A 69,522-nucleotide genomic window follows, 5' to 3' on the forward strand; every position below is an offset into this window, starting at 1 on the left:
TGTCCTGAAAGGACCGGGGAATTAACACATGTCTTGATGGGACTTTGGACATCTTGCGTCCCTCTAACATCTCCCATCTATAAATGAAAGTCCAGACTTGTTTCACTTTGGATTATTGAGGAACTACATAACCAGTAATGAAAGAAATCAGCCACTAGGTGGTGGTGTACGTTACTAAATGTTTCCAAGGACTGCTCACAGTCTGTATCCAGGCATTTTCGCTGTCTGGACAGAAACAGTTTAAAATTTGGAAAAGAAAAAAAAATAGCAAGAAAGGTAAGTTCGAGAGAGAGGGGGAGAGAGAAACACAACAAAAGTGTATTGAAAGCACAATGAATGCACAAAATGTAGTATGGAAAAGCAACAGAAATGTTTAACTGTTGAGCGTTGTGTGTGGAAAAAGACGACCAAAGCAATGTGATGTATCGGAAACTTTGAGAATGAAAGCTAGTTTAAGCCACGATGTGCCTTTTAGATGACATAATCTTTTTGTTTTGCTTGTACATAATGAGCTCTGACTACTGTTTTGTATGTTTTTCTACTTAAATACTGTACATCCTTTCATTTCTCATTGTAAGTGTGCCAAAGTTTTAGGCATTTGAGGTCAGGAAGAAACAGCAATCCAATCCCAGTTTTCCAAGGTAATTGGCAGGTATGTTTGCAGCAGTTCCTCTGGGGGTTCAGGCTGTCTACGATGCTTCAAGTAATCACATTCAGATGATACCATCTGTTGCAGCAGTCTCTCTGTTTCTTGATGTTTTTTTTTATTTTAATGACTCTGGCAGGGGCTGATCTCCCTGGTGTTACCGCTCTAAGCTTTTTTTTTTTTTTTAAGTGCCTGAAACTTTTGTGCATTTTTCTACCTGAAGTTAGAATTCAACAATGTGCCACTGAGGTTCACGAGTGTGCACACTAGCTCCTCCTCTAAGGTCGAAGCTGTGCTGCTAAATTAAAAACCATACGTCATCCTCTTCACTCTCTTTGGCCCATGTTCAAATACAGGTAAATACTCACATTAGAGACAATTGAGTTACTAACAAAGTGGTGCTATTTCAGTGATAGAAATCAATCTTTTCCAAGTGATGAAATCATCATATGTCATTTTAACACCTTCTTCACTGAAACTGTGGTCGTCTTTTGCACTTTACTGTTCTCGTGCCTGGATAAGGGAATAATAAATTTCTGTCTTATTTTCCCAAACGATTCATCTCTAATTACTCGTTACCGTTCACAAGCTCAATTTTGTTCTCATAAAATGCACCAACACATTGCAGTCACTGATGTATTCTTTTAATTTCACACGGTATGCCTACAGTATATGGTCTCATGCAAACAATGCATAACAACCAATGGTGTGGTGTTGCTCAGGAATCGTATTCATTTTAAACTGATCCTCATTTGATCTATGGATTGGTCAGTAGACAATACAGGCTCTGGAGTACCATTCTTACATGCTAATATGCTGGGAGCCAACTCTTCGTACACGATCAATAAAAGCCTTCAATACGGAGCGTAGTCCTGACCAATTGATTTTCACCAACCAATAAATAAGTTGTGTCAGGTCAGTTGAGCTCCAGAGCGTGGCGACTAGTGTTGGTTCTCAAATGAGGAGGGAGAGGTGCTTCAGGTTGCTGACATTAACCTTTCCACAGCTCAGAGTGAGAACTTACAGAAAGAGGTAATAAAGCCAGTATAAGATATTGACAAAGAGGAATGCTGTGGGGAAAACCGTGCGGGCATAGCGATCAATGTTGTGTGGATTTTCCACAATGAAGACAGACGCCGCCCTACGTGATGCATCTTTCACTGATGACAAGCCGCAGCCCTGATTTGGCGCCTTCTCTTTTGATCCTGCGTGGTTCTTAGTGTCACTGTTTGCTGGCTGCTCCGTGGGCTCCTCTGCAGTGGAGCCGATCTCCACGGATTGGTTTGGTTGGCTGGCGCTGACGATGGGGATTGAGCCATTTCCATTAGACTCGCTGAACTCCCTCAGAAGGTCCTGTTACACAGACAGATAAACAGATTGATGTTTACAGTAATCTTTTCATTTTTATCTCATGTTTTTGTGTCAACATGTAGCTTACCCTGTATAAATCCTCAATGGTCTGGTGCTGCATGGTATAAAAATGAGCACAGGCATACTCCAACAGTGCGCCAAAGATGAAGGTGAAACAGATGCCCAAATAAACATCTATGGCCTTTATAAAACAGTTGGCATTGGGCAGAGAAGTGCGGGCTCCCATCATCAGAGTTGTCATCGTCAAGACTGTTGTCACTCCTGCAGGACAGATCAGAGTTTTGAGTTTTTCTGTATCTCAGATTACGCCCTAAGACCCTTTATTGTATTGTGGAAATGGTTACTATATGGACTCAAATTTACCAAAATCATAAACATGGAATAAAAGAGCGAGATCTGGTACTGACCAATGCAGGTCCTAGCTGGTACGGAGGACTGGCTGATCCAGAAAGAGACCCAGGAGAGAACCACCAACAGAATGGAGGGAACATACGTTTCCAAGATGAAGAACAGCACATTTCTGCGCAGTGCAAAGTGCAGCACCAGCTTAGGGTAATTTCCTGCAAAGAAACACAAAAAGAAAGGGGAAAAATATTTTAATATTTGGCGCATTTTGTGCTCTACTATCAGCTGTTGTTATAGGACTCCACATGCAAAGGAAATCCTGAGACCTGACATATGTTACCTGTTTCATACACAGCCTCTGACACCGATGTGTAGTAGCTCTCTACACTGTACTGAGCCAGCCGCAGCGTGTCCAAACCCTTCACTGAATCATTCCCTCTGGTCCAGTAGAACACCACATCCTGCAGGTTATACCCCCCTGACAAGACAAAGACTTTGGCAAATCTGAGCTGCCCAGGATAAAGTTGCTTTTCAACTTGATACTCACTACACAGAGGTGGATGAAAATGCTGATGGTGGTGAGATGATGATGATGATGATGGTGATGATTTTTCTCCATCTACACACATGATGGATGGTTAATGGAGCTCACAGGGGGTACTCACAGCTCTCCAGCTGCAGGGTGCAGACCTGTCTGTCCATGGGGTACTTAGTCAGATCCATGTTGCAGGCGATCGTGGCCGTGATGCTGTGGAGCATTCAAAGCAGGATCATTACCAGACTTCAAAAAGTTCACTGCAACCTGATTCATAACGGGACTGTTAATTATTAGTGAATGTAAAGTATTCTCCTCCCCTGATGAACAGTCAGGAGATCAAAGACTCATATCTGAAGAGTCATCACTGTATCCCAGTGTCTCACACATTAATTATGTGCAAAGTATTGTCTGATCGCAAGAATGAGATCAGGTTGCTGAGTTATACAATACTCAGTCGCCTCCATAAAGTCAGATGATGGTCCCAGCTGTCAATCAAAAATATGTTTCAGTAAGAAGAAACACACTGTACAAAGCTGACCTTTTTCTCATCAGTCAACCTGTCTAGTCAAAATAACATCATGCGGCAGAATGACATGACAGATTAGACTGATCTGATTTTTTAATACTCAGCAAATCTTCACTGGCAAAGGCTTAAGTGACTGAAGGGCAGACGGTACAGGAATGCAGTGCTATACCCCTGAGATGAATGACTGAGGGATGAGACATGCTTTTTACTCACACTCAGTCATTTATTTCCTTTCTTTTTTTTTTTTTGGAGAACCTGAGAAACTCACGGTTGACTACAAAAGCAATCTTAAAAATGAAAAATCTGGATTTGTTTCCTTTCTGTTTGTGACTGGCAGCATGAAATCTCAACTGCCAGCGAGCATCGACTCGAAAAAGCTCCTATAAAGAAATGTACCGAAGAGCATAGAGAACAGTTCCATTGCTGAAGATGCGTATGAGGCGGTTTTCCACAGTGACATCATGCAGGAAGGAGCGCTTGGAGTCTGGGATGAAGGTGTCAGGGATCCAGAGCAGTGACACCAGACGACCGTCCACACTCACGCTCTCACTTCCAGGGAACATCAGCCTGGAATCACGCCAGCGCTGACGGAGGAAGATTGTTGCAGTGTAGTCCTAAAAAGATATAAAATATATATAAAGATCCTGCTCCCTCATCTGATCACACTGACAGTAAAACAGGAGTGGTGTACCATATTGATTTCAGAGATGGCATCAATGCTGGCAATATCGAGGCTCATTCCAATTTCCACAGGACCCTCTGTTTAGTAGACACACATGGGAAACATGACAATCGATCCACTTTTAAGTAGGAGACACAAAACCATTGATGACTTTCACAAAGAAAAAAGATGACTCCTCAAGCTACTTCATACCATTGAAATTAGGTCTGAGGTAGCGGTTGTATCCTTTCATGAGCTTTTGTATTGTTGGCAGTAGCTGGGAGTCATTCCATTCACCCCAGTGGTTGGCATGGAATGCGCAGCTCCTTAAATAAAGCAGGAAAGCATAAAAATGAAATGAGACAAGAGAAGAGAAGAGATGAAAAATGGATTTTTACCCAACACAAAAATCCATATCCACGTGTTCTTAACAGTGCGCATGCTTTTTTGACCTCACATTCCCTCACCCCTGTGTGAAGGTCAAGAGGAGGATGATTAGCAGGTCGACGGACATCGCGAATCAGCTGGCAGAGGTCAGCGACTCTGCTCAGAGAGGTGTGACAAGGACCAAAACACAAACACATAAGTCATTTTGATTGAATGGGATAACACAGTTTCACCATAAGGTGGCAGCAACTAACTGACTGTGATTACAAAGCCCAGGGGACACCGACAGCACAGCAGTCACTCTCACTATTTGGTGTAAGATAACTGCACATTCTCCCCGACATGATAGTTGTAAAATGTTTTGGAAACTTGTATTGATCCATGTCTCTATATTTCTCTCTATTAATATATAAGTAGCTTTTCCAGTGCCTTCACACATTCTTGTGCAGACACACACACACACACACACACACACACACACACACACACACACACACACACACACACACACACACACACACACACACATCAACAAAAAAGACAATGTCTAGGTAAGCATGTAAGTGCACCTACCATTTATTTTTGGACCTTTCTTACAATTAGTTCATTTGCTCTTCCATCTGCTGCTATATTTGACCTCAATCACATGATTTATTTCAGAAGTCTTCAAGTAACCCTGTCTCTAACTCATCAAGGAATCCTCACAGGAAACCGTACCCCTCCTCCTCCTTTTGCTGATTGATTTAATACTTAGTTACTTACTGTACTCTCATTTCATACTTTCATCCAAACTATGCAAGTCTGTTGTGCATGTGCTTTGTTTCTTCAGTTATTACCAAAGCAATCTGCAGCCAATATATTGCTAGCAGTTTAGAAAAGCTACATTTAGTATTCAATGAACTGCCATTCTAAATGACTGTGCAAGTGAACGCTATTGATTCCCCTTCTCTAGTGGCCACAATGGCACGTCAGTTACATTGAATCCACGCGACCACGTTCTCCTGTTTTGATGCATTTTCTTGTTTGCTTCTCTGAAGCTCAGTTTAGGAATCTCATTGGGTATTTTGCGTTGCATTATGCTTGTTTTTCTTTGTTCTCACACCCCTCTTCCAGTTTAGCTTCTTTTCCATAAGCCATGTGTTGAACTACACAACAGCATGCTGTCAGATATTACGTTCCCTGCATGTGCACGCACACTCAAATAAACATTTCTGTTCATTTATTTTCCTTTTGCCTTTTACATTGCTTACATGCAAATTCCTAACTCTTACCTGTCTCGGCCGTGTCACTCTTATCTCCTGCTTTCTTTTCCCACTTGGTCCCTCTTCTGCTCTCTCTCAGCTCTTTCCTTTGTTTCCTCCTCTGCTCTTCTGCCTTCCTGTATCCTGTAAGTGTTGTCAGTGGCTGAGATTGGTCCCCTTTCTTGGTTATTTGTGATTACGTATCCTTGTGTGTCTTCCATCTACCAATAAAGCATCTAATATTTGGTTCCTGTGTGTCCTACTGCTGGTTGTTCCACTGTCTGTGCAACTCCCTCTGCCTCTCTGCACAGCTGTGTTGATCTCCCCGCAGAGCCTCTGTGCAGACCCCCTCGCTCTCTCTTCGTACCACTCAGGCTCTCATTTGTGCTGCATTTTTTTTTTCACTGCCCCCACCCCACACAAACACACACATTAACATCTAGTTTGATTCCCCCATATCACTTCTTTTTTTCTCATTCTTCTTATTCTTTTTGGCCCTTTCTCTCTATCTACCTCCTCCCCCTCAATTCACACTGACACTGTACCTCCTTCTGGGCTTCAAAGCATGCCTGTGTCTCATTCCCTCATGCCCTCCCCGTCTTCACCTCCAACTACTACGTTCCTTTGCATCAGTGTCATCATGTGAATTAGTTTCCTCTTCGCTCTGTCTGCAACTTAACTTCAGTCAAATACCCATACGGCTCAAATAAAAGTACTAATTTTGATTGCATTTACTTAAAACGTCTGTCCGTATCCGCCCTTTCCCACTATTTTATGAAGTGCACATTTATAGTCCAGATGATGAAGAAGCTCTTGATGTTGCTGGTAATAAGGAGCAGAATCCTGGCAGTTGAAGATGCTGGTGATGATTTGTCCACACACACAGAGAAGGAAACTGCAGCCCAAAGACCAATGCTGTGTGTGCGCTGTGCGGTCAGTCATTCATCTCCTGCACTGCTGACTTTATGAGATTGATCTTTATGAGACCATCGCTCTCCTTTGGCTCTGGAGCTGAGCTGCAACTCTGATTATATAGCCTGACCTCTGACACCTGAATCTCAGGCATATGTTAGAAAACCTTTGGAGTATACTTGCTTACAACACTTTATGAGATTTCAGGGATGCTTGTACCCACTGCAGCCAATTACTCTCTTAGTCTGTTACCCCCCAGCACAGACTAATGATTTGTAAATGGTCACTAACAAGCTGCTGCAGTATTTTGCTTGACCTGGTTATTTAGTGCATCAGTAACAAACTGTGGGCACAAAGCTCCCCTTTTCTTAATTTCATGCTCTAATGGATGTATGTCTAAAACAAATAGTCTGTTTAGTATAATATATATATATATATATATATATATATATATATATATATATATATATATATATATATATATATGATGTTGAGGAGAGCTGTGGAATGAACATAAGAGAACCTGATTTGCATCCATGCTGAGAATCATGCGAAAGGCAGTGCACACATTCCTTGACAGTGAAAAAGACAAATGGAGACGTTTGTGAAGCACCTGAAGGGGAAGGATGTAAATGTTTTATCGGTGTGCTGGGGGGGCGGCTAGTGAATAATTACAGCAGTGATGTCACAGTGGCACATAGCTTTGTGTTGGCCAGCATCCAGCTGACAGCCTTGTTCTACCTGCGTGCATGTTCATTTCTACCTGTGATTGAATAAATGTTCCTTTTATTTCCCTCACCACTTACACACGTGCAGAATCCCCCTATTTTCCCTGCCTGTTTATGACCTGATGCTCCCAATCACTTTCTAATTTCATGTAGAAGAGTAAATGAGTTAATGGAAAGCAGCCTGTATTTGAATAAAACGCATTCCTCTTTAGTTTAATGATGCAGCATGATTTAGTAATCTGTTGGACTGCAAAAGCCAGCCAGGAACCAATAACTTGGGGTGAGGAGGGAGGGGCTTTAAACATTAAAATGTATGGCTTTATTAATAAATGTTTTGTTTTGGGTGCAAATTTATGTTTGTATATTTAGTGCTTCTGTCAGGCAAGAATGTTCCAGTTTGAGCTTCTGACTGGTGACCCTTTTGGCCACCCCTTTGGTTCATTTTTCATTTTAAATGCAGTAACCTAGCTGGCAGTTCCCTGCTGCCACAGCAGCCCTCTGCTATTCATGTGTCACTCATTTATCACTTCTCGTGCTCTGCTTATGTTTATTTAAGTTACCTTTACAACCTTGAGCTTCTCATTTCTTTGTTTCTACCCCTCTGCACACTGTTCCCTATCATCCATCCAGCCAAAAGGCTTGATTCTGCACTTTGGTATCTTTCCCAGTCCCCAGTTGCATAACCTGCATAACTCTCTTTTTTTTTTTTTCCCAGAATCTCTTTGCCTCCCTGTCGTTACTCGTGTTCTCTCCCTATTTTCTGCTGCCTATCAGAACAGATAAGCATTTTGACACCATGTTTCAGGTAGTGTTCAGCTCCTCTGAATCTGCGCTGAGGCACCAGAAAATGGAAACGGCACTGCCCCCACATTTGCCCAGTGATTTGCTGTCATGTGACAAATGGAAATGTCACAGGACTGCCCATGAGAGGGACATGGATAAATCTCTCCTAAATGACTGTGACGGCTGCCATATCCAGGAGGAACACATATGAATTAATGTGGCGTAGACGCTGCTGCTCTGAGCAAGCTGTCGTGCCTCTGTGTGACTGGTGTGTCTAGTTGAGAGGTGGATAAAGTGCTTTCTGTTGTCCCTCTTCAGATGTGAACATTAAATTGTCATTCAACTTTTTGTTTTTGCCCTTTGAGAGCTGCTCATTGAGGCACATGGCTCCTTCCCCGGGTTTCGCCAAAAAGGCACAGCTTATGGAAGTTCTTCTGTGACAGTTTTTCTTTTATTCTCTTCACATCCTCCTTCTGTTTTTGCACTTGTTGATCTCCAAATTTCAACTGTCTCCAATCTTTATCAGTACATTAGCTTTCATGCAATCCTGTCAAACACACACACCTCACAGACCAATTCATTATTCATCTTCGCTCCCTACATTCCCACGTCTTCCTGCACTTTCATCTCTTTGTTGTTAAAGTTAGGGTGAAGTCTTTTCATCCTTTTCTTGCAAGTCATCGCTTTTGTGATGTATGCTACCTGGTCTCTCAGGAGCAGAATATTCACAAAAGTATAATTAAAGTGCTTTGAAAACAATGCTCACAGAGCATGGCACACCATTCTGTTTGGGACTGGGAGCAGAAAGCAAGTGTAAGGATGCTAACCACAAATGGATTTGATCATCATTAAAGTACTTTATTAAAAATTGGACTCTCAGAGGATTAGAAACATCATGAAAAAATACTGGCCAGGAGGAAACTCTCAACCTACTCAGACAGCCCAGGAAATCCTGACTCTACACTAATGCTTCTGAATAAGACAATATCACACGTTGTGTGTTTTTTTGGTCTCTTACATCCTTTAGACACATTTTTTTGATTTATTTATTTAATATATGGACTATAAATTATTTGTGATTAAGAATGATTTTGATGTTTTATTTATTTATACATGTTATTTTCACAGTGATAAACAAAATGTGCAAGCCAACAGGAGCAGTCTAAAACTCAGTGACCCAGAATAGTTTATGTTTCAAAGATCTGAACACAAAAGTCTTGTTTGCTTTAAATAAAAATACTAGAATTGAGGAAAATTCAGAAGTATGTATGAAAGGTCACCTACAGTTAAAAAAGAAAGTACGTTGTGTTTCCTGCATTCATGATTCTATCAATTTGGACAAGATCCCCAACCCACCCGGCTGAAATGCAGCCCCAAACTATGGGCAGCATTTTACACTGTTGTACCTCTCTCCTGACCTCCTCATATGCTGACAAATATGTTATCTTTGGCATGTTTTTCATAGATTGACCTAAAGCACTGCTGGTCACAAAGTCAATCATCAGTCATCATTTTTTTTTGCCGATGTCCTGATATGTAAAACCTTAGAACTGAAAGATGGTGACCTTTCTTTTTGCCATGACTGTATTCTTTTACTTTATACTTTATGGCAATGGGAACCACTTCAGACATAGTGGATCTATTAGGAGAGCAGTTATGCCACTGCTTTCCTTGGGATTAGGAATTCGGCCCAGAAGGAGGGGAAAAAAGAATAATCCAGTGTGAAATAAGCTGCTTACACCATCACTGTTAACATCTTATTTTCTGTCTTTAGCTGACTGCCACTTGAAATGGCAGCAGTGTTTTTTAAGCATCCAATCCTTGTTGGGAAGACATCTGGACTGTGCACAACAACCCAAAACGGGGCTTTGTTTTTCATTATTCTAGCATATGATGTGAAATAATTATCTTTTGAAAAGACAAACTGTAACTTGTTATAAAGTCAGGCACCCACCTGAAATATTCAGAATCTGTTCCTTGATCTAAAGCATAGTAATTAGGGCACAATAGATTTTTAAATCCATCTGCCCCAACCTTATCTTTATCAAATTAGCACTGATGTATGTATTATGCATTACACTCATTTGCAATGGATTTACTGTGACTAAGAGTTGTACTCTACTGCCAGGGCTCCAGCTCGCTCTGCTCCATAGGTCAGCTGGGGTTCTTATTAAAGCTCTCATCAGAAGAAAAGTCTGAAAGCTCATCTCTCTGGGCAGTAGTTATTGGGGCCAACCAAGAAGGGAAGCTTCCTGTCAGCATAGCTGTGGGACTTCAGTAGTTCCCTAAATCATCACACTGGTCAACCATCTGGGAATCGGAAACACTTCAATTCAATTTTATTTATATAGAGCCAAATCACAACAAACAGTCACCTCAAGGTGCTTTGTATTGTGGGTAAAGACCCTACAATAATACAGAGAAAACCCAACAGTCAAAACGACCCCCCCTATGAGCAAGCAATTGGCAACAGTGGGAAGGAAAAACTCCCTTTTAACAGGAAGAAACCTCCAGCAGAACCAGGCTCACGGAGGCGCAGTCATCTGCTGTGACTGGTTGGGCTGAGAGGAGAGAGACAGGACAAAAGACATGCTGTGGAAGAGAGCCAGAGATGAATAATTATTAATGATTAAATGCAGAGTGGCATATAAACAAAGTAAATAAGGTGAATGAAAAGAAACAGTGCATTATGGGAACCCCCCAGCAGCCTAGGCCTATAGCAGCATAACTAAGGGGTGGTTCAGGGTCACCTGATCCTGCCCTAACTATAAGCTTGATCAAAAAGGAACGTTTTAAGCCTAATCTTAAAAATAGAGAGGGGGTCTGTCTCCCGAATCCAAGCTGGGAGCTGGTTCCACAGAAGAGGGGCCTGAAAGCTGAAGGCTCTGCCTCCCATTCTACTCTTAAGTATCCTAGGAACCACAAGTAAGCCAGCAGTCTGAGAGCGAAGTGCTCTGTTGGGGTGATATGGTACTATGAGGTCTTTGAGATAAGATGGTGCCTGATTATTCAAGACCTTGTATGTGAGGAGAAGAATTTTAAATTCTATTCTAGATTTAACAGGGAGCCAATGAAGAGAAGCCAATATGGGAGAAATCTGCTCTCTCTTTCTGGTCCCTGTCAGTACTCTAGCTGCAGCATTTTGGATCAGCTGAAGGCTTTTCAGGGAGCTTTTAGGACAGCCTGATAATAATGAATTACAATAGTCCACCCTAGAAGTAATAAATGCATGAATTAGCTTTTCAGCATCACTCTGAGAAAGGATGTTTCTAATTTAGAAATATTGCGCAAATGCAAAAAAGCGGTCCTACATATTTGTTTAATATGTGCATTGAAGGACATATCCTGGTCAAAAATTACTCCAAGATTTCTCACAGTGTTACTGGAGGCCAAAGTAATGCCATCCAGAGTAAGTATCTGGTTAGACACCATGTTTCTAAGATTTGTGGGGCCGAGAACAAGAATTTCAGTTTTATCTGAATTTAGAAGCAGGAAATTAGAGGTCATCCAGGCCTTAATGTCTTTAAGACATTCCTGCAGTTTAACTAATTGATGTGTGTCATCTGGCTTCATTGATAGGTAAAGCTGAGTATCATCTGCATAACAATGAAAATTGATGCAGTGCTTTCTAATAATACTGCCTAAGTATTATGTATATTGTAAATAAAATTGGTCCTAGCACAGAACCCTGTGGAACTCCATAATTAACCTTAGTGTGTGAAGAAGACTCCCCATTTACATGAACAAATTGGAGTCTATGAGATAAATATGATTCAAACCACTGCAGTGCAGTACCTTTAATACCTATAGCAAGCTCTAATCTCTGTAATAAAATGTTATGGTCAACAGTATCAAAAGCTGCACTGAGGTCCAACAGGACGAGCACAGAGATGAGTCCACTGTCAGAGGCTGTAAGTAGATCATTTGTAACCTTCACTAATGCTGTTTCTGTACTGTAATGAATTCTGAAACCTGACTGAAACTCTTCAAATAAACCGTTCCTCTGCAGATGATCAGTTAGCTGTTTTAAAACAACTCTTTCAAGAATCTTTGAGAGAAAAGGAAGGTTGGAGATTGGCCTATAATTAGCTAAGACAGCTGGGTCAAGTGATGGCTTTTTAAGCAGAGGTTTAAATTACAGCCACCTTGAAGGTCTGTGGTACATAGCCAACTAATAAAGACTGATTGATCATTTTTAAGATTGAAGCATCAATAATTGGAAAGACTTCTTTGAACAGTCTAGTAGGAATGGGATCTAATAAACATGTTGCTGGTTTGGAGGAAGTAACTATTGAAGTTAACTCTGAAAGATCAACAGGAGCAAAAGAGTCTAAACAAATACCATCAGTGCTGAAAGCAGCCGAACATGAAGAATAATCTTTGAGATGGTTATGAATAATTTTTTCTCTAATGTCTAAAATTTTATTTGTAAAGAAATCCATGAAGTCACTACTAGTTAAAGTGAAAGGAATACTTGGCTCTACGGAGCTCTGACTCTTTGTCAGCCTGGCTACAGTGCTGAAAAGAAACCTGGGGTTCTTATTTTCTCCAATTAATGATGAATAGTAAGATGTCCTAGCTTTACGGAGGGCTTTTTTATAGAGCAACAAACTCTTTTTCCAGGCTAAATGAGCACCTTCTAATTTACTGAGACGCCATTCCCTCTCCAGCTTAAGGGTCATCTGCTTTAAGCTGTGCATTTGTGAATTATACCACGGAGTCAGGCACTTCTGATTTGAAGCTTTCCTTTTCAGAGGAGCCACAGTATCCAAAGTCATACGCAGTGAGGATGTAAAACTATTGACGAGATAATCGACCTCAGTGGGAGCAGAGTTTAGGTAGCTGCTCTGCACTGTGTTGGCACTGAAGAGCATAATAATGAAGGAATTAGATCCTTAAACTTAGTTACAGCACTTTCACAAAGACTTCTACTGTAATAAAACTTATTCCCCACTGCTGTGTAATCCATTAAAGTAAATGTAAATGTTACTAAGAAATGATCAGATAGGAGGGGGCTTTCAGGGAATACTGTTAAGTCTTCAGTTTCTATGCCATATGTCAGGACAAGATCCAGAGTATAATTAAAGTGGTGGGTGGGTTCCTTTACATTTTGAGAGAAGCCAATTGAATCTAACAATAGATTAAATGCAGTGTTGAGGCTGTCATTCTCAGCATCTATATGGATGTTAAAATCACCCACTATAATTATTTTATCTGAACTGAGCACTAAAACAGATAAAAAGTCTGAGAAATCAGACAGAAACTCTGAGTAAGGACCAGGTGGACGGTAGATAATAACAAATAAAACAGGTTTTTGAATTTCCCAATTAGGATGGACAAGACTTAGACTTAAAACTTTGTCTGGGTCTTTGATTAATTAATAAGCTGGAATTGAAGATTGCTGCTAATTCTCCTCCTCGACCTGTGCTTAGAGCATTCTGAAAGTTACCGTGACTCGGGGGTGTTGATTCATTTAAACTAACGTATTCATCCTGCTGTAACCAGGTTTCTGTAAGGCAGAAGAAATCAATATGTTGATCAATTATTAAATCATTTACTAACAGGGATTTGGAAGAGAGAGACCTAATGTTTAATAATCCACATTTAAGTGTTTTATTCTTTGGTGCAGTTGATGAAGCTATATTATTTGTTTTTGAATTTTTTATGCTTTTTCCTGATTTTAGGTTTGTTTTTTGGTGGTCTGGGAGCAGGCACTGACTCTATGGGGTGGGGTTTTGGGGGGATGGCAGGAGGAGAGAAGCTGCAGAGAGGTGTGTAAGACTGCAACTCTGCTTCCTGGTCTCAACCCTGGATAGTGACATTTTGGGGGGGTTAATAAATTCAGCCAGATTTCTAGAAATGAGAGCTACTCCATCCAAAGTGGGATGGATGCTGTCTCTCCTACTAAATCATTCAACCATAGGTTGGAATAGTTAACGTCATAGCTGTGGGACAATCTAGAAGCTGCCAAGGTGGGGGAGATTCCTAAATTGAGAATTTAGTATCTGTCAATATATGCCTACAGTTTTTAGCTATGTCATTTTAAGAGCTAGATAATCCCCCCCCCCCTCCTTTTCTTATAATTTGAAAAGAGCCTGAATTTTTTGCTTGCCGGGTAAGAATGTTGTTTTTGTATGGAAGTGTGAGATATTATGTGGTTCACTTGTCTTTGGACATGGCCAGGCTTGCTGTTAACCCATATCCAGCTGCTCCACTGGCTGTTAACGGCAGCTTCATATGAACCATACAGACATTTTCATATCTCAGCAGCAATTGAACAAACAAACTAAATTCCAGGTGCTCTTCAGCTCTGTTCTTGATCCAAACCACATTTTGACTTTCCGTTTTGTTGACACTTGAAGCCTCATTTTCATGTTTATGAACATCAACAAGAAGTCTGCCCAGAAAGCATTGAGAAACCATGTTTTGCAGCGAGACAGAACAAAATCTCCCATCTCCGCAGGTAATAGAAGATAAGATATTCCTTTATTCCCCAGGGGGGGAAATTCAGGTATGGCAACACTTATCATCTGATTCAATTTGTCTCTCTGTGTCTTTTACCTCCTCTTGGTTGGTCAGGCCTTCTTTGCCCAATCAAGTGAAATGTTTAGTCTCCTGTTCCTCTGCTCTGAGTGCTCTAAAGTGAATCGTGTGTGATGTGTGAACCCATTACGTCTGGCAGATCTCACAGGATTTAATGCTGATTCGTGTCATCCAATCAGCCATAACCTTGGCAACAGCTGGGTCAAAGGACTGGCCGAGGGTGTTTAGATATTTAGAACTGCTGAGGATGGTGGTTCTTTCAGCTTATTGTAGAAGTTCAATTCAACAAGATTCTAAATTATTTTCTCTCTTTTCTTCAGACACAGCATGTCTGTTCTTAGCATTAGCTTTGATATTGATCTGTTTAAATCCCTCCACTGTATTCTCTTTACCTCAGCACTTACCTTTATAAAGTAAGTCTACTGAAGGATGGCGTCTCCATCCAGGACCACCGCTTCTCCCTGGAGCATGTCCTGTCTCTTTTGCCTTTCTACTTGAAATTCAGATGAGTCGAGTGTCAGTAGTGGTTACTGTCTGGACCTGGGTGACATCTCATTCAGTTCTATAGGAGGGAGGAGAGGTGGACAGGGAATTAATTCTCCTATCAACTTCACCCTTCCTGCGCTGATGGGGCAATGGTAAGGAAAAGCAGGAATGAAGGCATTGGGATGCCTGTTTTCTTGTCTTCTGTGGTGTACAATATCATTTTATTTGCTGTTGTGGTTTTTGTTTTTAATTAAATAAATAACTGCCCCCTACATCTCTATGAGTCACCCATTCAACTAAAATAGCCTAGCTACCTTCTGGGTGCTAGACATGACAAGAGTTACTATATGACCTCTGATTCTCAAAGCCACTCATGCAATGCAGCTGTATCTCTTTCGGGAGCTGCTTGATCAAGCACTAAAACTAAGAGCTCTACCACCAACCTGCGGTTAATAACAATTTCTAGGTTGCTGCAAATGACAATCAGTGAATGTTTCTTTTTAGCTGTAGCAGAAAATGGTTTTCACAACATGTGTCGTATTTGGTTTGAACACAGTGCAAGTGATGAAAGGGAGTTGGCGGGAACTCAAAATTGGTTTTTCACAATGCTGGGAAACACAAAAGTATCCACAATGGTGGTGAAAGATGTCTTTGTTTTCATCATCAAGGCTGGAGTGCCAAAACATAATTCTCTGATTGCTTCTTAGTAAGCCCTAAGTAAGTACTGCAGTTTTAGAAGATACAGGTAAACAGAAAAAAAAACACAAGCAAAGCATCTATAATACACTGCTCAAACAAATTAAAGGGACACTTTGAAAACACATCAGATCTCAATGGTTAAAAAATAAAAATCATGGTGGAGCTCTATACTGATGTGGACTGGCTAATGTGACAGGAATGAATCAACACTTGGCAATAAATCAGGAATAAAAGACAGATACATGAAAATTAAATATTTTGCAATAATTTTACGTTTTTACCCCTGAGTCACCTCAAAAGCTCTGGGCCTGCGTTCATTCAGTGAGTGTAGGCTGTTTACCTCATAATGCTGGATGTGGAGCAGCCACAACTATTTACTTCAGAGGAGGCTGTAAAACTTCACAAAAGGAGTCCAATATCGGTCGATGAGGCAGTGAAGCTCACTTCTGATCGATGGCAGCGATACTGAGGTGAGCTGTTGAGGATTTTCAGGACTTTTCCGTCGGTAAGCACTTCTGTTTTTTGCCACTGTTAACTCAAACTATTAAGTAAAACTTTCTTGTAGGTGGATGTAACTCCAAGTGAATAAACTTTCATATGATAGGCTGTAATCAAAAGTGTGATTTTTTTTTTTTTTTTTTAGGACACTTGAGCCTAACATCAGCTGGCACAACCGGCTCTTGTCAACTGTCCGGAGGGTTGCATGTCTGATCTGCTGAAAATCAGTAAATGTGACAATATCAGGAATAAATAAAGTTCTTTCTGTCACGTTCTGCTGGTGCAGGCAAGGCAGAGGACCCCAAAGCAGGACTCAGAGGCAAAAGCTATAATTTAGCTTGGACTTTATTTAACAAAGTCTGGACGTGTGCCAGCAGTACCTGTTACTAAACATAAGCATAACTATGGACATAAGAACTAAGAACATGGCATGAGACGTGACGCACACAGCAGGGCAGTGCAGACAACACTGACCATGCAGAGAAGAGGACGCAACAATGAATGAGTGGAAACATAGACAATATATACACAAAGGGATAACGAGGGAATGGGCAACAGGTGAGAGCACAGCTGAACATAATACACTGACAACTGAAGGGGAAGTAAATCTAGATACAAAACACAAGGAACTCAAGATTACCAAAATAAAACAGGAAATGACCCAACCTAACACACATGCAAACCTAACACAGAACACCTGACAGAGGGAATCAAACATTACACAAGGAAACAATGGGAAGGGAAACTAAACACAGAAGGGCCAAAATATGGGAACAAAACAGACAAGATACATGGAAAAACCTGAATACATAAATAACTAAATAGATCACCAAACAATAACCGAGAAACTGAACTATAAGAAACACAACCTGAAGAATATAACAAAACAAAACTACACACAACAAGATACAAAGCAGTAAAGCATGACAACAAAACAGATACACTAACAGAAAATCATAGTAACCTAAAATCCTAACTCAGAACCGAAAAACATAACTCAAACAAGGCGCATTGGGCCACTGGCCCAGGATCATGACACTTTCTGTAAGTTTTCGTGTGTTCGAGCTCTGACTCCAGTTCAGGAGATGAGGCTTGAGGTGAGGCGGTAGAGGATGATGTGAAGATGAGGGAGGAAAGAGAACAGTGGTGGAGAAGGCAGATGAAGAAGTGGAGGAGGTGGAGAAAGTTTTAATATAAAGATCACATTGTTTTTAACATAATTGACATGCAGTTTTTCAAAGATATATTTAGGTGTTTAGACTATTTATCAGACTTCCCCTTTTCTTTCTTGCTACAATATTTCTGTTTTGTTTGGAATATTGGCAGTAGCTTTTCTAAATGCTGCAAATGGAGGAATGCTTTCTCAGTGTTTTGTATTATTGTGTGCGTGTCATCGGTTTGGTGTAAATTGTAGACCAGACCAAAAATATGTTTTTTCCTCATTATTATTAAGGTAGTGACCCTGTTTGTTGGAATGGCTGGTGTCTAAAAAGATCAAAGCTACGGCACTGATGTGAGCTACGGAAGGATTTCCTGCAGCTGTAGGATCAGACTCATCTGCATGGTCTGGTAGACTCATCCACCCACACACATACATTCACTCGCATATGCTCGCACACACAACATACTGTTCCTCCTTTTGCCACAGGGATAAGGGCACACCAATTAGTATGCACCAGCTGAATTACTCAGGAACTAGAAAAAAAAAAAAAAACCGAAAATGGGAAGATGAAGGTTCAGAAGGATACAGCTGGTGCATCCAGCCTGGACAAACATAAAAGTTCTACTGCAGCGAGAATAATGATGCACACATGGGTTTCTTGAATGTTTAACAACTTCTGAGGGAATTTCAGCTAAATTGCCAATTACTGGGTAATTGGCGTTAAAAGAACATGCAGACACTGTCATGTCTTTCTTCCTCTGATGAGTGATGAATTCCTGCCGCATCATTTAAGTCATGCATTCCTCTGCTGTGAAACTAAAATGAAAGCTTTCCAGGAATCAGGAAACCACAAAAGCCTTATTGTCTTATTGATTGCTTTGTGTATATGTACTTTTCTTGGGGTCATTGTAGCTGTTCAATAAATTTAACTGTTCATATATTCAAATAACTGGCACAAAGTAATTTAATCTAAATGATTGAATAAAGTTAATTAGACTGTAGTAAATTTTGGGGAGAGTGCTTCATGAAATACTATATTAACTCTAAAATACATGATTTTTTGTTTTGTCACTGATAGTGTTTTTTTTTTGTTTGTTTTTTTTTTTTTTTTGAAGTTCCATGCCAAGAGAATGCAGAGTTTTGTGATTTGGAAAATCCTTAATTACAAAAACATGCTGAGTATATGCAGCTCTCCATGCACCATATAATTGGACTAACAGGGATTTGTGTTATGCTTGCTGATTACTTCTTTGGATGCCAGTGTGCTTGCTGTTTAAATAGAGCATTGGCTGGCAGTGCTCGGGAATCCTTGGTGGAATAGACTGGAAAATGGACTCTGCTTTAACAACTGTCATATAAAATCTAAAATTTATTTGTTCCAGCTCTGGGAGCTGCTTCTCCCTGGTGTTTACCTGGGTGGTCACATTTCAGTGGTGTTTGCCTGCTATATAAATTCCCACCCTTTTTGTTTTTCAACTGTCTCACTACTTTTGTCTTTCCCAGTTGCACCTTATCAGACACATCCTCTGCCCACACTTGTTAATCCTCCAGACTGCTCTCTCCCCTTCTTTTATCTAGCTTTCCTTATCTTCAGCCTCCAAACCACAAGAGCTTAGAGCAGCCCACCAACTGTCTAATGCTATCTTTTAGTGTGCCTTATTAATGTGGAAATTAATCAGTAAGAAAGTTTTGTTTATGTTTTGCTAATGTGTAAAGCATGTTGGTGTATGTGATCCTTCTTGAGAATAACCATCTAGTCAGTTTACCCCAAGTCAAATTCTACACCTGGCAGATATACAGTACTGTGCAGTCACCCCTCACTTCTTAATATTTTGCTAGGGAAATGGGAAACATACACGGAAATACAGTATATACGGCAAAAGCAGTTTGTACAATTCTAACATGCTTGAAAGTCAATATTTGGTATGAGTGGTGACCTAATTTCATTAAGATGTCTTCAGGAACAGTTTTCCAGGCTTCTTGAAGGACATTCAAAGCTCTTCTATGGATGTTGGTGTGTGTGTGTGTGTGTGTGTGTGTGTGTGTGTGTGTGTGTGTGTGTGTGTTTGGGATCACTGTCATGCTGAAAAGTGAAGCTATTTGAATCAGATGCGTTCCACATGGTTTTGCATGGTGTGTCAAAATCTGACTGTACTTTTCTGCATTCATAATTCCATAAATTTTGACAAAATCCCCAACACCACAGGCTGAAACCATGACAGAACCTCCACTGGGTTTTATGACTTCTCTCCTGACCTCCCCCATACATAGTGATGACGATTTGAACCAAAAATGTAAAATTTGGATTCATCACTCCATAAGGACTTTTTATGCTTGAATGATTCATAGGTCAGTGTTAAGTGGCTTAACAAAAACCAGACTTTTAAAAATGGTCAAGAATTTGGCTGAAAATGAGTGAACAAGCAGCCGGTGTTCAAAGAAAAAAATTTGAAAGCCCTTGAGAAAGCCTGGAGAACTAATGCTCAAGACCACCACAAATGACGAAAACGTCTGGCTCTTTGGAAGCAACATATAAAGAAATGAGGGGTGACTCAAGACTGCACAGTACCTACTCCTCATAATATACCCCATTCCTGCATTTGTTTGATGTTCAGGTTTGTGATGGTGTATATGTTTGCTAAGTAGCCGCTATTAAAAAGCAGTCCAGCTTTCCAGTAGATTGATTGCCATTCCAGGTTAGCCATGTGTGAAATCCTCATTTCACTAAGACAAAACATGCAATTAATTTCCCATTGATTCCTACTTTGACCTCCACAAATCTGCCAAGCAGCAAAAAAGCAGAGTTGCGGAGAAAAAGTGGCTTGACTAGCTTTGCTTGGGGACAGTGTAGCATTACAATATCATTCTAAACTTTTAATTAAACAAGTCAAAACAAGTTGTCAGTGTCAGAGGGCAATACAGGGAAACACACACTGAACAGTAAACACCAAAAATTCCTTTGGTGGCCACTAGATGGTCTCTTGCTATTGGGATAAGCTACACCTGGTCAGATTGCTATACAGTCATTAATACTTGACTAGGTATTATTGTCTGCCTGAAGCAGCAGCGCTGTTTTTTTTTAATCCAGGTACCAAACTGAGTGAAAATGAACTGCTGATAGTTTGTAACAGTGAATATCCAGATGCTTTGTAACTAAAAGGTCTTGAAAAAGCTGACAATTCATTTGCAATTCATTTACAATGCATTCTAACAAACAACAACAATAAAAATAGCAATAAAAAAAAATGGTTCCACTAAACAACTCATATCAAATGTTTGAACATGACTGAAACTGAAGCATCAACTCATCAACATGATTTTAAAACTCAGTGTCAGTTAAAAACAGGACCACCGTTAACCCTCCAATAATATATGGAAAACTATTCCTGAACTCATCTTGAGAGCCTGACAGTTTCACTTCAAGGGGGATAAGAAATATCACCCTGTTATCTCATATGGGTTTATAAAAACAACTGTCAGCCTTCAGTTTCTGTTACAGTGTTGTCAGTTAATGATAAAAAAAAAAAAAAAAAAAAAAAAAAAAAAAGAAGCTGTTGTTTTGCAAACTTGGGGAAAAGGGGGCCAGATTTCAAACATTAAAAAAAAAAAAAATCAGTCTCAAATTTAGGATTTTGACTTTCTCCTCATTTTAAAAATGTCAAAAAATATTTGCTTAATTTGGACTCAAATATTTAATAGGAAAATCCCTAATAGCACCTGTCTAACCAGACCAGTTCAGTGAAGAACCTTGTTTTTGTCACTGAATTCAGAGCAGTGTGTCGTAACACACGGGCCATGAGGGATGCACCCGTCAGATGCTACTGAGCATGCAATACCAACAAAACATTTCCTGTTATTCAAACAGTAGAAGTGACATGCAATCCATCACAGGTAACCTTCAACCACCATCAATAACAAGGTGACTTCCTGCGGAAAGCTTTATGGTTATAAGTGATGCTCTTTGTAGTGAGATGCATTGTCTCTGCCACCTAATTGTGCACAACACTGAATGTAAACAAGCTAAACTGCAGAAAAATAAGTGACAGTATTTGAGCCTCATTAAGTTAGAAATAGGTATATCAGAGAGACACCGCAATGTTAGAGAGGCAAGGCTGAGATGGTTTGGACCTGTGTAAAGGAGGGAATGTGGATATATTGGACAAAGGATGCTGAAGATGCTAGGCAGGTGGAAAAAAAGGAAGACCTCAGAGGGATGATGCAGATGATCCACAGTGATGACCCCTAAAGGGAGCAGCTGAAAGAAGAAGAAGAAGAAGAAGAAGAAAGTGAGCCTCATTAAGTAATTGTGTACTGAAAGAAGAATTGATTTCTTGCTCTGGAAATTAAAATAAAATAATAAATGCACCGTAATGCCCGTAAAAATTTCTATATATTTTTTTCAATGTATTGCTAGACAGCAGGCAGATTTTGAAGACAGATATTTTTGCTTGACCCTTGTTTTAAACCATGTGGTTTAAGACATCACCACTAAGCGCATTAATGTCTGATGATAAGAAGTTAGGCTTGAAATGGCACATTTTTGTTGTTCAATATACTAATAAAGCTGGAGCCCTGTAATGCAGTATTTATTTATTTTATTCTTTTGTTGTCTCCTTGTTTTCGGAACCAGACCTGCCCATTTTTGATGTGGATATAAATTTATTCTTCTAGTTTCTTGCTACAGAAGGAATAAGATTAGTTTAAAGTTCCCTTATTGCCTTTGAATTTGAGCCCATTCTTTGTATGGTGCCTATATTGGTTTTCTCGTTCACCCATTCACACACACCAGTGGTGAAAGAACAGCCGTACAAGCTGTTTGCCTGCCATAAGGAGTAACTAGCTGTTCAGTCTTGTCCAAGGATAGCTCAGCATAAGGAGGAGCTGAGGATCAAACCACCAACCCCATTATTAAATTTCTTTCTTGCTTTGCGCTGATCATTTTGATTATTATTGTAGTGTTCTTGATGTGTTCTTGATGTGGCCTTCAAGTCACTTCTGAGGATACACATTGACCTACCAGTAATAATACATGAAATCTATTTGAGTCTGCTGTTGTCATTATAATATAAACTCCCAGGTCACTTTATTAAAATGTTAAACTGCCTCTTCCCAGTGTTTTTTCTCACCAATGTAAGCTCACTCACTAATGAATGGATAAATCGAGACTATGAACAACATCGTGAAAGACTGCTGTCTTCACTGAGACCTGGTTCATTCATCCATTTTGGATTCAGCCATTGAGACTGTAGGTAGACCTTAAGAAAGAGCAGTGGGCGGGGCGTGCTTGTATGTCAACAACAGCTTGTGTGAAGACAGTTTGACTGTGAACAGCCACTGCTCTCCGGACCTGGAGTACATCTATCTGCCCCGTGAATTCACAGCTGTTTTGATCAGTGTTGTATATCTCCCCCCGATGCTAATGCTAACTTGGCTGCTGGTCTCTTACATGATGCAGTTAACAGCCAACAGAGCAGATATCTTGAGGCTATACACATAATGTTACCCAAGTGCCATCAACATGCTAAATGCTTTACAAGGGGAAATAACACACTGGATAAAGTCTACTCTAACATCAAGCTGGGTTTCAGGGCTGTGCCACTGCCACATCTGGGCCAGTCAGACCATCTGCTCATGATACCAGCATACACCCCCTCAGGAAAACTGCTCCTTTCACATCTAAGACTGGTTAGACCTGGCCCAAAGGTGCCTCTCAACAGCTGTAGGACTGCTTTGAAACCACTGACTGGGATGTTTTCGAGTATCAGGACTTGAAATGGTAAACCTTAGCAGTTTTGGACTACATCAAGTTCTGCACTGACACTAACTGTGGACAAGAATGTTCAGGTTTATCCAAATAGAAAGCCATGGATGAATGGAAAAGTACAGAGCCTGCTCAGAGAGCAAAACATCACCTTCAGAGTTGGTGATGGGGCGCTTTACAGCACTGCCAGAGTTAGACTGAAGGGGGCATGAAGGAGGCCAAGGTAGCATATAAGAGGATGACTGAAGACTATTTCCTGAGTCACAACTAATAACCTACAGAACCAGCCTGTCAGTTGACAACAACATCAATCTGGTGGAGGAGCTGAACAGCTTCTTTGCCTATTTTGAGGTACAACAACCAAAGACAGCCACCCAATATCCATCAGCTGGCAGCAGCCACATGATCAGGCTTGAGGAGAACAGGTGAGGGGATTTTAGAGCCTGCATGTCAACCCTAGGAAAGCTGTGGGGCCTGATGGTGTCCCTGGATGGGTGCTTAAGGTCTGTGCAGGTATTTTTACCAGCATTTTTAACCAGTCCCTAAGTTAGGCTGCTGTCCCTCCCTGCCTGAACTCCTCCAAGAAGAACACCATCAGTGGGCTGAATGACTACTGGCCAGTAGCATTTAGGCCAGTTATTATGAAGTGCTTTGAAAAGCTGGTCCGTGTCCACATCACCTATCCCACCTGGCAGGCTGGTGACCAAACTGTCAGACCTGGGAATCAGCAGCTGGCTGTCAGGGTGGTACAATGAGAACAAGCTCATCCTGAACATCACTAATACAAAGGAGATGGTGGTAGACATCAGGAGGGCAATGCCATTCAACCTCTGTTCATCGGTGCGGGAAGGAGTGGAGTTGGTGTCAGATTTTTGGTTCCTGGGAGTCCAGCTGGAAGATGACCTGACCTGGGGCATTAGCGCCACCAACACTGTCAAAAAGGTCCAGCAGGGATTCCTGAGGGCAGTGGCGGCTCCAGAAATATTTTTCTTCAGGTGCTAGGGGGGGGGGGGGGCTAAGCATTTTAGTGAGGGTGCTATGAAGGATCATTTGTTCTTTCAGTTCTCAACACACACAGACACAAGCTATTTTCTTGGGGGTGCTATGACTTTTCCAGGGGGAGCTATAGCACAGATTCATCATGCCTTATATCAATAGTTCAGGCTGCTGCTGGTGGTCTAATGGTGTAGGAGATATTTTTTGGCACACTGTTGGCCATTTAGTACCAGTTGAGCACTGTTTCAACACAACATCCTAGTAACACAAGTTACATAAGATGCTGTTCCAATTTCTTAGATTACTCTTTCAGCTTAGCAGATATGAGATGTATGTATACACTTTATCCCACTTGTCTTCCTTCATCTCCCTCCCTCTCAGCAAAGCCCCGTTCATATCTCCATGTTTACTGCATGTTGACATGGAAAATATTTTAGGGGGAAATAGCAATGATTGATATATACACACAGTCTCACTATGTTCTGTGTTTGTCTTCAAACTTCTCTTTTCCCCAAATCGTGTATATAAACCATGTTTAACAAGTGCAGATCACTCACTACTTTATTCTCTGGACTCTGGGATGCAGTGCAGGGAAGGAGCTGCTGCATTTTCACACTTTTCTTATGGACAACTTAAGGAATTTTCGAATGGACTATGTCTCTTGGACATTGGTGATGCAACCTGCTAAGACTATTTAGGCAATGAAACGATTTAGATTCGTAGTGCAATAAGGATCAGTGACATTACATTTTGCAACTGTTAATCAAAAACATGGATACTGAACATAAGAGCATTTTCCTGGACTTGGATTCTGGGATCCAAGGCGTTGTACAAAGAACACATTTTCCTGTGACCTTTGAAAAGCAAGGAAAACTAAAAAGCTGTTGAATGACTTTCAGACTCTTGGAGACCGATTTCACTCCTTTCATCACCTGTATGTGCTTCTGGAGTGTGTACAGGTGTTTACACATAACAGTAAGCTGGTAATACAGTGCTGTGGCAGTGGGTATGATGACACGTCTCCAGGCTTGATGTTCTCTGCTATCGTTTACTAAACAGCCTTGACAGGACATGACTGTTTTAGTAAATACAGAAGGCGCGTGTGTGTTGTCCCTGTGTGTGTTTTGGGTTGCTTTGGTACCAGAGCAGTTAGCTTTATGTTCAGGTAGCAGTTACCCAAGGTGAAGTGGTGCATCTGCTCAATTTGGAGGAATAAACATGAACTTATACTTGCCAGACCTTACTCTCAAAGCTGTGAGGTGTGATTTTTCTTTTAATGTATTTTTTTGTTCCCTGACACATTTATTATCAGGAGAATTTAGACAGATAAATCTCTCGTGCATATCAGCTGTGGTATAATCGTTCTCTGTCTAAGTTTATAATATAAACACTGCACACGGGCCGTGCATTCCGTTAGTTTTGCAGGTGTGTGGAAGGCTGCCACGAGCCAGGCGGCAGGTGGAGATGAGGATTTATAGATTTTAATCGCATCACTCTATTGAGCAATAATTCTATTGCCTAAGGCAAGGAGGGTTCAAAGCTCTGTATGATTGGTAGATTGTCTGCTGGGTATCCCTGAGTGACTGTGCCCCACAATACATGCAGAATAGCTGTCAATACAATTGCTAAGTGGCTTCATTTTGCACTACCAACTAACATTTTTGCATTTTGGACTGTAAGGTAAAGATAGAAAATCAAGCACCTCTTAAAAATTTTCCTTTATGTAGATGTGAAGGTCTGTACTCAGCAAAATATAAAGGCAGGTGAGAAAAAAATGCCGGGGGCAGGGGAGCATAATTGGATGCTATAATAAGGAAGATGAGTGATTTGTCCACATACAGACAATGTTCAGTCTAAATCAATAAACAGACTAACAGACAGGGGAAGTTCCAAGATAATGAAAGACATTGTGTTTCAGAGGAGTCTGTGAGTTAAAGGTTTTAATGTTTATTACCAGGAAGGCTCTGCCTGGAACTCCACATTATACCCTTGAACGTATCACTTCCATTCGTGGTGTGATAAACAGTTAAGAATTTGCATCAATTTTGAACTCTCTGTATAACATGACAGTCTGTTATTAATGAAGTCCTAAAATGTTTCGGTTGGCAAAAGTGCACAAGCTTAATTGACCGGGCAAAAGTCCTCCCCTATTCTTGATGCCACATCTTTTACCTGCCAGTACAAAATCTGAACATGATATGGGCCAGGGTTGGGGTAGGGGCAGGGGCGGGGGCGGGATTGTGTACATGTTGGGACGAATATCTGCTGATACCAACTATACTTTTCTCCTCTCACCGTTAAATCCAGCTGCAGTCTTTTTCAAAATCTTCAAATTCTCAGAAATTCTCATATTGTTTGCGAGAAGAATAATTCTAGTCATCGTGTTTCCCAGAATAGGTTCTGGGTTCACACAGTTAAATCCATCTAAGTCTGACACAAGTAGCAAAGCGAGATTTTATGGCCCATCTGAATGTAACCTCTTCGTGTTTGCAAATTTGCATGCATGCAAATTTTGATAGGTTGACCTCCTGCACTTTCTCATTTTTGCCAAGATGTTACTGTAAATTCCACTTGATCTGTTTTTGAAAGTGTGTCTTTTCCATCTTCCTTTTCACTTTACTGTTCTTTTTTTGTTTTTTGTGTTTAATGTAAATGACTGTCATGCTGCCTGTTTGTCAGGGTACACAAAGGCCTGAGGGTGACATTGATCAAAGGGTTTAGATTTATTTAAATGCCAAAAATCAAGAAAAGAACAAAGTAAAACAACCAAAATGAAAGGCCTTGCATTTAATCACACTTTATTTTGCTAATAAGACATTTCTTTTTTTTTCAATTTTTTTGTTAGTCTAGCTAGTAATTAGTACATATGTATAAAGCAATATATTCCACGTAGGCTATTGCATTATATTACTGTGCTGATAACAAACAAGCAACATATTACCAATTTCTTGCACAGATGGGACTTTACAAATGTGCAGTAACCTTTCACATTCAATTTACCAAAGTTTTGCAAAATGCACTATTTTTGTATTATACAGCTTTATATTTGATCTTACTGTTTTTTTTCTAAGTATACAACATTTAAATGCCTATAAATTTCCATTCAAATTTTAACTGTATAAATAATTATTCCTCTATGAATGACAATAAAGCCATTAACTTTGGTTTCATACATAATCACTGATTGTTATGAATTCTCATTTGGTTTACAGTTTTAATCGGGTTAAAATGTATCCAGTAACTACAAATTAACAAGTAAATGGGATCGAGCCGCTGCATTTCTTTTAGTAGTAAATTCATGCATCACCATCTTTACTGGGCTTTTACAGTTGGTCCTCTTTAAAACTGCTTGCATCCAGTTAGCAGTATCTGTGTATAGATGTTGTGATAGGCAATAAATTCAGTGTTTAGTGTAGGGAAGGGGGACAGCATGGAAATGTGGATTTTTGCCGTTTAGAAGAATCGGTTAACTATCCATCACACAAAGATCAGGTTACACTGACATGCAGGTTCCACGGTGTTGGTCATCACTTTTCAGGTAGGACTCTTCCCAACCCCCATGCTTGCTTATGGGTAGTTGATCTGAAACTCATTTATTAATCTTTAGAAAAAGTAATATGAAAACTGCGACTGTAACTCAAACCTTTTATTCATATCAAAAATGCAACAAATATAGAACACACCATACATTGCAAATCCATTTTACACAATAAAAGTTATATCAACAAACCAACAACTAACATGTATAAAATTACACAACACATAGCACATAAAAATATTTACAAACTAAATAAGTAAGTTAATGAAATGTTTTAATTTTGGTGCTACAAAAAAAACAAAAAAACATGGCATAAATTCCTATTTTTACTTTTTTATCCATTACAGCAATGAGCGCACATGCTTTGTAGACACCAGTGTGGATTACCTACTGTAAATATGCTGAGCATTGTAATAGTGATACCATCAGAGAATCATAGTTCCCATAGTGGAACAGACTGATGTCAGCACATGATGTCGGATCTAGGATCTGTTAATAATGAGACAGATCTGATAGAAATGAGCTTCAGTTAGAATAAAAGCTGACTGAAGATCTGATAGTGACTCTGGCTGTGGTTTCGGGGAGAGACAACTGTAGTCTGCTGCAGCTGACTAAGCTGTTTCTGTGAGAATTTAAATTTTTTTACTCAGTTGTCACACGCTTTGTTGACCTCAACTGTCGCAGTCAGCGCAAATATACGTTGTGTTTGTGTATTTTCTACAACGGACCCTCTCTTAAACAAAAATAACCAGACAAATTTCCCACCAAGGGTCTCTTCAAACAACTTCTCCCCCATCGATGTCTTATTAAACCTCTGAGCCCTCACGATGATAGATGACTCCCGTCGAGCTGAGCGTAGGATAAAATTGACCGCCGGAGCCATTGTACTGACTGAGAATGGGGCTATTGTAACCTAGTGAAGAGTGGCTGGGTGAAGAGGAGAGAGCAGGTGGAGCTGGCGCTTGCGGTACCCACTCTGAACCACCTGAGTTGGCAGAGTAGGTACTAAAGCTTCCCGGCTGTGTGGGTCTATGTGGCCCATCCAAAGGAATGTTCATCTGCACTGACCTGCTTAACCCGCTACCTCCCACCTCATTCGATCCCCCCGCTGAGACTCCAGACATCTCAGATAAGAAACTGCTCAGGCATGGCGTGGGACCTGACAGTGAAGGTGAGGGAATCCTGTCCGGTGCGGGCGACATGTTTAGGCCGGGGTTGCCGGAGTGTTTCGGGCTGCCCCTCTCGCTGTCACCTGATTCTGGAGGCCCTGAAGTGCCGTCGCCACTGGAGAGGGAATCAGACTTTCTCTTTCTTTTGCGGCGGAAGTTTCCGTTGTCAAACATCTTTTCACAGTTTGGGTCAAGTGTCCAGTAGTTGCCCTTACCTACATTATCAGGGAGAAAATAGATTTTAGAATTGAAAATGCATATAACGAGTTCATTAAAATAATTAAAAGCACAGCCATGAATATGCAAAAATGACATACCTGGATCGTCCTCATCTCTTGGTATCTTTTTGAAGCAGTCATTAAGTGACAGATTGTGTCTGATAGAATTCTGCCAGCCTGCTTTGCTCTTGTTGTAGAAAGGGAAATTATCAGCGACATACTGATAAATTTGACTCAGCGTCAGTCTCTTGTCGGGTGCTCCATGGATAGCCATGGCAATGAGAGCAGAGTAGGAGTAAGGGGGGCGAACCAGCTTCATCAAGTCTTCTTGTGACGGGAGAGAAAACCAGCTCAGTTCCCCTCCTGGACCCCCAGCTCCAGGTGGACCCAGGTAAGGCCTCTGCATGCCATAATGCTGAGGAACAAAGGGAGGGCCAGGATTACCCGGCGGGCCGGTGGTAGCCAGGTACGGTGATGTGTTGATCCCAGAGCTGTTAAACCAGAGGTAAGGGTTTGAGGACGAGCTGGTGTAGTCGGTTAGCTCGTAGGTGGTAGGAGTAGTGCGCTGAGGACTTGGCAGTGAAGGTGGAGGGTAGAAACAGTCACCGTACATGCTGAGCTCTGGAGGCTCCTGGCCGAGGCTCGGGAACTGGGGGCCACACCGAGGAGGAGACTGACTCTGGGCCTCAAACGAAGACATTGTCAAGTTTCTTCTCACTTCTCAGCCTCGTCTTAATTCTTCGCCTTTGATGGGTTTTTTTTGTTCTTCTCGATGCCGAACTCTTTCTCTTCGTCGCAAAAGTCCTACTCTTGTTCTCCACTGTTTTCTAGTCTTTGTCCTTGTTGTATGTCAAGATGTCACCTGCCACACCTTTATGTTTTCCCCCTGGAAACGCCCCCTTCTACTTTGATTGGCTGTTTTCTCAGGTGAACTCTTTTTTTTTTTTTCTTTTTTCCTGTTGTCAGCTAGTTGAGTGCTTTAGTGGAAAAAATATTTTCCACTAAAGCTTTTTGCCTAACATAAATTTTTTGTTCAGTCATTTGTCCTTTTATTGGCTATTATGAAGCTAAGATTAAGTTTAATATTAACTGACTGATAATTTTGTTAACACCCTGGTTAATGATTTTTTAACCTTAACAAACAATTTATATTCAAGATATAATAGTAGGCTATTTAGTAATTGATTACATTAGAAATATTCCTTAAATAACTTTATGAAAACAGTTCATTAACAAAACAATATATTGCGGCAATATATACTGCTACACAGCAAGTAGGAAAAGTACTTAAGTATTTGCCTCCAGCAATGCAGAGCAAGAATGGGCTGTAAGCAGAATCAGAGTGACGGCGTCATATTCAGATTCCGTTTATGTAACTAGGGGATTTAAACTACTACAGGCTTTCATAACTGAATCCAAATGACCATTTGTGATAATGTAAAGAATACACTAACATACACTCTTCACACATGATAGCAGATTAGTTTTATGCAATTCGTGTGTTAAAATAGTGTATGACTGTGTGAAATAGAATATATGCGGTAAGTTCAAAGAGCCGTTTGTGAGTTGACAATGCGCGTGTTTATTTTTCTTTCTTACACTGGCGCGAGACCCTTATTTTCCAAAGCAGCCGACCCACTTTCTGAAGGTAAGTTTTTAAGTTTTGAACATTACCCTCAGACTCATGTTAGGTGCCGTTTTTCCTCTTATCAAGCTGGCACAGCATCTTCGTTTTAGAAGTCTACGTTACTAACTTTGCCCCCAAAATCACCTTGCTAACAACAACAACAACAACAACAGACTGTTTCCTAGCGTAAGCTAACGTTAGCTGTTTCCCTGCGGAGGAGTTTGGATTTGTGAAGAAGACGCGGTGAAACAAATAACACACGTCTGTAATCAGGATGGCCGATTCCTCCGCTCCCCGCGACCTTCCACGCAGCGGCGACGACGACGACATGTTGGAGCTGAACGAGGATTTGGAGAGAATGATTGAAGACGTTGAGAATATGACAGGTATGAAACGTTGACTTTGTTGTGGCACTTTAACACAGAGAGGCGCGAAGCTGTGCTAACTGAAATGAATGCCTTTACTGTCTGCCTGCCTGCAGTGCAGCTGACCTGGATGGCCTATGATATGGTGGTACTGCGGACCGGTCCGGAGCTGGGAGCCAGTATACGGATACTGGAAGAAGCTTATCGCAACTGTAGGGCTGCCGTCTGTGGAGACCCTGATCAGGAGTGACGGACGGACAGATCTGCTGAGACAGCTGTCACAACACTCATTCAGATGTTATGCTTATTGTAAGAGTTTTGACTTGGATGAAACTGTGTTTTAAAAGTTTTAAAGTTGAAACTCCAGCACTTTTGTTTGTGGTATTCAGAGGTGTTTAAGTCTTATCTTGTTCCCGACTTACTTGCACTAAAAGCGGTGTTTTGATGATTACGTCATTGTTACAATGGACTGTAAAGCTTGTTTCCTGGCTATTAAAGTGATCTGTTTAACATGTTGAAATTTAATAAATTCATTCAACCTGAAATGAGATTGTGTTCTGTCATTTTTTCCCTTTATTTGTTAGAGCTCTACCCTAAACATGAGGCGCACCATCACCATTCACAATTTCTTGTCACATTTGATTAACCTTGTGTATGCTGATTAGTTGACCAACTGTTCTGTTTGTATGAAATTCATTTTCAGATGGAAAACACAAAGGAGGGTGAAGACGAAGCTGCCGCTAATGCCTGCATTGATCTGGCCAACATAATAAGAGAGCTGGATTGCTTTTCAAGCTCCATGGATCAACTGGCACGTATGTTTGACTCCCTCACTTTCTGCTTCCAAAATGTCAGAAAACATCAATTAATGTCACTAACATGAAGTTTCTGATCCATTTGCAAATATTCAAAGCGGGTGATGAAACTGCTCTCCCAGATGTGAAATGGGATAGCTACAAGGGCATGATGCACCGGCTCAGTCTTGCTTGTCAGTGTCAGCGGTGAAGAGCTCCATGATACTACATGATGTTGATCAGACTGTGTTCTGCTGATTGGTAGATAGGAGTAACTGAAGGGTTTCACACGTGGCTGTCTGTCAGGCTCTCTGATGTGAGGCATGCGACTGCTTTTTTTTTTTTTTTTTTGCCACGGGGGACAGTTGTGTGCAATAAAGCTGTCAGATCAGTCTATTATCTGCTCACTTAAATATCTAGAAGCCTGGGCATGAAGAGCTTTTTTTTTGATTGTTTTTTAAACTAAGTTATCACTCACATTTAAAAAAAGTATATTGCCAAAGATTTAATGCTGACATTCAGTTTTCCAGAAAAAGTGTTCCTCCAAATTGCCGTCTCTGCGTAACTTGTTGTCCGGTGCATTTTGGGTCGAAAGTGCCCATCAAGACATCTCTCAGATTCAGCTAATTTGGCTTGCGTTAAATTGTTTTATAAATCTGGGTTACATAAAAATATGTTGCCTTCAGTCACACTGAAAAGGAAGTACTGTTTGAGATGGCAAGACAAAAGAGCGAACGACCTACTATGTTAATGTACGCTTTTTAAAATTCAGACTGTGGTTTTAAAGTGTAACAATAGTTGATAGATCTGAGGCAGCTGTGAAACAAGATATTTGCTTTCTTCCGGCAGTGCGAACCCATCAGAGGCAATGCGAACTGATCGTTTGCATTGGCCACCCTGACAAGTTGGCGCTTCTGAAAATCCAAGAGGCAGTGAAGCAGCAGTCCCCAGAGGTGTGAAGAAAGGAGGTAATGCTGTGCACCTTTCTATACAAACCATGAGCCAAGTAAGAAAACATAACAAAAATAATAATTCTCTCATTCTGTTTGCTAAAAATACAAGTGAAGGGAGCAGAAAGAGGAATTGCATAACAATGACCTTTGAGAGTGAAAATTGTGACATTTATTTAGATGTTCTTACAAAGATTTTGAATAGGCCACGCATGCATGCATGCACACAAATTAGCATATATGAGCACAGAGAAAGGCGCGAACACACACTCATTAAGGCTGCTGTCGGCGCTGGTCAGAGTGCTGCAGGGTGCAGCAGACAACTTTGGAGCTGCTCTTCAGAAGTCTGGTCTGTGGCATCAATGAGCCGCAGCGGGGTGTGTGTGTGATGGGCAATCATCTCTTTCACCCCAGGGAAACTCTGAAGCACAACAGCACACACAAAACATGATTTGGGGGGGGGGTTAATGACGCAATGCAGCACAAGTTGGCATCAAACATTCCCCGAGGCGTGCCGCAAGATGGGAACTTATCAGTTTACTTTGAGCGAGCACGATGATTTTTTTCCCCCCTCTTTCATTTTAACATTACAACCTCATCGTTTTCAGTTTACCTGGGTGTTTTTGAACCCACTGCCGAGGGAGTAAGTGTTGCCTTGGAAACGGATTTTGATGTTGTAAACCTTGCCTTGATACAGCAGCATCAGGGTGAAGGGGTGCTCGACTGAGCCTTTTGAGCTGTCCCTCACCACAAACGCACCATCCTTAAAGATACATACATGTACAACACTAAATACACAACCCCGTACATTCACATGATGCAGGCGGTAACATTTCAGATTTGTGTGTGTGTGTGTGTGTGTGTGTGTGTGTGTGTTTATCTGCTCTAGAATGAGAAGGTGCAACACCTGACCTTGTTCACCTCCCGAAGAGCAATCTCAGCTTGATGTCTGGTCACCTTTCCTCCATACCAGCTGCGACCCAAGCCCTGGGTGCACCATGACAGAACAGTCAGTGTAAGGGTAGAGCTTCACAAATTAATCAGCCTGGTTAATGAAAAGCAGTTTCCTGAGTTCTCATAGCAGATTTATTTGTCTCTGTTGCTTTTCTCTTTGTACATTGCGATCCGCTGTTTCCTTTCTGAAAGTGCTCGTTGTTTATGAATAAAACTGTTTTTTGTACATTTGTATATATTTCACCTTTCTCGGTCTTGGTATAAAGTTGCATTCCTCAGTACTTTGTGTTATTGCTGATTGATCTGGAGTTAATTTGCTTGCCCTGAAAGAGGAGAGATTCAACACACACAACTGTTAAGCAATTGCATTGAGTTAAAGCCAAAGGCTTTTTAATGCTCATGTATTGTTCAGATTGTTCTACCTATTGGACGCCTCGGTAGGCTTAGGGACTGTTGGATGATGAAGATTGCTGCCAGCGTCCTTTACAGCACTGCCCTCTTGTGGACATTATTGATGATGTGAAATAGAAATGACAAACATTATGACAACATTTTGTGTAACATTTTGCTGCCCAACTATTCCAGCATGTTGCAGACTGCATACTTAATTTTGGAATGTCTTTCTGGGACAGTCTAGGCTCTTCAGGCTTCTTACTCCGGTCTATATGTGGACCTACTGGCAGTAGGAATTAAAGGAAAAGAAGAGAAAAGGAAAACAACTCTTTCAATGAATGTTTTACATACAGTACAGAACTCAACATCATCACTGGTAAATCAAGTTTGTGGAATAAATGAATGTGTGTTACCTGGTGGCTTTAAGAGTCTTTCGAGGATGTGATTCCCCCTTGGGGATGTTGGCAGTGGAGGTTTGGAGGTTCTTTGAGTGAGCGTTGGATCGGGAGCAGGGTCTGTATATATGTTATCATACATGCAGGAAACATACGCACCAATTCTGCTTTCAGAAGAGCACGCTGGTTTCACAAAGATATGCTTTGACTACGGGTTCAATAAACCAAATAGCAAAACCTCTGTTAAAATTCTACATTCATCTTTAGCACAAAGCAGTTTAGTCACTGACTTAAGCAAGACTACTGTGCAATAAATACTTGGTATTTTTTTAAAAGAAAAAAGCTATATTACCAGTGCTGCAGCCTCTAAAAAAATAACTCCATAATACTGTTAGCAAACCACAAATTTTAAGCCATGTTTTCCTCTTTTTGTTGTTGACTCACACTAGTTAAATGTCACTGCTTGGTGCCACAGTCTTAGGCTTGAGTCAGCCTGGGGGGTAAAGTGTCTATTTTGTTGGCTTTAAATTAGTCGTTTTTGTTGGCCTTACTTGCCTTAGACTAATCTAAGACTGCACTAACCATACAGACAAGTCTAAATTATCCCTTTGAAAGTGTCCCCAACTTATGTAGGTACTAAGATGCTTTTATATATAACTGCATTTCTTTATACAGTACAATGTTTCTGGCTTGTTCTCCATTACCTTTGCAGCCCAGAAGCTTCGGTCCTCTCGGGGGTCGTGGTGGCTTCACAGGGTCTCTAGCAGCAGACAGCTTGTGTTTACCTTCATCTGTCCTGTCACTGTATTGCTGCACATCCGCAGTGCAGCTGGAATTTTCTTCTGCTTCCTGATCTGGACCCTCATAGACTGTGTCATCACTGTCGCTGTCCTGAGCACAGCCCAGACAAGTGATTCAAGCATAACGCATTAATGCAATTCATCACAAAAGCAGGTTTTTTTCCTTCCGTTTTTACACAACGTTTTAAGTAGGTAATTGAGTTGATACACTCACGGACCACTTTGTTAGGCACATCTGTTCAACTGCTCGTTAACACAAATATCTAATCAGCCAATCACATGGCAGCAACTCAGTGGATTTAGGCATGTATATCAGTTTATGATCACGCTGTACCCATCTTCTGATGGCTGCTTACAGCTGCAGCAGCGGGATAATGTACCATAGCACAAAGCTCAGATAATTTCAAACTGATTACTTGAACACAACAGTGAGTTCGCTGTACTCAAATGGACATGATCATTGGATCTCAATCAAACAGAGTACTTTTGGGATGTGATGGAATACGAGATTTGCATCATGAACGTGCAGCCGACAAATCTGCAACAACTTCATGATGCTGTCATGTTAATGTGGACCAAGATCTCCGAGGAATGCTTCTGGCATTTTGTTGAATCTGTGCCACAAAGAAAAATTACAGTAATTGTGAAGGCAAAAGGGGTCCAACCCAATACTAGCAAGGTATACCTAATGAAGTGTCCAGTGAGCGTACATGTATATACTGATCAAATAGCCACATTTTTACTTACAGACTCATCTGATTCCAAAACTTCTTCCTGTTGTACAAATACTGTAGTAGAATGAATTGTAAAAAGACGACTGTGACACCTTAAGAAAGATCTTGGCACAATATTGCGGGCACAGCTGAACTGACTTTACCTTTACCTTGTTTTGGAAACATCAGTGCTCTTAATCTGTACAAAAAAATATAGACACGGGTCAGCTTTGACGCTCAGTTAGTGACTGTTTTAGAGTCAGCTAAAGCTATAAATACAGTTTGCTTACTTGTGACCAGAGGCTTTCTTGTTCTCTTCTCTGTTGATTTCACTTTGTATCTTAGTAATTATTCTATAAAGACGTGGTACAGACACATCAGTAAAATATTACCAAAAAAATTACTGTTCTACGGTCTAATGCAAATCACTGTGAAACATGCAAGCAAACGATATGATGAACCTTCATCTCTTCAGAGATTTTTTAGCTGATAATTTGTCAGTTTAAGAAAAATCTTTTCAGTCAGACTCACGGGCGATAGAGGCAGGGAAACACCTGTAGGTCAAACTCTGTCATATGCTAGATGATGTAGATTTGGATATCATGAAAGTTAGAAAGCCAGCATTATTGTGATTTTCAGAATAATAAAAATGAAATGGGTTACACACACCTACCATGAACTGTGCTCCATTTATGCTGCTCTTCATCACCACTCTGTCGCAGCCCGAAAATTTAAGCTGCAGTGAAAGCAGAGCAGGCCAATTACGTTTCATTGTATGTTTGGCGTTTTACTTAAAGTAGCGAGGTCAGGAAGTGATGCTTCTTTAGATTAGGTATTATTAAGTAAAACATGCTGCATTCAAATGTTGCAAAGAATCATTCCAACAAATGAATGGAAAAGCAGGAAAAATAAGTTGTTCGTGGGTAAACGCTGATCGTTTGTTTTCATTAATCAAGTAGTTGTATAAATGTTGTAGCATACTGCATGTTAATCAGGAGTTACTTAAGTATTTCAGATGGTATAAACATGTCTACTTTCACCCTCAAGCCACCTTTTTACTACTCACCCTCCTCATGTAGTCAGCTAGAGTTTGGGGATTCCATCCCATCACCTCTGCTTTAGCGGGAACATTAGAGAAACTCATACTTGTCTCGTAAATAATGACTTTCACTTAAAAATTGAAGACGTTACTTCTCAGCCGTCATCTTACTCATCTTTTGAAATAATAGGTCTAAGATTACCTCTGTGTAGTCTCACCCTAAACATGTGTGTGTGTGGTTTTTTCTTCTTCTCACCTTTTGTGTTAGAGAAATAAAAAGCTTCAGTGGTTAGAAGGAGCCTTGAATAGAGCTGCATAAGCTCGATCTCTAAACACGGAGGCTGCTGAAGTCATTTCCCACACACACAGTTATTGTGGTGGAGTCTGCTCAAAGTTGTTTGTCAGATTGTTGATTGGACAGCAAAGTTGCAACATGAAATGCAAAGTTCTTAAACAAATAGCTTTAATAACTCCTGTTTATATGCATAGATCAATACTGGTATTGGATTAGATGTCACATTGTGAACTTTGTTTATAAGCTTTTTATTACCATTCCAGCCTTTATTCTTATATTAGGTTGTGTCTGGTCTTGTTTCCCACCTGCAGCTCAACCGTGTGAGACCTCTTGGTATCTCACACCCTAGTGATAGAGGAGGGCAGCAGTGAGAAGGGGTGATCAATCACGCTCAGGCCCCCCGAGCCATTCTGGGAGAATACACGAGTTCCCCTGGGGGGTCCTTGTGGAAGAACCCCCTACCTCTGTTTTCTTCCTTTATCCTGATCTGGAAACATACCCATGTGACATGAAACTGCCACCAAATGCAGCATAAATAAAAAGAAAATGACAAACCACTTTTGTGTATAGGTGTTGGGTCAAAGTGAGTTCTCCCTAAAAAAAGAAAAAGAAAAAAAAAGGCTTACTTTATTGAGTCTAAAATGTTTGAAATGTAAATTTCACAAAGCTGCTACAAGATGAATAAATGCACTTTGTTGAGAAAAAGTTACATTATCTTCAAATGCAGGGTCTGCTCTGGGGCATCTCACTTGTCGAGTGCATCCAAGCACAGCTGAGCATCATATGGGAACAATATGGAACTGGTAATGTATTCACTAGAGAGCAGAGATAAAGCATTAGGGCCTCCAGTGGGGCAAAACCTTCATTAACGCACAGCAGGACAGCCTGGGAAATACAGGACATCCCTAGAGGTAAACAGACAAATGGGAAGTGTGGGAGGGAGCGTTTCGGGTCGGTGAGAGTGTTACTTGTTTTCTCCAATAGCCAGGAATTTAATTCGGTGTGATACTTTTCCGACCCTCGGCTGTGGTAGAACCCAATTTTGTCCTAAAACAGTATATCAGCAAACAGTATGTTGTTTATTTGTGGAGTTCTGTAACTGTTTGCCGCAGTGTTGCTGTGTTTGTGCTTAATATTACATGTCAAATTTCAAATAGCAAACATGGGTGGACACTGAGTAAGTTTGCTATGTTGCCCCAGGTCTTGTGGCTCTGCTGTGTAGAGACACCAGGTAATCAGAGAATTCATGTCAGAATTTCTCACTTATCTCGTGTTTATTGGTGCTACAGTAACTGGTCTGTAAAGACAGTGAAAGATCCCTGTCACCAGACCCATAACTGTTAGATTCCCTCCCCCTCTACCTTCCCCTCCAGGCATGGACCCCCTAAAGAAGGTAATATCCATGCCATCACTCATTTAGTGGAATCAGTGACAGATTTATGACACATCCAGCTGAGAGGCAAGCTTTTGGAGATGCAGGGGGTGCAGGAAAGAAGGAAGTAAATGAATGGCTTCTTTAAACACTGACAGGCCAGTGGTCAGAGATAGGTCTTCGCTTACACCTAATTTAAAATGATAAGATGTTGTTATTTTCTAATTGTCTGCTTACATACACAAGACCAGTGTAACAGAGAATAAACACCAAGCTTTAGCCTTACTGTGTTGAGATACATTTGCATTCCTTTGGGATGTGAGAAAGACTAGCGTGGGGAATGGTGTTGCAGATTACCAAACACCCTCTAACTTCAATGGTGGAAGTACTTCCCTAATTTGTCTTTCAAAGGCTCTTTGCTCTTTGAATAAAACCAATCTACACTGACATCAAAGTGATAAAACGTGGATTGACGCTGGATCGACACCTCGGTTTGGTGTAAGATGCGCGATGTTATCCATGTAATCCCCTTTCAAATGTATGCACTTCACTCTTATTATGCGTGTGCGCGCTGTCATAAAACCTTATGGCCCTCTGAATTATCTACAGCAAAGCTGAAGCTGTAAATGAAAACATTCAGAAGTTCTGGTTTAAAAAAAAACAATCTTTTAATTCCAACAATATTAATAAATAGACACCAGGAACATAAGAATACAAGGGGAAAAGTGCAAACAGACAAATCCATAAACGCAATCGTTTTCATTTGGGTCCACGATCTCTCCGTCTCAGGCCATCTCCATCTTCCCTCTTGGCACACACGTGTTTGACTGTGACGCGAGAACAATCCTCGCAGTGCACTCTGCAGCACCAGTGGAATTTGCAGTTGCAGCTGCTCGCTACCTCCGTGCGTTTCTCTTCCACTCTCAGGCCGCATTCCTGACACAGCCTGCGGCAGCTCCTTCTTTCCCCTTGTGTCAAACCCTGTCCATGCAGCAGACACTCCCGGCCCTCTGTGCCGTGCACCCCTAAGCTGGTGTTCTTCCTGCAATAGTCCGGAGAGTCCTGCAGGTAGATGAGCTCTGACTGGGCGATGCTGCCGAGCGCGTCCATGATGGCACCTTGGTTGTCTGCGCTGTTACCGGCATTCATGCGCTTTTGGTCGATGTCCAGTTTTTCAGCGTGACTGTACTTGATCTTTAAGTAATTGCCGACTGCTCTGAAATTGGACAGCTGTGTCCAACAGGTTTTTATACTGCAGCTCTCAGACATCCCATGGCATCTGCAGATACGCGTCATTGTATCTTTCACAGCCTGTTGGAAACAAGGGTCTGTTAGTTGCTGGTAATACCTTAGCACTGAGCGATAAAGGATTAATGCAGGATTAATTATGCTCATAAATTACTTACCAGCCGTCCAGCCGCGTTGTTGTGCAGGTTGACAGCAGCCCTAGAGTCCTGACCTGTCTCTTCCGCGTCCACGTACTCTTTGGAAATCCTCTCTCCAAAGTCCACGCTAGCACTGCAGCCACCCCACAACCATTCGCGACCGCCTGCGCGTCACAATTGATGATTAACAAGTTGCATGTTGCTAAATGGCGCAACTAATTACATGTATTACATGTATGCACTGATATGAATACTCACCCATCTTTCCGTTCTTGGAACCATCGCAGCCACAGTTTTCGAGTTCTCCAAGACTGCAGTTCCTGGTCAGAGTGTACATGACCGCTGCTGAACTGATAGCATGAACGAAAGCCGTCTCTCTGGTGGCTGAATGAGAGGAAGCATACAAGTTCTACTCGCGCAGCCTCTTATATGATACATATCCAGCATTCACTAATTACGCAGAAATATATAGTTATCATGCTATGGTAATCATACATACTACAAAGGTGTAAAGAAAGAAATGTCTTGCGGTTTAAAGGTCACTATATCCAAAACTGAATCGACAACATAAACATGAAAAACAGATACAGACCCACATTCAGAGGTGTGTATATTTTCATTTTCAAACAGGAGTAAAAGCCTATATAAACGACATCTGTGTAGCTTTCTTTATCCATCTATCACGTGATAGGGCAGCAGTTACTGTGATGGCCAAAAAAAAAAGTTGGAAAAGTACTGTGACGGTATAGATACCCATCTGAATAATCTCTTGTGTCATGTGCCCCCCCACCCCAGAATCCAGAGAAATCTGCGATAGAAGCGATTGGGGGGGCGTAGGGGGTGCGGCTGCCACCAACAGTCTAGGCATTTCTAGCTGGAAATGCCGAATAAAAGCGCAGGCTCCATAAAGCTATGATCTACCTCGTTTTAGTCCTTTAAGCTGGGTTGCGCTGTCCGGGCAGTTCCATCTGTCCCAGGCAAACTGACGTTTGCACTCCTCAATTCCAATATGTGTGCCCACCTGCACGCTCCTTGCGAAGGTGAGATAGTCCTGCAGAAGAGGCAGTTGTCTCTCTCTCGCTCTTTTCAATTATATTCAAAATGTGAAAAAAAAAGGTCGCCATAATGAAAGCAAACTCAAACAGGCATTTTTAAAATTTACCTTTGACCCCGTCATAAGAAAGTTGCTTGCGACCCTGAGGAATAAATAAATAAATAAATAAAACATATAATTCTGTCCTGAGTTCACTTATTTAAAAACTTACATGCAACCAGTGTATAAATGTCTTACCAAGCACATCCCGGATTAATTTTGTATAAAACAAAAAGCAACCCAAAAAATGATCGCACCATGTTCGTGTATCCTGTTAGCCTATAGAGATGCAGGTATTTTGACCCCATGAGTTCTCTCTTACTTTACCGCGGAGGAAATTTAAGTCTTGTTCTTTGTTCCAGAGAACCGAGAAAGCTGATTGGGCGACCGGTTCGGGAAACGCCTATATTCGCACTTCAAAGGTTGGCATTAGGATGTAATTTATTTACTTCCCAAAGGCACCGACATATTAATAAGAGAATCGGAATTTCTCCACTGACAAATTGGAGGCAGTCGTGTATACTGTATAAAAATATTTATTATTTTAAATAATAATTATTAGGTAGACTTTTAAATATACAACCAATTTCAGTGACTCACACAAGATAAACAGCAACAAATGTACGCTGAACTCCCAACAGCGGAATGCTTGGGGATATTGGTCCCCAAAACAAAATTTGGACTATGTACAGAATCCATTGACTGAAGGGGGGGGGGGGGGGGGGGGGGACTTCAAAAGAATTTTGAAATAATATCCATGTGATACAGAATAATCTCTGCTGTAGCTCATAATTGTAAAACTGATGAATATGATGAAAATCCTGAGTTCATAGTCTGTGCAAGAGATGTCAATCATTGTTGGTCCGCTTTGTTCCTCCGCTTCGCTCCTTTATTCTTCTTCCTCCTGCTTTTCTGTGCACAGTAATATTTAGCTACTACTCTCTTGCATTTTTCACACTTGACTGTGCAGCACCAGTGAAATTTGCAGTTGCAGCTGGTGAAAACCTCTGTGAGCTTCTTCACGACTCTGAGGCCGCATTCATTGCACAACCTGCGGCAGCTATTTCTCTCCCACTGGGACATGTTCTTGTCCTCCTTAAAGCACTCTCGTCCCTCTGTACCGTGTAATCCCAGGCTTTGGTTCTTGACACAGTAATTTGGAGAACTTTCCAGGTAAATGAGCTCCGTTCCAGCAATGCTCAAAACAGTGTGTGTCACGGCTTCTCTGTTGTCCGCGCTGTTACCTGCTCTCACCGCCTTCTTGTCCATTTCCAGTTTCTTTGCGTGTTTGTACTTCATCTTCAAGTAGTTGCCTACCTCTCTGAAATCGGCCATCTGCATCCAGCAGGTTTGGATGGTGCAGCTTCCAGACACTCCGTGACACTTGCAGGCTTTCCGCATGGTAACTTTGATGGCCTGCCAGGAGAGCGAAAGCAGAAAATGCCAAAAGCGCACGAACGTGAGCACATGCCCGGATGCCACGGATAAAAACAAGGAGCTCATTTTCCCTTTACCAAGCCGAGCTAGTGTCACATGCGTAAAACACTAGTGATGTAAAACAACAGTCAGTAATAGTAAAATAAAATCTTACCAGTCTGCCTGCCTCGTTGTTATGCAAGTTAACCGCTGCGCGCGAATCATGCCCATCTTCCAGAGCGTCCACAAACTGTTTGGAAATCTTCTCCCCAAACGCCACATTGTCACTGCATCCTCCCCAAATCCATCCTGTACCGCCTAGTACAAAATAATACATGATGTTATTCCGCTGTAAGAATACAAGTCAGTTTCAGATCGCCCACTCTAACTGTGGATAGAATACAAATGGAACAGATGTTTACCTGGCTGTCCAATTCTCGAGTCATCGCAGCCGCAGTTGTCGATGTCCCCCGCAGTACAATTCTTGGTGAGCGTGTACATCACTCCCGCAGCGCTGATGGCATGAACAAAAGACGTCTCCCTTGTCGCTACAATAAATGGCAACGCACTGCTTTACTTGGATATCCAGTTTGGCACCATTAATGCGTAATAAATGCACTCCAATTCTGTGCGTAAAAGTTGCTTTGTGCACAAGCGCATCAACAATGCTGTCAAGAAAGCGCAGGACCACACCACTTATGATTGCTGTATGATACAGATATGTGTAAAGTTTGAGTTCTTACCACTCCGCAGGCTGTTATGTGGGGACAACGGAAGCGTGTTCTCTGGACAGTTCCATTTCTCCAAAGCGAACTGGCGTTTACACTCTTGTATCCCATTCTGTGCGCCCACTTGCACACTGTTAGCATAGGTCAGATAGGCCTTGGATGAGAAAGTAAAGGGGTTGTCATTGCCATTATTAATGTCGGTATTAATTATATAGAATTTGGCTGACCGGAACAGGTTTTACGTAGCATTCATTTTCAAAACATGTATTTACCTTTGGTCCGGCCATCAGAAAATTATTCACGGGCCTGTAGAAAGAAAACAAGACATCCACGTTAATGGTATAAGTCATCGTACCAATAGCAAGCCCAGACACACCGTAACATTTCAAACTTTATTCCTGAGATAAACATATAAATAAATAAATAGAAAAATACTTACCAAGCGGACGCCAGTTGAAAAAGACAGAACAAATACAGAATCAAGGTTGCAGAGAGATTCAGTGGTTGCATAGCGTGTTTATTCCAAGCTGAGGCCTGTGTGACGCATTCCAGGTGGGAGCACCAAGAAAAAAGAAGGCAAGAAGTTTGCTGCCCTGCGCCGCGCTGGTGATATTTATATGGTCTTGCCCCCTTTGACTGACAGATTTGTCCAGCAAGTAGCATTTTACTGTGAAATGCGTCAACAACGACATTGGCTGGGAAACCGTCGGTGCATAAGTGCACTTCAAAGAAGAAACGCAGACGAATTCACCTGTTGTTCCCAGGCTCTGGCGCTAATTATATGGTTTTCAACAGAGTATATAACAGAGTATAAATCAGTATGTCCGTCCATATGAACACTACGGAATAATTGAAGCTATCTTGTAATCATCTCCAAGGCTTTGTTAAAAGAGATTTGGGAATAAATGTATTATCTGAGACGAATTATAGATCATAATTCACACATCGAGTGGCCTTTGTATGGGTGTCATGGAGCGATTTATTGTTCAAGTGGCCATAAACATGCCATTCACAACACAAAGATCATATAAATAAAATCACTGAAATTCAGTTCTGAATGCTGAATCGCCAGGCTTGCTGTGTAGTTGAAACAGTTGGGAAATGGCACCAGTATCCCAGGGTGACAGAGTAACTACAAAGCCTTACAGCCTTTCAGGAGTGACAGTATATAGTCATGTAAATACTGCCTCACACATCGGAGAAATTGGCACCATCGTGATAATAGGATAATAGATGTTTCCCTGGGAAACAACTTGGTGCGAAAACAGTCTGGAATTTACAAGAGTAAACACACGCATGAGGATTGTAACAATTACAAAGCGGCATCACACGGTCAGTTTATTACATCATATGTTTAGTTTCACTTTTGACCGAATCTAAAAACTGACTGACAAGTTTTATGTAGGATAAACACTGGATGATCTCTTCACTCTGATCACGTCTAATCCCGCGGATTCTCTCTCTCGCTTTGGTCCATATAATCAATCAGGAGTCATCGCCACCAGTTTCTGCCTTTTCATACTTTTACTGGGACTTGGGGAGGGAGCTTGTCGGATCCCCGTTAAGCCACTCAAAATCCCTCAAAACAATTATTCACTCAACCTGCACAAAAAGCAGAGATGTAGGTGATGATAATCCTCACTAATTAGATATCAGCTGCATTCGTGACTGAAACCTGGATCCCCGCCCCCTCCCCGTTCTCAAAACGTTGAGCATAGTAGGACCTTTAACGATATTAATGGGTTTACTGATAGAAACAATCCATCTGGGCGTGCCTACGTGATGACGTAAGTATCGAAACTGACTGCGGGTGAGGGCAGAACAGCTGGGTTACAGGGCAGCATTTTTAACGAATGTTGCAGAGGCCACATGGGTATTTTTACTTCACCTATTAAATGTATAGGTTTTTTAATATACACTAAACAACCCCACTCTCCCCCCGACACGCGCGCGCGCGCGCGCACACACACACACACACACACACACACACACACACACACACACACACACACACAAAGAAAGAACTGGAGGTACCGCTTTGTTTTTATGTGCTGTACGGATTATAAATTTTGAATTTCAGTGTCAGGATTTTTTTTCCCGTTTTTAATAGCTATCATGACGTGAATAATATGACGTTAATGAAGCTGATCTAAATAACACTGCGGACACACGAGGCCAGTGAGCATTGGTGAAGGACTTGCAGTGTGAAGTCTGAGAAATGGGTCTATAAAGGCTCAGAGGGGTGACACGTTTGACAGGCGGAGGGAGAGTGGCAGGAGCAACACCGGCAGGCGGAGATTTTGGGTTATAAATCACTGATATTGTTTGCGGGGAGCGATTTGTGAAAACTGAATGAAGTCTGTTGGAGTATTAATTACTGTTGACAATGTATGGTTATTCTTCAATAACCATAATTATCAGTTGTTGCATAATCCTGAACTTCAGCTGAACACCTTCAGAACTCAAAATGGCTATAACCACAGCTTTTACAAGAATGTTGTGATTAAATGAAATTAATATGCACAATATTCACAGTTTCATGTTTCCCTCTTCAGACACAGGTGATGCAATCAAACGTAACAATAGAAATGATTAACTATTTTAATGTGCTGGAATTACCCCACCCACCCACTCTTCCACTTCGTGCTATTTGGCCAGCTGTGCCATTTAACTTTAATGTTCAATATAAAATAATCTCAAATTTTAACAGGAAAAAACACTGTAGAGTCTCAAGGAAACACTCTGCTTTGTTGACTGACTTTTTCTGCTTTCCTTCGGAGGTTTGTCCGCAGCATCACCCCTCTTTTACCCACATCTGCAAATCTCCTGACAAAGAGAAAGAGGTTACATTAACTGAGCCCAACAGCAGACCTTTGAAGTTTAAGAGTCAATAAATATATGAAAATGACTCATCTTTGTGATATCTTTTATAGAATCACGGACTGGAAGTTTTGACTTGTGAATGATGCAGTGAATGACAGACAGGTTAGGGCTGGTTTTTGCACAGAGGAATGTGGCTGCTGTATCGGTCCATCACAACAGCTGCACCATCAGCTGCGAGGCTGGCCAGCAAACCCTGGAGGTAACATTTCTTCGGAGATCCGTTCATTGGCTTTCTAACTGCAGGATGGCACAGACAGCAGCCCCGTGCATAACTGGAATTTAACAAGCTGCAGCTCTCACCTTTGTAGAGAATTCCTGTAAAAGATGACACTGAATCGTTTTCATTTTGCTTTTATTTATTTAGTGGTAGTTTTCACAATGAAACTGCAGCGCTTGGTGATGATCTCTCCAGTCAAGTATAAAAGCTAACATGACAGTCTAGCTTGAAACTTTAGCTGGTGAGGTGAACAGAAATGAATGATTTCATAATTATGAATTAATCTTGAATAGTTACCAAAATCAGTTTTCTGGTTAATTTATCATGTACCAAGGCATAAACAGACTAAGCAGCTGCTTGGGGCACCCACACCAGCAGGGTCGGCCCCCAAGAGCCATTGAAATGTCACACAAGACAGGCTGATAAAGATATATTTTTGTGTGTGTGCATGACATATCAATAGCAATAATCCATCTATCCACCTTCTTCCACTTATCCAATGCAGGGGCACTGCAGCCTATCCCAGGTGCTATATGTCATGAAGCAGGGTACAGCTCAGACAGGTCACCAGCATGTTGCAGAGCTAACGCAGAGACAGACAACCATTTGCACTCACATTCGCACCTAAGGGGAATTTAGAATCACCAACTAACCTAACCCCCCCTAATTACATGTCATTAGACTCTGGAGAGAATCCATGCAGGCAGGGGAGGAACATCCAAACTCTGGCAAGATGCCGCTGCCTGTGTCAAAGCTGGGGTCACATTCATGCACACTGTAACTGTTTGCAACTGTCATGACAATTCCTCTGGGGTGGAAAAAAAGAATGGAAAAAAAAAACACAGGAAGAAAAAAGCAGCAAGATAAAGGTTTGTTTCCATGCATAATTGGAATATTTTATCATAAACTTTCACTAACAAATACATTAGTTAAACAGAAGCATCAAATGAGAGTTTCGGTTATACTGAATGTAAACCAGGCATCATGGTTGGTAGCCTACCTTTAGCTCACTAGACAGTTAGCATCCTAAAGTGCATATGTGAGCTTTATGTTTGGATTACATTCCTAAATAACCACTTTATCATAATGTAAGTTAGCTAGTTCTTCTGAGTAAAACAACTGTTACTCATTAGGCTGCTTGTTTTTCTGTAATGAAAGTTTTCTGAACAAAGGGACTATGCTAGTCACATGCTAGTGGGGAATTCTTCAACCTATCCTAGTGCCAGGTGGAAAGATATCCAATTAATATGTAACTATCATTGTCCCATTATGACACAGAGGTTTTGTTTCATAGATTTTGGGGTCTTTGGCGTTACATTTCAACATTGTTACCTCTCAGTTAGTTATGTAGGTGTTGTTTTGCTTATTAATTGCTCTGACATATTAGTTTGCTAAAAGCTGGTAAAACAAACTCACTAAACTATTTCCCCACGAGCACTGCTGAAATATTTTGAAACACTGCTAACAACATCTGCCCATGATGCTTTCCAGCTCAGTGTAAACCATGATAATGGTTGTGTTAGATGTGCAACGCACAAATGATGAAGCATGGACAATATACAGTTAACACTGGCAGCGAGGGATGGGTGATTGGTTTATCCCCTAATCGAATTTTGCTTAAGGCCCCATAAAACTTTGAGCTGGTTCTGATTAGCCGCCAGCACTACATTTTGTGATTGCAAATCTTAAAGTATTGTAAAAATTTCTTGTCATCACATTAACATTAAGACTCTGACATACATATAGTAAATAAGATGTACACTGGTACATACTGCAGTTTTTTGTTGTTGTTGTTGTTGTTGTATATTTCAATGTGTGTATCATTAGTTTTATTTCTTTGCCTCATAAGTACTGTGTGTCTGTGTGTTTTTCATTGTCTTGATTTGCACATCTACACAAATGAGACAGCACAATGCACAGGGCTGACTGGTTCCATGTCTTCATATTTATTTCATAAATAAAAGTAAAAAGTTTATTAAGAAAACATCCCACATGACTTGACTTCAATTGCCCCCATGTCCATAACCAACTCCCCACCAGCCCTGCAGCCTGGATGCCTGCCTATCTCTCTGTGCTACATCACTACACTACACTTCCCAGTTTGGCAACATTGGAAACATGTTAGCTATAAGCTAACAGCACAAGACAGGCACCCAGGCTGAAGTTTTCATATTGGTTATAGAGCCCCCTTATGAGGATGCCATATTCCCTTATAGCATCCTAGGGAGCTCAAGAGCACCCTTTTCTGAAGACAATGAAAGCGATTCAAATACTGTGATAATCAAAAGAAAGTGCTTTTTTGCTGTGGCATCTCAGCTTCTTTTCTTCATGTGCTCAAGTCAAGGTGTGGCATCGCCTTTCCTCTCTTGCTCAATGGCTGCAAAAGAAGAGAAAAACAGACCGTTGGTGGGCTTGTGTTCAGTAAACCTGTGAGAAGATGCTGCTTTTTGATTCTGCTGTGTATCAATGATGTGCTGACGCTGCAGCTGCTTGCTTCAGTGCTCCGCTGGCTGACAGTGCGGTCTTTAGACAGCACAGGAAATGATGATGAGGAGCTACTGACAGTAATAAATTGTTGCAGAGGGTGAACACACATGTACGCGAGCACTCACTCTCTTTGGTGGGCAGAGGGTTTTTCTCTTTTGTCTCCGTCTTCTTCAGCTTCGTCTTGTCGAAACGAGCGATCTCAGTCATGTCGGGCTTGTCAGACATTTTGGCTGGAAAAGGTGAGAAAGATAACTGAGCACACAGATTTGACATTTTCCCGTCAAGCCTCATGTTGTGATAATGCGGCATCTCATAAACAGTCATTTATTAAAAATCAAAATCAGTGTAGTGAATTGAAAGTTCCTCACAGGAGCCTTTGAATCTGTTCAAAGCTTTGTCTAGTATTCAGCGTAATCTTTGCAGTCGATAAAGGGAGTGGCTACTACATGGGCTGCTCAGACTACATGGATGCATATGGGTGGTGGCTGCCTCCCACTCGTGCTCTACCTTCATATTAGCTTCTCCGAAATGTCGATGTGGTTAACATGTGCCTGTTTTCACCCAGCTGCATTTTCTTTCCTTTGTCTCTGCTTTTACCTCTCTAAGGCCAAAGTCTTTGTTCTCTCCCTCTGCATCATCTCTCTCTTTCTCTCTCTCTGTCTCTCTCTCCTTACCGCATCCACCCCTGCAGCCTTGTGGATGTAGGCAATGCTCCACAGGCTCCACTGCAGTCATATTCCTAGGCTAGCCTCAGGTCTGACTAATCTGCCTTTGACAGTCTAGCCCAGTCATGCGTGTTTGAGCCGCTGCTCTGTCAGAGACTTCTGTGGAAATATGACAAGCCCACAAGCCTGCAGCAAGTCATTTGCAAACCAAGCAACAGTAAAATTATTCTCACTAGTGTGAATTTGAATGAGGCCTAGTAAAATCACTTTGACAAAGAAATAGATATGCCGGGCACATGGCCAGAATTTTAAAGGCGCACTGAATCATTTCTTTATCACGACATGTATATCCACTTATGGTAACCACTAATATTAATAGCAGCGATTATATTCTCATCCTTTCCAATTCATTATTAAATCCAATTATCCAAACATTTGCAATATTGTTTCTTTATCACTATGACCACCACCATCCTCAACATCCCTTTTTCTCATCATTTCGTCTGTTTCCATTGCCCATCCAGCCACACCCAAATCCTTTGTCTGAGTCCTGGTTAAAAACAGAACTAAAGAGAGACACACAGAAACAGAGCAATGAAGAGCACACTGAAGGAAAGATGAGTCTTTCTTACCGATGTTCCACAAAGCAGTGGGCTAAAATCCACCAGCAGGGAGGGACACAGACGCAGAGCTGGAGAAAGGAGAGCGATACGGAAGCTGAGTGATTCTGCCGGTGTGTGCACGCCTGCCTGCATCCAGGGTGTGGGTATAAGAGAGAGGGAGGGAGGGGGAGAGAGAGATGGTGGAGAGAGAATGACTGAGAGCTTGGTCAGTCTTCCTTTATGTCATCAATATTAATGTTCTCAAGGGAAAGGACTAAAGAGAGAGCATACACTAACAAGAAGCTGTTTTGTGTAGATCACCTAAAATCGGTGTGATTAATTATTTAGTTAATACAGTGTGTGTATTCTAGATTGCCTTAAACCCTGTTTTGCTGAGTAAGTCTGGGACACAATGCATGAGGTGCCAAAAAGGGGCGTTGATCTATTTCTATAGCTAACCACAATGGTGTTTAATGCAGTGTGTATCAATGAGAAATGACACCCACAGTCACTGTGGTAATTCACTTTTTAAATGAGTCATTATAACCTGTATATGTGTCAGATATAATAATTAATTACGTAGTAGCAGTTTATTTTTACTGAGGCATACCATGGACTGATGCCACATTCCACAGCAAAGTATCACGGGGTGTCTTTGCTGCACATGGTCTCAGCATCTGCAATGGTGAATAAATAAACTGTTACACATCTTTGTGCATGTTCTCTCGGGGCCTATGTGACTAAAGTACACATTAGCATGATGAGCAGTCACACACAACTTTGTTATATTTCTCCCCAAAACAACTAAAACCACCAAAACAGGAAGCAGGTCACATAGAGTTAATAAAACACTGTGTACTTTCAACAATAACCTTCAGTATTTCCTGTTTTAGAAGACGTGAAAGCTTCTCTAATGTACACATCGTTACACAGCAGCACTTAAAGAATAAGGGAAAAAAAAAACAGAAATGCATGTTTGCAGCTGCCAAAAAAAACGCCTTTGCTTTAATTTATAGTGAACTCTAAATGTGCAGTGGCCTGATTTTATTACAGCACAAAAAACATCCTACTGAAACATGAATGCAAAAATATAAAGTAAATACAAGAAGATGCAGGTAAAGCAGTAAAATAAAATACTAAAATGACCATAAAACTCAGTGTAGGCATCATAGAGCTGTTTGACAACGTATATGTACACTCTAATCATTGAATACTTGAAATTTATTAAATAAAGAATGTAAAGGGACATGGCAGCTTGGGTAATTAGTACAGCAGAAAACTATTTCTTAATTTCTATATACTGTAGCATGTACAGTGTATAGTTTGCAATGCATATCCTGAGAAGAATCTTTATAAAAATGCACAAAACAAGGAAATAGACAAATAGCAGCACAAAAGAAAGAAAGAAAGAAAGAAAGAAAGAAATCACATCATCAAAGTTTATATAACTAATATTATAATATTAATCCTTATTCAACCGACATGTTATACATGCATGGACTGCTGACTGGGGTCAATGGAGACCTCAAGAATAATTTAGATAGACAGACAGACAGACAGGGAAATTATTGTGTAACAGCAGCAGGAAAAATACAATCTACAGTAACTAAACATCAAAGTGAGAGTGCCAATGATGAGTACTAAACTATACATATAGAAACGAAATAGATAAAATACAAAAACATAAAAACGTAGGTAATGAAGAGTTATATTAAGGCTGACATTGTACAAGAGAGTAGTGCAAACCGCACTGATAAATAATATAATATGTAATATATACACTATAAATCCGAATATTTCCAAAAAATAATAATCTGGAAGACAGCAGCAAGAGTATATACAGAATTTTGTGTGTAGGATCTTATGTCGACATGTGTGTTCACCTGTCACAGAAAGAAGAGTTATTATACAGTTTTATGGAGAACGGTAGGAATGATTTCCTGAAGCGGTCTTTATGGCAGCAAGGTTGAATCAGTCTGAGGGAGAAGAAGCTCTGCTGCCTCAGCCTCAGCAACCCATCTCACCCACATGGGTGAGATGGGTTGTCCATAATAGAGAGCAGTTTGTTCAGTGACTTCCTGTTCCTCACTGACTCATACGTCTCCAAATTCTGCCCTATGATAATTCCAGCCTTGCGAATCAGTTTGTTGATCATGCTGGGATCTCTGGCACTGATGCTGCCCCCCCCCAGCAGACAACAGCAAAGTAGATGGCACTTGCTATCACAGACTGGTAGAAGATCTCCAATTTACTGTGAGAATCAATCATAATAATAATATCATAATAATAGCAAAACTCATTTCTTCCTAAAGCATTATTAATTATGTAATTAATGTCATCCAGAGCAAAGTTACAATAAATTTGCATATTCTAGAAAAGGGAAATCTATACTTTTAAAGCAACTTAAAGCTTTTATCCCAAATATAATCCACATTATTAAAGCTTACTTAGTTTTCAGAAATTTCAAGTAAATGTTATTTGTGTTGTATTAATACAGCACAAATAATGAAGCCAATCTGAGTCATTTTGACTTCAATATGAAACAACTGAAATAAACACACAACCAGCCAGCTCAGAGATCTAATCTCTCTAGTATGTCGTGGGTCTGTCCTGAGGCCTCCTCACCTTCTTGTCCTGGGCCCAAAACATTTCATCAAAGAGGTGCCCAGCTGGTCAGCTGGCTCCTTTGGCTGTTTGCACAGCGGCTCTACTCTGCATCCCTCTCAAATCACTCTATCTCTAATGCTTCAGAGGAAACTCATTTCTGTTTGCATCTCACTTTTTCAGTCACTTCCCAGAGCTCATGACCACAGGTGAGGGCCGGAACATGGATCAACCTATAAGGCCCCATTTACACGACGCAGTTTCAAAATGAAAACGGGTACATTTTGATGCATTTCGGCCTTCCGTTTATACAAGAACGGAGGGAAAACGCTACTTTTTGGAAATGGGCTCCAGAGTGGAGCATTTCTGAAACGCTCCGGCCTCCGTCTCCGTGTAAACGGCTGAAAACGATGCTTTTGGAAAACAGGGGCACTGCACACGCGCACTGTGGTTGCGGCACTTATATCCACACCACCAACTCGTGGCCTGGCAATAGGAACTGCAGCGTTTTAAGCGTCTTGCGTCTCCGTGTAAACGGAGATCGTTTCTGAAGCGTCTCCGTGTAAACGCATCACTTTTCAGAAATGACAGCGGCACCTTTGTGTCCACATTACTGCAGATGTCACACCAATCTGTCTATCAACTCTTCCCTCACTCATGAACAAGACCCCAAGATACTTAAACTCCTCCCCTTGGGGCAGGAACTCATCCCTGCTCTGAAGTAGTTACTTCACCCTTTTCCAGCTGAGAGCCATGGCCTCAGACTTGGAGGTGCTAATTCTCATCCCATCTGCTTCACACTCAACTGCAAAGTGGCCCGGCGCAAGCTGGAGGTCATCCCCTGATGAAGTCAACAGAAGCACATCATCTGCAAAAACGCAGAGATGAGATCCTTAGTCCACTGAGCTTTCCATCCCCCACACCGCAGCTAGACCATAATTCTAATGAAAAGAATTAGGAACCAATTGAAAAAGTCATAAAAATTAAATTGATAGAAAAAAACACCTGCAAGATATGAAAAAATATACCTCTGTGCTCTGCATGGACCCCCAGTTTATAGGATGAGGGTTACTATATGTGATGATTTGCTGTTTTTGTTAGTCTTTATTGGTAATAAAATCATTCTTCTTGAATTTTGAAGTGTTAGGCTGAAAACCATATTCTGCCATTTTATAAACTGATAAGATTAATGAGGAAATTATTGGCATATTAAGTGATAACGAGCATAATCGTTTGTCAGCAGCTGCGTATGAGTGGTTTTATTTGCCACATATCTCACTTCGTACTCAAACAGCTCTTGATCACATCATGCACTAATAGTGTTGTGATGTCTGGAGCTCATGGCCCTTTGCTGACATCACAAAGCCTGCCAGCTATTCCTCATTAATCTTCCCAGAGGTACGGTTACAGCCTGCTGCTGGCAGGTGCTGAGGAAATCTGTCTTAAAAAAGAACAACTCATCTCAGATTAGAATAGATGATGAGTCAACATGACCTGGAATGGAATCATGTGACTGGATAACTAATATAAAATGACATCTGACTTTCTCATTAGAAATGAATTTTTATTCTTTGACATTTTCATATTTTTTTCCCCAATAAATGCTATCTATAAAACGTTCTTACCTTGATAATGCATATTTCTCTCTTTTTCATGCTGTAGTTGTAGTTGCGGTAGTTGTAATTATTTAGGATATATATCTTTGATGGATCTACAGTATTGTGCAAAAGTCTTCACCCTCCCTGCAAATGAAAATGGGTGCAGCTATTTACTGAAACGTGTGCAAACATACATGGAAATACAGTGTATAAGTCAGAAACAGAGTTTGTACAGTTCTAATGCGCTTGAAAGTCAATATTTGGCATGACCGCCTTTATTTGTCATCACAGCCTGAACTCTCTGAGGCAGCTTTCTTGTCATTTCTTTAAGCAGTCTTCAGGAACAGTTCTCCAGGCTTCTTGAAGGACATTCAAAGCTCTTCTTTGGATGTTGGCTGCCTATTGTTGTGTTCTCTGTCAGGATGATCCTGCTTCCAAAATGCTGTGGTCCAGGCTCCGGGGAGGCCAATCCATGACTGATACTGTTCCAGTTTGTGTTTTTCCATCCAGGTATGCTTTTACTGCATTGGCAGTGTGTTTGAGATCATGGTCAGGCTAAAAAATGAAGCAGTTGCCAATTAGACGCTTCCCAGATAATATTGCTGGGTGGACCAAACTTTGATTGTATTTTTCTGTATTCATAATTCCATCAATTTTGACAAGACCACCAACACAACCAGCTGAAATGCAGCTCCAAACCATAACAAATCTTCTGCTGTGTTTTAAAGAGGTTTGCGGACTCTGACTGTTGTACCTCTCTCCTGACCGCATTCAAAGATTTTAGATTTGGATTCATTCCTCCATCAGACCTGTTGCCATTGATTTTCAGTCCTTTTCTTGTGTAATTTGCCATACCTCAGCCTTTTTTCCCTCTTTGCCTTCCTTAAGAATGGCTTCTTGACAGCGATCCTTCGACTGAAACCACTTCTGAGTAGACTGATCAGCTGAAAGGCCAGCTGCATCTTTCAGGTTCTGTGTCAGGTCTTTGCTTGATTTAAGAAAACACTATGCACTATGCCAAGATTTGTTAAGCTTTTGGCTCTTTAGCTCTTTGGGAATCACCTGGTAGTGCAAAATTCTATTTTATGCCTGACAAAGTGCTGTTTTTGGTATTTTCATAGGTTCAGCTAAATGTGAACAAATTATGTTTTTGAATCAGGTGGTAGCAAAATACCAAAAGATACTATTTAAAACTGATTCTTCTCTAATTTATCTGCTAAGTGTAGCAGAGTGTAGTGTAGGTGCCTTTTTATGCTTGAATGAGTCAGGTCGGTGTTACATGACTTAACAAACAAAGAAACAAAAAAATGGTCAGGTAAAAGGACTGGACTGAAAATGAGTGAGAAAGCAGCCAATGTCTAAAGAAAAACATTAAAAGACCTCCAGAAAGCCTGGAGAACTGTTGCTCTCGACCACTTTAAATTACCGAAACACATGCAATAAAAATCTGGCTCCTCAGATGCAAAATATAAAGGGTGGCTCAAGACTTTTACACAGTACGGGATGAGCTCTGTTTCTGATTTGCCCAGTCACTGATAACATATTGACAATCATGTTGACTTTTGCTATATTTTGCTATGAATTCCCTGCACCATCTTAAATATAGTTTGATACGTACACCCATCATCACTTTGCTCTTTCAGTATGATCTCAACACTTGAAATGATGCAGTGACATAAGCAAACTGATGCTTACTTCTGGTAAGCAGTGTGTTAATGTGTGACATCACATTACTGGATGACTTTGGGTTTTACTGGATTACATCAACATTATAATGGGATCACTGATGCCTCTTGAGTGTTCTCTGAGGAAGCTACAGCACCACCTTCTGGCTTAAGTCTTCATTTCGTTTCATCATTTAGTAAGAGCCATTGTGCACACAGAATAAAAAAAAAACTAAATGAATAATATATTGCAGCCTGGTTAGACTTAGACTCAACTCAAGGCCTGCTGAAAGCCTACATGCAGTACCTAAATAATTCACACTAACCTATGTGAATGCCTTTTGGACCTCATTATATTTCAGTGCTCTTCAAATCACACAGTGATTCAGCCTTTCAAGCACATCTTCCCAATAAGCTGTTTGTTTCCTTGTAATATTGTGAAGGGGGAAGAAGATTTTGACCTTCTCCAATTTGTCCAAGGCCTCAAATTAACCTTTCTGTTTGAAATGTTGTACATCTGAAGCTGGGAGATGAAGCTTTGTCAGACATGCTCTGACAAAGGTCAGACTTGGAAACCAAATGACTTCTCAGAAAAATCTGACATCTCACTCCCTGTTGATGAGTGGTGATAGACCAGCACACCTTTTGCAGATTCAAGTCTGTGCTTGTGCTGTTCAGATAGATGATACCGGCAGAGATGAACACACACACAGGGGCCCTGTAGGACAGAAATGGCAGAACCATGCAGATTTCTATTGATAAACAGATGAATGATATTTAAGAACTGTATTTCTTACACCAAGGAAGGCCTGTTCTGTCACATTAAAACACTAATTTCCAAACACAGGATGGCAGCACAGGACTATTTAAAATGTGCAGGCTTAAAACTGCAGTGAAGGTAACAGCCTATGAGGGACCACCAGGGTGCACTCATCCCATAGCACTAACCAACAGTTTGTAACATCTTAAATTGTACAGTCACTAATGTGATATATATATATATATATAAACATATATATATAACATATATATGAATTCATGAATTGACATTCTTTTGCAAGCACAGTTTAGCCCATACTTCTTTCTTAAAAGCAGGAGTTTGAAGCTAGTTAGCTGAATGGTTTCAGTATGAGATTCCAAGATGACAGAAAATGAGTAAAAATTGAGCCTTTAGAAATTATTGTCAGTTCTGCAGAGACGCTCCAAGTAAAGCAGCATTTACTGTAATAGATATAGCAGATAAACATGCTGGCTGTGTTATGAACTGCAGTTCTGTGACTAAATTGCTATCAGGTTTTCTTTTACAGCAATGTTTTAAATTTACATTTGAGGTTAATCGCTGTCAGATATTTAATCCAAAGGAAAAAAAAAAAAAAAAGAATGCCAGTTAATTTACAGTAACAGGTTGAGAATTAGTAAAAACTAGAATTAATTGGTTGTGGAGGGCAGAGGTGGGTATATACATTTACACCACACTTTATTCCACGTGTATCTGTTATGAATTTATTAATATTTACTGCATGCAGTCAGTTTTGAGGCATGTTTTGTCATTTTGGTTGCAGCTTGTGAATGCTTGCATACTATGCTCATCACTCTTTGCTAGAGTTAGAAGAGAAAGCAAAGGTAAAGCTATAATCAGTGGCTGGTGGGTACAGAAGATAGGTCGTATTTTATAATTAGTGTTATCAAGTTTAGCAAAGTTTATTATCTTCATGCCTTTAGACTTGATGAATTTAATGTTTGAGGACTGTATTTTATGCAACAGAACTTTGATAACACAAAACTTTGATGGTAATAAGGGTGTCATCCAGCCCTTCTCATTATTTAAACTTCCAGATGTAATGTAGTAGTCAGGGGAAATGGACAAAGAAAAACACAATATAATTGGCAATTTAGCATTAGCACAATCAGCATTTGAGCTTTTTTTTTTAACAGCACAAGTTATTAAATTGTGCAATTTTTTCCACTTGTTTGTATAAAGATAAGGAGTAAAACAGAGAACCTGACTATGTTAGCAAAAAAGAGCAAAAAAGATACCAAGACAATACAGTATAAAAAATCTGGAAGAACCACAACTTCTTGCTACACTTTAAAAAACAAATTGGGCACACAAAAACACATACAATATGTTAATTCTGTATCAAAGAACGACATTGTTAAATTTTGTCAGTCTATGTAGGCTAATAGGCTAAGCTAACTAGGTATCTTTAGCTTTATATTTAGCCAGGTGTTCAAACATGGTGGTTACCTTAGTCTAAATCACAGACAGTAGTTTAGCAAGATAGATGTAGCTTCCAGCTTTTGAAAGCTGAAGCCTAAGTGGAAGTGCCTTAAACCTGCATTCTTTTTAAAGTAGTGGGTGATAGCTGTGGTTGCAAAAACACTTCCAGTCCTGTGGAGTTTTTGGAGTCACATAACTGATAACCATGTGACATTATCTTATCTGCCATTTTGGATCTATGATAATATAGGGTCAAGTGAATAAGGCTCCAATCACACAACTACCTGTTGCTAGAGGAAAATATGTATTCCCTGACTGACTGGCAAAATTCTCCTTGTGATTGCTTTGGCCACTCGCAGATTGCCTGTAGTTGCCTGTAGTTTACAAGGAACGCATCAACATGCCTGCAAACGCTTGCCAACTACTCTCCGGAATCCAGAAATGGAGATTTGCAGTTAAGTTAGTGTCTTTCATGCAAACTACAGACAACCGTAGCAGTCTGCTAGCAGCACCCTCTTTGTGAGCAATTTCACCTAGTGACAGTTATCAACCTGCAACAAACACTCGCCAACAGCTGTGGAATATGTATTTTTCCCCAGTGACCAGCAACTTTTTCTTGGGCAATGTGTGTGTGACATCACCCGGGAAAATGGCCTACTGCTGGTGACTGGAAACACTTTGCTGCTGAGTTTATGGTCTCAGTCACTCATTTTTGGATGTTATTGTATAAAAAAAAAAAATTATTTTAACTTTATAAATTTTGGTCATTCAAGTCTTTAGCCAATGAGCGTGCAGTTTCACCAGATGCTTATCTCAAGGCTTCAAAACGGGACTTCAAAATGTTTTGTACAGTCTATATTATGAATGTGAATTTGTGTCAAACTATTCTTTTAGCAATCCACTTTTGCTTTCACGCTCTCTTGTTTCCCTCCAGCTTTTTCTCTCCTTGCAGTCCGGTGGACAGGGAAGTGCATTTCTAACACACACTGTATGTTACAGGCATCGACACAGACATTTGTATGCACACCTATCGACATTTGCTCACAGCTTAAGTTATTTTTCATCATCCAGCCTGATGGAAGATGATTTTAAGTGCTGGAAATAGATTGGGCAATTTATTTAGTTCCCCCCTGAATGAAAAGGCGACATTGTTATTCAGCAAGAAGAACTCTGGCTGAAGTGTAATTACTTACCACATTCAAACAAATTAAATCCTGCCCAGAGCTTTTTATCAGCCTTAAACCAACAGAATGAAGGGACTCTAATGCAAATATGCAAAGGCCCCTCAAAATAATCTTTTTACTTTGTCAGCCATTGTGAAAGCACTGATTTGTCTGTCAAACAAGTCTGATTACTCCACATTCAAAGAGGAATTAGGTGTTAAACAAAGTGGAGCTGTTAGGCAGACAAACTAGAATTCAGGGTGTTTTGTTCAGAGGGGTTGTTGGATTTGTAGGATGGGTCAGGAGAGAGCGGGATCAGTAAGACCCGATAAGCGCTCTGCCTCAGCTCACGATCTACACAACTAATGATGCAGCGTTTGATTGGTGGCCTGTGTTCCCTCGCCGGGCCAATGAGCTGAGAGCATCTTGGTGTTGAGGAGTTATCTCACCTAGCCAGCTGGAGGACAGTGACAGAGATGAAAAGAGAAGGAAGAAACCAGTGGAGATAGAGAAAGAGATGAGGGATGAAGGAGAGAAAGAGATAGATAGATGGAAGATTCAAGTACTGTTCTAAAAAAACATGTTTGTAATGCACCTTATCAGGTAACACTAAGGAATGACAATCTCTGAATTTGTTGCCCATAATAGAGTGTATGTGTGTGTGTGTGTGTGTGTGTGTGTGTGTGTGTGTGTGTGTGTGTGTGTGTGTGTGTGTGTGTGTGTGTGTGTTTATAGTTGTTGTTGTTGTGCACGCGCATCCATCACATCGCTCTTCTTGAAATATCTTCTTTTAGGGTGATCTAAGGCTTTGTTTGCAAACACATCAAAGTAAATATCCTCTATGCATCTTCTCTCTTCCAGCATCTCTCCATCTCCCCCTCAACTTTCTCTCAGGGATAAATGCGACGTGTTAAGCATTCACACGACTGAAGGGCTTGAATAGATTAAGCAAATGATCAATCCTTTAAATCCACCCGCCAGTAAATTACATGACTGACACAACAAACAAATTTACTCATTTGTGAGAGCTAAACGTGAGGAGGCTATTGAAAGCAATCTTTAGCCCTACAGGAAAACAAAACTGAGTGTGTCACAGAGCTGTTCATCTCTGACAATTAAAATAACAATTAGCTGCTAAATGATGGTGCAGTAATGCTGCCTTTAAATCCATGCATCAGAGTGTTCAGTTTTATCAGCAAAGCGCAAAAGCTTTGAAAATGGATGTAAGTATCTGCAGCATCTACACTCCCCTCCAAAAGTATTGAACCAGTGAGGCCAATCCCTTTATTTTTGCTGTAGACTGAAAACATTTGACATTAAAAGATGAATATGAGACAAAAGATCAACATCTCATCTTTTATTTCCAGGTATTCACATCTGGATCTGATACACAGTTCAGAAGATAGCACCTTTTGTCTGAACCTACTCATTTTTCTTGTGAGCAAAAGTATTGGAACATGTGGCTGACAGGTGTGTTTTGTTGCCCAGGTGTGTCCTGTTACATTGATTATTCAAACAATAAATAGCGCTGAACGTCTACGCTCGGTTTCAGATTTGGGTTTTGCCTGTGCAGACTGTGCATTTATAGTTAGAGGAGTAACCAACAGGAAAACCAGAGAGCTGTCTATGGGTCAAAAACAAGCAACCGTGAAGCTGAGAGAAGATGAAACAAATCAGAGCCATCACAAACATTGGCCATCACCAGTACAACCGTTTGGAATGTCCTGAACAAGGAAGTTGTCCCTGGTGTACTAACAGATGTTAAACAGGTGGACCAAGAAAACAACAGCAGTTGATAGTTGCTGTAAAGAAAGACCCTAAAACAACTGTTGGTGACATCAGCAACAACCTCCAGAGGGCAGGAGTGAAGGTCTCACAATCTACTGTTTGCAGAAGACGTCGTGAACAAAAGTACAGAAGCTTCACCAGAAGATGCAAAACACTAATTAGCAAGAATAAAAAGACCAGGTTGGGATTTGCCAAGAAGTACAGAGACAATCCTGAGAAATTGTGGGACAAAGTTTTAGAGTGATGAGACAAAGATGAACCTTTACCAAAGTGATGGAAAGGCTAACGTTTGGAGAAGAAAGGATCTGCTCATGATCCCAAACATGCGAGCTCATCTGTGAAACACGGTGGAGGTGATGTCAGGGCTTGGGCTTGCATGGCTTCTTCTGGGATGGGCTCATTAATCTTCATTGATGTCACACATGATGGCAGCGGTACAATGAACTCAGAGTTCTACAGAAACATTTTGTCTGTCAATTAAGAGAAAGATGCAACCAAACTGATTGGGAGATCCTTCATCATGCAGCAAGATAATGCCCCAAAACACACTGCCAAAACTACAAAGGAGTTCATCAGGGGCAGGAAGTGGAAGGTTTTAGACTGGCCTAATCAGTCTGCAGACTTAAACCCTATAGAGCATTTTACCTGCTAAAGAGGAGACTGAAGGGAGTAACACCCTCAAAACAAAAAAACTGAAAGAGGCTGCGGTGAAAGCCTGGAAAAGCATCACAAAAGAAGAATGCAAAAGTTTAGTGATGTCATTGGGTCACAGGCTTGATGTAGTTGTTGCAGCTAATTATTAAAGTCTTATTCACTTTAATCTATTTTAAGTTTATCTTCCAATACTTTTGCTCACAAGAAAAATGAGTAGGTTCAGACAAAAGGTGCTATCTTATGAAGTGTGTATCAAATCCAGATGTAAATAAAATAAAAGCTGAGATGTTGATCTTTTGTCTCATATTCATCCTTTAATGTCAAATGTTTTCAGTCTACAGCAAAAATAAAGGGATTGGCCTCACTGGTCCAATACTTTTGGAGGGGAGTGTGCCTGAACTCAGGGCGCACATTCACTGATCTCTTTAAAAGTAGCTCTATCGGCTATAATGACCCTTGCTCTCTAAATGCTTGAAATCCAAAATATTAAATATCACCTCTATAGAGTATAGAGGTGATATTTAATAGATCATTGAATAAATCTTTCCTTAAAAGAAAAAGAAGAAAATCAGCACAGATCTATGCAAAGCAAGATAACATACTAAGTTAAACAACTATCAGTTTGGTAATCGTTTCAGATCTATTTTCTACTTGCTTTTGGACACTTTCTGGGTCTGCAGTTTGTCCTGTTACACAGTCACTTCCTGCTCTCAGTCATCCACTGTCAGTAAATGACCAAAGAGTGGCTGCTTGGTGTGCTTTGTGAGAGAGCTGTCTCTGCTTTTGATCTCGCAGCTAACACAATTTTCTGCCAGTTTGTGCTCACAGTTCCCAGCCATAACATTTTATTTTTGTGTTTGCATGATTGTGCTTTGAATCTGTCTTTGATTTGTCCTGTTTTTCAGATAAACATCTCATTAGTTGATTCATTTCCTGTGACCTCTTCTGAAGGAGGTAGAAAATCTGCATTGCATTAAGAAGGTTAGGTCTTTGATTGATTTTTTTTAATAAGTTATTGTTCGCATCATTTGCTTATATATACTCATTTATAGCTGTAGCTCTCTACTCTGCTGCTTGTCTCATACAGTAGACGTACTGCAGACATTGCTTATCCAAAAATCTGGTGCCCGAGAAATTCCGAACAAATGCATCCACTAATGTCCAAATGAACAGAAGAGGGAGCTGAAATAACACCAAATTCAACAATACTGAGAACATTGTAACTTAATAATAAACAAGGTAATAGAAAACATGAACTGAAAAAAGTAAAAACAGAAAAAATACAATATTTAAAACATGTCTATCACCTGGGAGAAGTGAAAAACTCTCACTGATAAAAGGATGAAGTAGCATAACATACATTCTCCAATACAAGGTTAAAATAAGGAAGAAGGCGGGGCTATTTCAAGGTTTGTTTATTTATTTATTAGTTGAGCATATTAATAAAGGATTATTCTGTGACTTGTCCACTGTCCTGAATCCTAATTTGCCTTCATATTGGCAAATGCTGTGCAAGAATATATATATATATCCTTTCAGTCAAATATCTAAAAAATATGTACTTTCTGATTCATAATTATTATTTGCAACCTGTTTTTGAGCAAAGGAATAATAATAATTCATATAATCTTTCTTTTTCTCAACATTTGCTTGAATTCAGGCTGAGAAATTTAAAAACTTCCTCAAATACTACAATTTTCTTCCCTTTTCTTTTGTGAAAAAAAAGAAGAATTTTGCTTGAACTTTGTGTGAAAAAAGAAAAACAAATTCACACAAACTGGCTAATAGAGAGGATGTAAGTGCACTCGCAGTGCTTCAATCAGGTTTAATTATTCTTTGAAATATTTTGCAAGATTTTGTGTGACATTTAAAAATACTAAAGTGATATTTTGGCTCAGCATAGAGCTTTAGAGGAAGTCCCAAATGGTCACTTAGCAAGTCCCTGAAATCTGGTCTAAAGGAAGAATTTCCAAAATTCAATAGTTAGGATAAAAAGACACATTATAGAGCAAACATATTTCTGTTTGTGGTGCATTAGAAGTACATTTCTGAAGAATATCTTTACTTTCTTTTAGGCAACCCTCTCCTCTTACAACATTCAAAGCCTTTTGATTTCCATTTCTCTTAGATCAAACAGAAGATGTACTTTGTGTTCCTCTGTGATACCAGTGAACCTTCTTCTGTCAATAGCTAATGATGATGCCGCCCTTTGTGACCTTATACAGTAAGAGGGCTTTTAGTGGCTTGCCATAATTTTAAAATAAATGCTATGTGGGCTGTTGAGTCATCATGGCTTTTCAAAGGGAGGATTATTTATTAAAGGAGCATCTAGCTATATATAACTTACTGCATAAATATCTCCCAATGACCAAAACATTGCATCATCTTATTCACTGGCATGGCTTTTTCAAGGCACAAAAAAGTATATATATATATATATATATATATATATATATATATATATATATATATATATAAAATTTTATACATATACTGTACTGTAACACTCATACACAAATATTATTTTGCCACGAGAAAGAAAAGACAAATAAAAGCTCTAAAAAAAAAAAAATTACCCATAACAAGTGCCCTACGTTCACACTGACGGGAGTCTGTTTGACTTCAGCGTGATGAATTGTAATGGTTCTGTCATCACGGTCAGACTTTGAAACGAGAGATCAATATAGAGTTTGGTTTGCCACCGGATGTGAAGTGGCAAGGTCTGCATGCAGGCGCAGCATTAGTAAAGGCAACCAAGAGACTGACAGAAGAGGAAAAAAAAATCATCTTTCATTATTTAGGATCAGAGAATGGAGCAGTTTAACAACAAAACACAAGGGAGTGCACACACACCCACACACACACACACACACACACACACAAATGACATTTTTTGCAGTAAAAACACACACGTATCCTCTCTTCTTTTGTTCTTGCTCACAGTTCATGATGAGAGGAACTGTAGATCACTGAACTGACAGTCGGGTTCTTGTTACCTTGACAATAAGGAGCTGAATAAACATTTTATGCGTGTGTGTGTGTGTGTGTGTGTGTGTGTGTGTGTGTGTGTGTGTGTGTGTGTGTGTGTGTGTGTGTGTGTGTGTGTGTGTGTGTGTGTCAGAAATCCAGAAAACATCACTAACCACCTCTCCTCTATTCTTATTCTCAAAAAAAAATATTAATCTTTCAGGAACATCCAAATCAGTGAAACAGGTGAAAGTGAGTCGTGATAATAAACTGGAAGTATTTCTGTGAGAATACAGGAAGTAGGGTATGGGAGAACAGAAAAGATACTGCCTTTTTATTTTGCATCTTTCTGCAGCAATGGCAACAAAACAAAGCTGTTTTTGTTTTGTGATTGCAGCTCCACCTTGGGTGGATACGAGCTGACATCTGTTCAGGAATCCCTGCTCATGCACCTGAAAGGCTTTGGCGCACTTCTTCTGAAATAGAGAGATTAATAAATGTCCCTCTGACTGCTTAAGAAAAAAAAGAAAAAAAGCATCCACACGTGCACACATCCGGTGCTGTGAGTGTGTGCGTGCGTGTGTGTGTGCAGGAGCATCATCGTCGGCACAATATGCTGTATGTTATCTTCACACAGCCACCTGTTTATAAGAAGGGAGTCAACAAACATCATCTGAATTCCAATAAGGCTCACCCTCAGAGTGCACACACTTCATCATCATGAAGCTAGCACTGTTCACTGTAATCTAAATCCCTTATTTGAAAGCTGTGCGCGTGTGAGACGGGAGGTTGGTGGCAGGGAGGGAGATTAAAAGTGACAGCTTTCAGTGGTCTTAGGGCCCATGTGCAGAGTGGGGTTAAGATAGTAGGTCTTTAGTACCAGCCAGAGATTGATCGCAAGGTTAATTAGCAAGAAGCACACTCGTCGTGAAACTGACAGGTAAACCAGAGGTTTGAAGGCGCATCATAAAAACACACTGTGAGGATTTTCTCATTAGAGTCCTCCACTTGTGGTCAAAAAGAATCCTAGTTTTTCATGAAATGACAACGAAGTGTGTTATTCTGGCTCAAGGCCAAAGTTTAAACAAGCTCTTACTTAAAAAAAAAAAAATAGAAGGAAACTCTTCTGCAACACTTGAAGAAGTCGAGCATTCTCGTCACGTGCTGCTCCCATTTTCAGCAAGGAAATAAGACTTTTTAAACTGGAAACGTGTTGAGAATTAAAGCAGCTAATCCCGAGGATTAATACAATTGAGTTTGCTGGATTGTGGTAATGCCCTGTTTCCTAAGCCTTGCCCATTAGGCACCTGCTGCTGTCACACTCTGATGGCTTCACAGGAAATTGCCTGGTTTTAGGATGGCGAAAGTATGCCAGGGCATTTGAACTGAAACACAGAAAACTGCTTGCACGCTTAGGCACGACACAAAAACAGGAAGCGAGTTTTTACCGGTCTTGTCCTTTGGCTTCATGAGCCCAATTACCAGCTTCAGCATGTGTTTGTCCATGTGTGTGAATGCGTCAGTGCGTGTATGTAGGCAGGTGCGTCAGCAGACCCTGACAGTCAGATTTCATGCACTGCAGGCTTTGCCACAAACAGACATACTCTGTCTCGGAGCGGAAGACTCGATTGGGCAAAAGGCTCCTCCGGGAAGCTTTCTAAAACATGATAATCTTGGGGAGCCAATTGTGAATGAGCCACCGTACCTCCTCATCTCTTCTCCTTAAAAGCAGCTTGAGACAAAGTTGCACAAATTGAACTGCCTGTCAGTTTCTATCCTGATGAAATCATACATTTCCCTGTTATTTAATGAATGAGAACATCTTTTTTTCTGAAATGGTGACTTAAGATGATTTGAGATTATTATTGTGAGAAATGTTACTGCAAGCTGTTTTTTTTTTTTTTCTCCTTTTTTACAATCTATCCAGAATTTTTCCTACTATGGCATCAAATCCAAAATGATAGTAATCGTAGCTGCAGGCATAATGTATTTGTGTCTCACAGCTACAAACTACATTCACAGGATCCTACCAGGGTAAAATAAAACATGAAAAATCTCAGTCACACACAGGGAAAAAATAAAGACGAGCTGTAGAATCAAACGCACCTATACTCCAAGTGAATTTAAAGAGAGCTCTCTTGGCTTTGATTTATAGTTCAGCAGAGGATTCCTTTCACTTCTATACTGCACCAGGAGAAACAGTGGCTGAATGTTTCCATTCTTTCATTCACTTTGTGATAGATGCAATGGGAAGGCCTTCTTTGTTGCAGCATGTCTCTTTTGTGCACTATGTTGTGGCGGTTCCTTCTATCATTGTAATAGAGAGATGTGATCTATGGCTGCAGTGAAAAAAAACTGCAGTGCTAGATACATTTGTATTCATTCTAATCATCCAAAAGAAGAAAGCACAATGAACTTCTGTGGTCACTGTGTAGCATCTGCTTAGTGGCTATAGCAATGACATGCAGTTATGTTTCTCAGGAGGCATACCTAGCCTACAATCTGCTAGTGCACAGCTATTACTGTTACTTCTTCGGCTGCTATAAAAGATGCTCGGTGTGAAACATCGATGTCTATTTACTCTTGAGGAGGCTGCGAAAGTTTGTGAAGGGAGTCTGATATGGGTTGATGAGTCATTCAAACTGACTTCTGACTGATATTGTGGTGAGTTGCTGAGGATATCCTGCATTGTTGCATGTCTGATTGCTGACAATAACTTACTGCAACAATATCAGGAATGAAAAAGCATGCTTATGCACATTTTCTTATGTTAGAGACCTGAGTTCAGCTCAGGAGACGGCGTGTCACATGAGGCGGAAAAGGATGAGGTGGAGCTGAGTGGGGAGAGCGCAGTGGTGGAGGAGGATGAAGAGGAGGAGGGGGAGGAGAAAGAGATACTGAGAAAGAGATTTTGAAAATATAAATGTACAAATCTCAAATGGTCATATATAGGTTGAAAGAGCTATTTGTGATCTGTAAGATTTCAGGTTATTTGTGCCCGTAGGTAGATTTGGTCTGCAGTAGTAAGTGAGTCACCCAACCTCAGATACACCTTTTCAATAAAAACACAGACAACAGACAACTTATAATTGACAATTCGGTAGTTATTTGGCTAAATTTAGGTGTCAGATTTCCCCTTTCTTTTGCAATTCTCAGGAATCTGGAGCACTCTAACAGAATTCTGTTGGGATATAGATGGTTAAGATCTGCAGTTTTTGTAATGGCTAGCAGAGGGAGACTCCTGTGTGTTCCCTCAGTTACTGCTTTGAAATAATAATGAATACAACATGTTCATTTTGTACATTGAAAGAACATTAAAGCAGGTTTCACTATCTACTGATCTGACAAGTTGCTTACTGGACGAGATTGCAGTGTCCTTTGGTTTCTCAGTCCAATGCACCATGTGAGGTCCTCACTAACAAACTGGTGATATCACAGTAGCTATTGATGCCTTCCATTTGAAGTCGGAATTTTCATCTGGAAGCCTGTTTATTTCCCCTTAAATGGTGCCACATTTGTAAGGAAAATGCATTTGTGGGTTGAGCAGCAGAGTTGAGTGAAACAATTGCTCTTCTCTGCCAATGCCACACGGCTTATTCTGCCATTGCCATATATCATGCTGACTTACAATGTAAGTATTAGATCAGCATGTCCCTATTATTCACCCATTTGGCATCTTGTTTTCATCTATCAGTAAATCATACACTGGGCTATATTAGGCATCAGCAAGGCCAAAGCATCATCCACCCACACATACAACTGTATCAGTGCAGCAGCAAGGCTGATAAAAAAAACACCAAATTAAATACTCCATGCCTACTTAAGGCAAACGAGTAGCAGAGGAGGTGCGCAGAATCCCAGAACACTGAATTATCTCCTCTTTCCCCATCAGTCAGATATAGGATGCCATGCACTTATGTGCTTTCAGACATGCACTTTGCTCACTCCTTCACATAGACTGCATAAATAATCCAGCACACGGTGTTACGCTCTTTTCTGTTTCCTACATGATTTCCTTCTGTAGCATGCTTCTCTGCCATGACAAATATCCAGTCACTTTATTATATCTATAGTTATGCCTCTACTGACCCCATTCTCATTTGTCCAGCCTTCCTCTCCCCACTTACCCAATGTCATATACATGTTCAGGGCCCTCAGGAAACAAAAGTAGTAATTAGTATTCTGATACATGAGCCAGTGGTGTCGCCATAACTATTTCAACAGCTATTTCTACCTCTCGCTCTGTGGTGAAGCACTGAAGACGCCTCAGATGTGTGTGTGTGTGTGTGTGTGTGTGGGTGTATGAGCGTGTATGTGTGTGTGAACTGGAGTGTGTCTTATAATGAGGCTGAAGTAACACAGCAGTACATACTGTTCTTGTCACAGTGTAAGGTATACCGCTGATGACAGAAGCTCTCACTATGTGGTCTAGCGCTGACTCACCCCCCTCTATCGGTCTGTCTTTCTGTCTGTGTCTTTATA

General features: G+C 40.7%; 8 protein-coding genes across 14 annotated transcripts in view; 2 read left to right on the plus strand and 6 right to left on the minus strand.

The window, feature by feature from the left end:
- Positions 1–1,182, plus strand: part of afap1l1a (actin filament associated protein 1-like 1a) — a 29,026-nt gene extending 27,844 nt beyond the window's left edge. For all 5 annotated transcript variants that reach the window (XM_030739193.1, XM_030739191.1, XM_030739192.1 and 2 more), the window contains exon 19: positions 1–1,182. This exon is cut by the window's left edge and continues 33 nt beyond it. The gene's annotated coding sequence lies outside the window, so the exon portion shown is untranslated.
- Positions 1,183–1,283: 101 nt separating this feature from the next.
- gabrp (gamma-aminobutyric acid type A receptor subunit pi) lies at positions 1,284–6,242 on the minus strand. Its single transcript, XM_030739127.1, has 10 exons — positions 5,746–6,242; positions 4,555–4,630; positions 4,301–4,413; positions 4,118–4,185; positions 3,823–4,040; positions 3,028–3,110; positions 2,703–2,840; positions 2,425–2,577; positions 2,085–2,278; positions 1,284–1,999 (listed from the first exon to the last, which is right to left on the minus strand). Exons 2-10 carry the CDS (start codon positions 4,599–4,601, stop codon positions 1,667–1,669), a joined length of 1,347 nt encoding a protein of 448 aa, XP_030594987.1. The 5' UTR covers positions 4,602–4,630; positions 5,746–6,242; the 3' UTR covers positions 1,284–1,666.
- A 21,817-nt stretch (positions 6,243–28,059) lies between these two features.
- On the minus strand, positions 28,060–30,063 carry foxi3b (forkhead box I3b). Its single transcript, XM_030739747.1, has 2 exons — positions 29,308–30,063; positions 28,060–29,205 (listed from the first exon to the last, which is right to left on the minus strand). Exons 1-2 carry the CDS (start codon positions 29,906–29,908, stop codon positions 28,628–28,630), a joined length of 1,179 nt encoding a protein of 392 aa, XP_030595607.1. The 5' UTR covers positions 29,909–30,063; the 3' UTR covers positions 28,060–28,627.
- A 511-nt stretch (positions 30,064–30,574) lies between these two features.
- Positions 30,575–31,734, plus strand: syce3 (synaptonemal complex central element protein 3). Of its 3 annotated transcripts, none has more exons than XM_030739916.1 (3): positions 30,575–30,856; positions 31,109–31,221; positions 31,317–31,734. In XM_030739916.1, exons 2-3 carry the CDS (start codon positions 31,110–31,112, stop codon positions 31,448–31,450), a joined length of 246 nt encoding a protein of 81 aa, XP_030595776.1. In that variant the 5' UTR covers positions 30,575–30,856; position 31,109; the 3' UTR covers positions 31,451–31,734. The 3 variants fall into 3 exon arrangements, with proteins under 3 accessions (XP_030595776.1, XP_030595775.1, XP_030595773.1); XM_030739915.1 differs by having other exon boundaries at positions 30,577–30,856; positions 31,053–31,221; XM_030739913.1 differs by having other exon boundaries at positions 30,579–30,856; positions 31,009–31,221.
- A 1,505-nt stretch (positions 31,735–33,239) lies between these two features.
- On the minus strand, positions 33,240–37,343 carry lcp2b (lymphocyte cytosolic protein 2b). The gene is made up of 14 exons (XM_030739793.1): positions 37,266–37,343; positions 36,873–36,935; positions 36,731–36,777; positions 36,490–36,552; positions 36,364–36,398; positions 36,234–36,274; positions 35,391–35,577; positions 34,705–34,806; positions 34,503–34,574; positions 34,321–34,396; positions 34,143–34,221; positions 33,857–33,931; positions 33,558–33,707; positions 33,240–33,365 (listed from the first exon to the last, which is right to left on the minus strand). Exons 1-14 carry the CDS (start codon positions 37,341–37,343, stop codon positions 33,240–33,242), a joined length of 1,194 nt encoding a protein of 397 aa, XP_030595653.1.
- A 2,321-nt stretch (positions 37,344–39,664) lies between these two features.
- Positions 39,665–41,643, minus strand: LOC115787279 (protein Wnt-8-like). The gene is made up of 6 exons (XM_030739886.1): positions 41,582–41,643; positions 41,453–41,486; positions 41,212–41,341; positions 40,549–40,674; positions 40,312–40,454; positions 39,665–40,216 (listed from the first exon to the last, which is right to left on the minus strand). The coding sequence occupies exons 1-6, from the start codon at positions 41,641–41,643 to the stop codon at positions 39,665–39,667; spliced, it is 1,047 nt and encodes a 348-aa protein (XP_030595746.1).
- Positions 41,644–42,235: 592 nt separating this feature from the next.
- Positions 42,236–44,037, minus strand: LOC115787271 (protein Wnt-8-like). Its single transcript, XM_030739874.1, has 6 exons — positions 43,967–44,037; positions 43,800–43,833; positions 43,543–43,681; positions 43,222–43,347; positions 42,975–43,117; positions 42,236–42,799 (listed from the first exon to the last, which is right to left on the minus strand). Exons 1-6 carry the CDS (start codon positions 44,035–44,037, stop codon positions 42,236–42,238), a joined length of 1,077 nt encoding a protein of 358 aa, XP_030595734.1.
- A 4,513-nt stretch (positions 44,038–48,550) lies between these two features.
- Positions 48,551–50,552, minus strand: tmsb2 (thymosin beta 2). The gene is made up of 3 exons (XM_030739472.1): positions 50,412–50,552; positions 49,240–49,344; positions 48,551–49,004 (listed from the first exon to the last, which is right to left on the minus strand). Exons 2-3 carry the CDS (start codon positions 49,337–49,339, stop codon positions 48,967–48,969), a joined length of 138 nt encoding a protein of 45 aa, XP_030595332.1. The 5' UTR covers positions 49,340–49,344; positions 50,412–50,552; the 3' UTR covers positions 48,551–48,966.
- Positions 50,553–69,522: the final 18,970 nt, after the last annotated feature.

This window comes from Archocentrus centrarchus, chromosome 10, assembly GCF_007364275.1.
Source record: "Archocentrus centrarchus isolate MPI-CPG fArcCen1 chromosome 10, fArcCen1, whole genome shotgun sequence".
Classification (NCBI taxonomy): Eukaryota; Metazoa; Chordata; class Actinopteri; order Cichliformes; family Cichlidae; genus Archocentrus; species Archocentrus centrarchus.

Excerpts from the sequence above, each read along its gene's own strand:
- gabrp (XM_030739127.1), bottom strand. The coding sequence starts at position 4,601 with ATGTCCGTCGACCTGCTAATCATCCTCCTCTTGACCTTCACACAGGG. Across the intron at positions 4,414-4,554 it reads CTCTTGACCTTCACACAGGG|GAGCTGCGCATTCCATGCCA; the intron begins GTGAGGGAATGT and ends GCTTTATTTAAG. Across the intron at positions 3,111-3,822 it reads ACTGTTCTCTATGCTCTTCG|CATCACGGCCACGATCGCCT; the intron begins GTACATTTCTTT and ends AATGCTCCACAG.
- foxi3b (XM_030739747.1), bottom strand. The coding sequence starts at position 29,908 with ATGTCTTCGTTTGAGGCCCAGAGTCAGTCTCCTCCTCGGTGTGGCCCC. Across the intron at positions 29,206-29,307 it reads AAGAGATGAGGACGATCCAG|GTAAGGGCAACTACTGGACA; the intron begins GTATGTCATTTT and ends CTGATAATGTAG.
- syce3 (XM_030739916.1), top strand. The coding sequence starts at position 31,110 with ATGGCCGATTCCTCCGCTCCCCGCGACCTTCCACGCAGCGGCGACGAC. Across the intron at positions 31,222-31,316 it reads AGACGTTGAGAATATGACAG|TGCAGCTGACCTGGATGGCC; the intron begins GTATGAAACGTT and ends GCCTGCCTGCAG.
- lcp2b (XM_030739793.1), bottom strand. The coding sequence starts at position 37,343 with ATGAGTTTCTCTAATGTTCCCGCTAAAGCAGAGGTGATGGGATGGAAT. Across the intron at positions 36,936-37,265 it reads TAGCTGACTACATGAGGAGG|CTTAAATTTTCGGGCTGCGA; the intron begins GTGAGTAGTAAA and ends CTTTCACTGCAG. Across the intron at positions 34,397-34,502 it reads GAAAGACATTCCAAAATTAA|AGGGCAGTGCTGTAAAGGAC; the intron begins GTATGCAGTCTG and ends AATGTCCACAAG.
- LOC115787279 (XM_030739886.1), bottom strand. The coding sequence starts at position 41,643 with ATGGTGCGATCATTTTTTGGGTTGCTTTTTGTTTTATACAAAATTAAT. Across the intron at positions 41,487-41,581 it reads ATTAATCCGGGATGTGCTTG|GGTCGCAAGCAACTTTCTTA; the intron begins GTAAGACATTTA and ends TTTATTCCTCAG. Across the intron at positions 41,342-41,452 it reads TTCTTATGACGGGGTCAAAG|GACTATCTCACCTTCGCAAG; the intron begins GTAAATTTTAAA and ends CCTCTTCTGCAG.
- LOC115787271 (XM_030739874.1), bottom strand. The coding sequence starts at position 44,037 with ATGCAACCACTGAATCTCTCTGCAACCTTGATTCTGTATTTGTTCTGT. Across the intron at positions 43,682-43,799 it reads TTCTGATGGCCGGACCAAAG|GCCTATCTGACCTATGCTAA; the intron begins GTAAATACATGT and ends TTCTCATCCAAG. Across the intron at positions 42,800-42,974 it reads ACAACGAGGCAGGCAGACTG|GCCATCAAAGTTACCATGCG; the intron begins GTAAGATTTTAT and ends CTCTCCTGGCAG.
- tmsb2 (XM_030739472.1), bottom strand. The coding sequence starts at position 49,339 with ATGTCTGACAAGCCCGACATGACTGAGATCGCTCGTTTCGACAAGACG. Across the intron at positions 49,005-49,239 it reads CCCTCTGCCCACCAAAGAGA|CCATTGAGCAAGAGAGGAAA; the intron begins GTGAGTGCTCGC and ends CTTCTTTTGCAG.